We start from the raw sequence: 70,986 nt of genomic DNA on the forward strand, positions 1-70,986 counted from the left end.
AGTTCTTGAGTGGATGCACTGACGTTTATTCAAATTTCGTACCGGACGTTATTGTTTTTTATTATTGGTTTGCAAAACATCATGGTGAGTTATGTTGTATGGCAAAAGATTACGCCTTGCAATTATTAGATTAACAGATATAAGAGACATAACAGTGGTCGGTAATGAAAAATACGAAAAACTTAAGTTCGGGAAACGTTTCCAAGACCGTTTTGTGGTGTATGTGTGTGTGTGTGTGTGTGTGTGTGTGTGTGTGTGTGTGTGTGTGTGTGTGTGTGTGTGAGTGATAGTTGTCTTGATGTTTGCCTAAATAATCCAAAGGAATGCGCTTAGCGCGTGCGGGAATAGCAACAATAACAGCGGCAAATAATGCAAACGACAGCGCAGACGGCGCTGTCTACAATGATGCTGGTGATATTTCTTCGTTTAATCTGTTAATCGTTCATTATCAGATTGGTGGCGAAGTTGGTGCACGTACAGGGGAAAGGATGTCTGATATAAGGGGAATCATTCCCACTCGGTTGTCCCTGGTGGTTTCGACGTCAGGTCTAGCAGTACTCGAGAGATTCCCGGCATGTTGGACAATTCATCTACCATTTTGTGTAGTACCTGTAGCAACAGTTCGAAAACGCAGTAATCAATAAATACATTTTCGCTTAAGATTACCTTTCGAACTATCTCGTTACATCAAACTGAACGAGTTATACTCACATTTGTCGGTAACCTATCGGTTCCGGGAATCGCTGGCACACCGGTCATGAAATCGTTTGTAACGAAAGGTCGCAACACTACCGATCGCATGCAGGATGGGGTTTTTTGCGCCGGATCTCGATCGAAGTGGATTGGTATCAGGATGACAGGCATTTGAGAAATTTTACGCATACATTCGTGTTCCATCAAAATCTGAAAATATCATATCAAAGATCATTTTTAGATTTATGTTTGTTTTAAAAAAACGTATATCTTCGACTACCTTATTAACGATGCTATCAGCTTGACGTAGCTGACAAACGACGCTTTCTGTAAGGAGTGTGTGGGTTATGTCCTGCACCGGATACTGGACAACATCCCCAAAGATATAGCATACTCTATTTACATTGTGCAGAATACGCGGTATTAGCTTGGCTAGGAAGAGCATGTCTTGCCAATTTGGAACATCTTTGCTCGAGAGACCCACCGCGTAGCTGTAAGAACGTTTATCGCCTGAAATAATAATCAAGATTAAATCATTTGTCTGATCTTCAACGGCCCATTCTATCACAATATACCTTGAACCCCTACGCTTCTTATTGGCAGTAGAGTAGCATTCAATTTGATGTTACTAGATATACGGCAAAGCTGCTGTTGATCTTCCTTGGTGGTTGTTCCGGAAACACGGTTCAACAGGGCGTGATTTTTCTCAAGCTTATTTTTATAGTCCACTATCACTTTAACGATGACCTACATCAAACAAACAGTTGTTATTAACTTCATTGCACAGACATTTCGCATTTGCTAGCAATTACTTACTTGCGTCTCTGAATAGTCTTTCATGAATGCTTCCTCAGCGCAGAGCACTCGGATGGCTAGCCCGGGACCGGGGAAGGGATGCCGCTCGACCAAATGAGCCGGCAGTCCCAGCGAGTAGCCTAATTGTCGCACTTCATCCTTGTGAAAGTCTCGTAACGGCTCAATCACACGCCCTGCCTCCCGCAGCTTCCGTATCAGTTCTGTATCATTGTGATGCGTCTTGATCGTGTCGGCTTTCGCGCTAACCAACGTGGAGGCGGATTCGATAAGGTCGGGCCGAAGGGTACCCTGAGCCAAGTACACTTCGTCCGCGTTCAGATTCATCTCGCGCAGCACGTCGTTGGACACCTTCACGAAAACATCGCCAATAATCTTGCGCTTGTCCTCCGGACTGATCGTCTGGCACAGCATCTGTGTGTCCTGATTATATAAGGAACCGGGAAGTTTGATTGTGGTCGTACCCTTCATGAACTTGTAGATCGCATTCTTTACGAACAAATCGACCCCCAGCTCACGCAACGATTTTTCCACATTCGCACTCTCATTCAGGCGCATAAAACCTTGAAAAAGCAAGCAAACAAACACCATACCGTTAGAATTTGAGGATGGCAGCGCGAGTTCATTTAAATCAATTACCATTATCGATGTGAACGGCAATGACTTGATCCGGTTTTAAGGCATGTCTTAGCAATGCTGCACAAACAGTAGAATCCACACCACCACTTACCAGCAGCTGAAGAGGTGAGAGAACCGTCATATCAATGGAATGTGATTGAAAGGTGTTTCCAAGACAGACGAGCAATACTTACCAACACCTTACTGTTACCCACATGCTCCCTAATGTACGCAATGCATTCTTCTTCGCGATTACGCATCGTAAAGTTCGGCTGCATACCCGCAATGTCCATCAGGAAATTAGAGAGCATCTGTTTGCCGTTCACAGTTAGGTCAACCTGTGTGAAAAGAAGCGTTGCGTTTAATATACATGACGAACGAGTGGAACGTGTTTCCATTATTCGTTTTACGCAGACGAAGATAGCTACCTCCGGATGAAACTGCACACCGTAAATACGCAGTTGTTCGTTGTAAACCGCGGCAACGATGCGGTTTGAGGAATAAGCTCCCACCTTCAGCTTGCTTCCTACTCGATCGATACTATCGCCGTGAGTGAGCAAAACCTTTTGTGAACGCTGCATGCGTCTGGAAACGTAAAAAAAAAATTGACGCAAAGTTTATCATCAATATTTTCGATAATTTTATAAAATAAACTACTTTCTCCCAATGCTGGCCACGAGATACAGAACATCCCTTGGCCTCATAGATAAAATGTTCAACCAGGTGTAGCTTTCTGCAATAATCTTACAAGCCGGAAAGTTGTTCCTGGTTTACATTATGCTCTCGGAGAATTGTATCAAAGATCATCGTACACTGAGGAGATGATCCTTTTCTTATTCCTCCTGTACTGTACTCAGTTTGAGATCGCAACAAATAGTACCACTCACTTGAACAATGGACAGCTTTCTTCAACCTCTATCGCATGTTCGCCGTCTTCGCGGATGTCCTTTTTCTGTACGGTTCCATCAAACTCTTTGTTGATAATTTGCATTCCATAGCAAATACCTGTGGGAGGAAAAAAGAGAGTAAACAGGTTTATCGAATTACGTTGTTTTAGTGCCATACCACGCTGCAGCAAAACAGTTAGTATTTGCTTAACAGATGTCTCATTGCTTACTTACCTAGTATCGGTAAGCCTAACTTAAAAATATCGGGATCATACTTTGGCGCATCCTCGGCGTAGACAGAGTTGGGTCCACCGGATATAACAACTGCTCGGTAGCCGAGTTCTTTGAGTTTTAAGGCAGATGTTTCCAGAGGTAAAATATCTGATTTTACATTGAGTTCGCGCACCTTTCGGTCGATTACCTGTGTAATACAAAAGGGAAATACGGAAATTTAGTTTTAAAAGGTAGGATCGAAGATTTGTGGTTTCTAATGAGCTGTAACGAACCTTCCCGTACTGTGATCCGGCGTCCAGTATTGCCACGCGGTCATTATGTAACCCTCCATTCTCCGTTAGGCCAGTGGATTTGTTCAATGCACTCATGTCTTTATCGTTACAGCACTAGAAGAATTAATTAAACAAACAGTTAAAAGCTGAAAAAGTCGAACGAATATCAGCACATCCGCTAATGCCGCACTTTACTAGAGCGTTGTTACATTTACATAATTGATTGATAATGTACGAAGTAGGAGAATTATGATCATAGGTTATTATTGCCGGTGTTCTACTGTTTTGTTGCTATGGTAAATCAAAGCTGAGGTAGTGATCTCGCTAGCACAAACATGTGTAAAACATTGCAGCAAGAGTTCCGATGAAATGGCTGGATTGTGTTTGTGTTTGATAAGATTAGTAAGTCGTTTGAGAATGAGAACTAGCAACAAACAAACAAGCTAAACACGAATACAAAGAGCAAGCAACAGTCGGAACGATCGGAATATTATAGTCATACGACTTTTGACCCATTCGGGCCGCCGTTCCAAAACAACAGCTTAACAATGCTACACTTTCTAGGTTATGGGGAGCAGCTTTTCTCGGAACTTTTCCCGATGACGACAGTATTTTTGCACCGTGCAAAAATACTCGCTTTTTACACACAACGTCAGATGACACACCAGCCAATTAAGCAAAGCGTCCCACGAGCAATAGCCGAAAACACTAAAAGTATGATTTTTTCAGCAGCCCTATACCGTTCTTTAAGGTCACCGTGACCATCTAGTATGCCGAACAGTTGCAGTGCAATGCGCATGCAGTGAAGGTGAGCGGCAACAATACAGGGCAATGATATGGAAAGTGCACGAAAGGCGAATACGACAACACGCGCATAATGGACATGCACGGACACAACAGAAACAATCAGTAGCGGACACTGGACTAGAATCTGTTGTGTTGCCGTCTTTCGAAACGATGGTAGGGAGGTGCATTCTGCGAGAAAAGCTTTTTATCCCAGCAGCAGTACATCTGGCAGGCGACGCACACTGGAGTGCAGTATTTACACGAAAAAGGATACGCAAGAACATCCACGACAACTTCCGATGGCCGGATCCGGAGTGCTCCGTTTTCTTATCCTCTTCGTAGTCGCCTGTACCGCGACACTACCTCAAACCGAATCACCACACTCCTCTTATCTATCGATGGATGGAGCTTCACACTACACCGAAAAAGGCTATGGACCACGACAAACTGAGCCCGAAGAGCAACGCACAAGATAGGTTACGGGTGCAGGAAGAGGCAAAAAATAAATACGATCGTATCGCGAACCGATGGATGATTCGGTCGCTAATTAGGCCGCGACGGACGGGTCGGTGAACCGTTGCTCCGGCGTAAAAACACCTACGATCAAATACTTTACGCTGCAGCTATGCGTCAGGCTAGCAAAACGATTTGCACGATTTTCACACTTTCAGCCGTTCAGTTGAGAAAGAACAAAACCAAAAACCTTTTCTTTTTCACTTTGCACGGACGATGATTTCCAACACCAACACCAAGCTGTCATGGGCGCTTCCGCACTGTCATTTGCCATCCGACAACTGACATTTGTCGGAAAACGTGACAGACGCTGCACACCACGAACAAAAAAAAATCCACACCGGCTTCCCCTTCGCGACACCCGCTTTCACCCGCCCGTAAGCATGTGCGTTCGACGAAGCTGCAACCACGAGAATGTATGCAAAGGTCTGCTTATCGGGCATAATCTAATCAGCAAACGGACACTTTATCCATTTCATCCTTTCACACTAATGGTTTCATGCATTATTTTTGGCTGGCGACACATCTTATCTCACACAAAGCTCCCATGCGGAACTGTACGGGGCGCAGTACATTCTCAGTCGAACCGATCGGCTGGAATTTAGTGCGTTTTACTAGCTGTTAACGTACCTTTCTGCAGAAACACACTAAGCACGACAGCACGATAGAGATCGAAACGATGGCCCTTGCCTTTTCACTGCAGTTTTCAATCTTTTTCACAGGTTGCAGTTATCTATTTGTTTCGGAATGTAAATCAGCAATCAAAAGCCCGACGCTTCGCCGCTGAACGTTTCTCCTACTTGCGAACTGTGTGCACATTAATAGACTGGTGGTCAAGGAAATTGACATTTCGTGGAAGGAATTTGCTTCAAAATAGAAATGCTTTAATTTGGAAGTTACATTTGAAAACAGATTAATTTATAGTGATTTTTACCACTGAAATTCGCAAAGTATGTATGATTTTTATGAAAACGAACCTAAATTTGGAGTGATATTGTTTTCTCCATTATTTTTTAAATTTTTTACACACAAAAGCGATATTTCCAAGTGAACGTTCGACATTACACGTTTCTTCAGTCACTTTCATTTATTTCATGACTACTATCTTCGGCTCCTTCACTTAACGATTTGGATTGTCTACAACCGTTGAAGCAGCTTTGGCGCGCTGTTCCTTAATCGCATTCACGATGTCAACAACCAAAGGATGGGAAAATTTATTTTCCGTCGAATCAAAAAACTCCTGCAGTTTTTGTGGACAACTGTCCCGTTTCTCGTATTCGTATGCCTGCATCACCATGTCGAGCCGGTCGAGATCTTTCACGAACTTTGCCTCTGGTGTCTTGCCTTCCTCATATTCCTGTCAATAGTCAATAGTTATCGTTATGCGAATAGTTGGAACAAGTTCTCAATGTACAGATTCGGCATTACTTACGTTGAACAGCGCCAACATCTTATCCTTGTTAGGGCCAAGTAAACTGGCTATCTCTGTCATGGCGGAAAATTCTTTGAGCAATTTTTCCTCGCGCGAAACACCGCAGTACGGTGTTATATCGCCCACGATTCCTTCCGCCAGATCATGCACGAGGGCTTAACGGACAGAGAAAGAAAAGTAAATTACAATGACACGATCGGAATGTTAAATTGCAAGCATAACGTTTGCTTACACATTTCCATTACACGGATCCTGTCCAAACCGTGACTATCTTCTAGAAAAAATGACATCATCGCCATTCGGTACATGTGACCCGATACGGTTTCGCAATCTTTAACCTTTCTCAAAACCCATCCGGTCCGTTTTAAATGCTGCAAAATTTAAAAAAAAAGTTTGTTAATCTCAATCGTTAATCATCGTGATACATTCGCAATACATGATGAAGGGTTACCTTAACATTCCCTAGGACCTCCATGAATTTGATATAATTATTCATATCTAGCTTTTCTACGCGGATTACAGACCGGTAAGATTTAATACACTACGTCTATAATTTCGCAATTCTGGTACGCTGGTAAAAATAATAAATAGAACACCAACACTGGGTTAAACAAAACTGAGCCCGCTAACTTCCACTCCACGCTTGTAGAGTTAAACTAAAGAATGCTTATTCGGTAAACGCATGATTTATTTTTACCGGGTTGCGAAGTATGCCAAGAAATTTGGTTTTATTTCCTAAAAATGGATCACAGGCAGATGAAATATTATTTTTGCAGATTAAAACCGAAATGCTCCCTATTTGTTTTCATCGTGAAAATTTTGACATCGCTCGCCGAATGCCGAAGGGTGATGACAGTTCAACTAAAAAAAATCGATAATGCAGGGGTTTTCGTTCATTTCATAGGATTGTTTCGAACAGTATGCATGGTTTGGGAAAATAGTGTATAACAGTTTTAAAACACGTTAATTTTCGTTTCAAATTTATTTCTGGGAGAGCAAACAGGATAAATAGAATTTGTAAATATGGAATCAGCTTGGACAATGCATAAATCCAAGTAAAACAAATACTTGCAAGAAAAAAGTAAGAAAAGCAAAAATAAAATGCAATCCCACGGCATGGGCATAATTCCATGTGCTGCCAAGTTGGTCACCCCTGGCCTTTGGGGAGATGGACCTGTTGTGAGAATGACAGATGTAACAACAACAAAGCAAAAGCTGTAAAATAAAAATAAATACCGCACCGAACCAAACCAAAATCAACGCAATCAACCGGAACGAATATTAGATAAATAGAGGCGCCTGGCGGGTAGAATCTGGTACTTACACCCTATGTTCTATCGCCGACTTTAAACTGTCGAAGGTTTTGAAACAAACAACTACCTCAGATTCTGAGCCAAATCTTGCACAATTCGACGTAACAGCGGAAAGCGATGTTCAAAGTTTCCCATAGCAATGCAGTTTACAAAGTTTTGCAGGCACAAGTGAGGTAAATTACCGTTGGCGTAGCTTAAAAAAAGAAAACGTGTAGCCCATTTTACATGCTCCACATTTACCATTGCAGGTATACACATCGAACGCACTACAATGTGTTAAAGCTACAACCGAACTGCTCAGCGAGGGACGTTCGAACAGCTTTCATTCAGCTTTCGAAAGAAGTATGAAGTCGAATGGAAGTGTTGTTTATTTGGAGAAAATTCACTCGTTGCTGTTTCAATTTTCCTTTTCGCGTTACAGCTACATCCTGATGCGAATGTAAGCAACCAGGCAAAATATGACAAAAAATCGTTTGTGGAGCTTCTGGAAGCGTACAAAGTTCTCAGCAAACCGGAAAGCAGAGCAGCTTATGATTATGAACTATCGCTTAGCAAGAATCCTGGCAATCAGGTGTTCCATAGGTATTGAAACTTGCGTCGTCATTGTTCTCTATCCCGAGCTACGTAAATCTCTTCACAAATTCTACTTATAGACCATGGGCGGCGAATACGATGCATTATAGCAATGAGGAACAGCCCTACTACGGAATAAAGGGGGTGAAAAAGGTCAGCAATTGGACGATTGTGTTATGCTGCGGAATTTTCATGCTAGTCGGCATCGTGCTGCAGGCTGTTGCAATCAAGTAATTCGTTATATTTCATGTTGGATGTAGTATGGGAATGTAATATGTTTTTTTGTTTTGCTACAGCAAATCGTTCACTTTTCAACGAGATCAGCTCGATGAATACTCAAGACAGAATGCGATCACTCATGCTGAAGTTCGCGAGGAGGCGGAAAAATATGGAAACAAAGCACAGATAGAGCGCATGAAAGCAAAGCTGAACAAGGAAGGAATGTGGTAAAAGAGTGTAAATAGAGTTTTGTTACAATGATTTACAAAATGTAAAAATATATTTGTAAATAATAAAGTATAGCAGTGGTGTATTAGATAGATATGAAAATTTGGAAATATTGACTCAAACACTTGCTGAGAAAAGAGCTTTTAGTCAATTTTCAATAAATTGATCGAGCTGGTGGATAAAAGAAGCTATCGAGTAGTGACTTTTCTTATAAAATGATTTGTGGAAAAGATTATTGTTGGTTTTTGTTTTGCATATTAGACTCGATTAGAGTACATTAAAATATTTAAATAAAATAATGGTCGACGAAGAGCTTCACTATAAACATATAAGGTCATAACCATTTATAGCTGAAAGAGCAGTTAAAACCCAGTTTAGAGTAAGGTAACACATTATTTAGACTTACATTTACATCTATTAAATTCTTAATTTCTCTCGGGAATAGAAAAATCATTAGCTAAATTCATAAATGTCCAATAATATTATTTCTTTGAAGGTTTCAGTGATTTTATGGACCCTTTCAGACATGAATATCCACTGACCCGGACAACAGTAATTCTCCAGGATGCACAGTCCCTGGCAGCAGCCTCCCGTCCATGCAGACACCCGATCTCCGACAGGTCTCGCTTCACCTGATCCAGCCATCGAGTTCGTTGTGCTCCCCTGCGTCTTATGCCAAACTGGGGATCGCTATCGAACACCTTCTTGGTGGGGCATGAGTCCGGCATCCTCTTGACATGCCCCAGCCATCGTATTCACCATGACTTTGTAGACCTTAAATCAAAACATCATATAGCCTGATTTTATATTGGCATGGTGCAGGAATTTGATATATTTAGTTAGTATTTTAGTACCATCAAAAGGACAGTTAAACGTTCACCCTTTAACTGAAGGCTAAAGTCAAAATGATCAAAATGGACTCCGGTCAACTCCGGTCAACGAACAGAAGAGCTTTAAGAACATTGGACTATACCATGGGAACCCGATTCTGAATACTTAAGCAGTAGACCGCCACCGTAAAACACTAAATAAGTAAGTAAAGAATTGCAAACATGCTGTTGAATTTATTCAATTTACATGATTGGATATCTTTCATTTTGATACTTCATTCATTCGTTAAGATTAAATAACATTGTTATAAATTATAAATTATTGATAAATTATTGTTCCCTGCTCGATCGATAACGTATGGGCAGATGAAATCGAGAATCGGTTTCAAGCAAGTGAATAAGTATATCCTCCTATATTTCGACCTTTCATTTTTAAACTTTAACGATTTTTTCACAGAATAGATGTGTTTTTTTTTAATTTTTAAGAATTTTATATCATGTATTTAGCGAAATATATTTCCTTTTCATAAAGGAAATTATATTTTTTCATTACCTTTGTCTCTACGGTTAACATTTGTGTGTGTCCTTAATACGGAGTGTAAAATGTTTTCATATTTAAACTTAAATAACACCTACGAACATATGTCTTAATCATTTTCGCGAAGAAAGTGAAACGCGACTTTCTTTATCTTTTTATGTATTCATGTTTACATAAACGAATAATTATATAACATCGCTGTTGTAACAATATAATTATTTGAAGTTGAAAAAAACTCTTGTCTTAACAAACGGATCATAAACAAAAAAGCAAAATTTTAAAACCTTCTTACTGTTCTGAATCTGAATCTATGTTACTATTTACTCCATAGTGTTGAAAAGTTATAAAATGTGTCAATAAAACTCAATTAATTCGGCCCGGTCTGGTGATACAATCGTCAACTCCCACGACTTAACAACATGCCGAATGCACCTGGCCCCCATACGTAGGACTGACCAGTCTGCTTTGGTTATAGTCAATAGTTTAGTTACTGACAAAAGAAGAAGATTAAAATTATTTGTTAGTTAATCTTCATCGGGTTATACGGCCTAATTAAGATGCGTTATAGTACAAAATTACACAGCAAAATTAAGCCTTTTATCACAGGTCATTGCGGCAATGGTAGAAGCCCAAGACGTTCTTTGAAGCACTGGATTATTAAATATATTATTAAAATTAATATTTCAATCAAAATAATCCCAAAAAGTGTTGAATACCAGCCGACATGCCGAACATCGGGCCGGACCGACAGGCGCTGGATCGGGGTTGAACAACCCGTAGAGTCTCTCTTGACCTAAGTGGTTGGGATAGTGCGAAGATATCTATGCGATGGCTCGATAGAGCCATTTAGCAGGCCAGCGATAAAAGAGCACTGTGCATTGCGTCTTCTAACCGAAAGAGACGCAAGGGCTAGAATACGGCACTGCGCAGCATACGAAGGAAGGTTATTGCGATCCTGCCAGGGAAGTAGTCATAGAGTATATCGCTGGGGAGCTTTCGTTGAATCGCCTCAAGTTGAACAATTGAAGAAGCTTTAGTTGATCCTCAGACTACGCACGAATATTTCAAGACCGAGCGAATGATATTACTGTGGACAGTGTTAATGCACATAGGATCGAGATATTCTTTAGTTTTACGAATAGCCAGGCCAAGTCGTTGGTTTCCTCTAGCTACAACGTAATCGATGTGCTGTTTAAAATTCAAATTGGAGTCTAAAAGAACGCTCAGGTTTGTAGTATAATTTCATCGATTAACCGCGGCACCGTCTATGAATTGGGCTGTGAGCTCCTGCATTGACAAAATGACAAACAGAAGCATTTCTAAATGCAGATAGTCAGGCCGATGCGTTTGCACTAGTGATGGGTAAAGTTGGCAAAAAACTGGAGTCGACTCCAATCCGACTCCGATTAATTCGGAATCGACTCCGGAAGGTAGGTCCGCCCTGCATCATCTAGAGTCGTTCGGAATCGTTCAGAGTCGTTCGGAGTCGTCCAGAGTCGTTCGGAGTCGCCCGGAGTGCACGCGGTTAACAAGTGCACGCGCAAAGTGAAAGACTAAAAAACACAAGGAAAGGAAATGTCTGATCACAAGCACAAAGGCTCCTGTTGACTCCGACCAACTCCAATTCCGGTCAACTCCGAATGACTCCGGACGACTCGGAACGACTTCGACTCCGATCGACTCCAAACGACTCCGAACGACTCCGAACGACTCCGAACGACTCCGAATGACTCCGACGACTCCGGACGACTCCGGACGTCTCCGGACGACTCCGAACGACTCTGGACAACTCCGAACGACTCCGATCCGACTCCGACTCTGGGCGACTCCGACTCCAGGTGGATCTAGTTGTTCCATTTTGCCGAAGTTGGAAGCGGACTAACAATAGTCGGAGTCGGATCGGAGTCGTGGATGCGCTCCAGAAGGCATATCACTAGTTTGCACCACGTGCATAAAGGTATTGAGACAGTCTTGCAGCAACAAGCAGTCATCTGTGTTGTGTATGGGCGTGAACATTTTTGCGTCGTCGGCATCTTTTTTCTCATCCAATTATTTGGTTTTTTAAATATAAAAATCTAACAATATAAACACTGAAGTGATGTTTTATTAACTATTTAAACGAGACCTTGTTAAATCATGTCCGAAAAGCTAGAATTTCGCAACATTGGAGCCTGCATTATTAAATGAAACGCACTGACTGATAATTTTTCCAATCCATTTTATTTGCACATTTTGAAAGAACGCTCCGTAGCTGTTGTACGAATTGCGAACAAAAGATACAGCAAATTAAATACGAACAATAAATTCGGTGCTGAAATTCATTCAAGTTGTTTTTTGGTAGCGCAAATTTAATCAATGCAAACGTTCATAAACGCATCTCAACCATAAAACAAAACGGCTCCGGGTCGGTCGCGCCGAAAACTGTGTCCATTCACCTAATATTTTACGGACACGCGTCGACATGCCCCATTGAGAATTGCATATCTACACGTCGTTTTGCGATTCTTTCCGACTCTTCGAAGAAAAAAAAAACAGACAACCAATACAATGGTTTTGTCTGGATTTTCTTACTGATGTCTTTAATACATTTTAATGAATTTCTTCTTGCTTCTGTTTTACGCAAACAGTAATTATACGCAACTGGTACCAGGCAACACTAACAACACTAGAGGTACTATTTCGGACTCACCGCAACACGATCAAGCCTGTGTGCGTGTACTACGTATAAATTATTATTTATTATCTGATTACCAATTACATATATTTATGCGCAACACTGTTGCAATTATCGCATCATCACCTTAGAGGATTGCACCCAACTTATGTTAATGTCCACCGTGACGATCAAATGCAGCACACTTAAAAAAGAAGCATTATCACAAGTTGGCATATCTATGCAACTATGACTTCTTGTTGTTAACATTACCCCACCCCAAAGGAATCAAATGGATGCTGTGTGTGTGTGTCCTTTTTCTGTTAAATAGTAATTGACATGGCGCGATTGCGGCAGTTGAGTGAATAAAATCCGGTTCTATTACTCCATGCCAAACAGCGATGTCCTAGTGGGTCCATTTTTGTGTATTGTTGTTTTCATGTACGAGCTAGACAACGGTGAAACAACTTCCCTTTACGCTCATTGATCCGAGCTACTGGTCTAAGCGTTTGGTGAGGATTCGCAGCGCTACGTGCGGCTTCTCGGGATCGAACACCTGCTCACCGTTCACCAGATAGTCGGCGTACGGCAAGCGATACACCTCGTTAAAGTCCATCTTCTCCATGACGCGGGCGGAGAAGTGGCTGCTGCACAGCACGTGTATCAGCTTGATGCCGTTCCGCGATGCGTAGTCGAGCGTGCGGTCAGTTAGCATACCGGCAATGCCCATGCCACGGTAGTTCGTATCGACCGAAATGATTTTGCAGTCCAAAAATCGATCAATGTCCGGGTACAGCTCGAAGATGTCGAACTGCTCGTCCACATGGTCCATCAGGGCCATGATTTTCCTAAACTTTGGATGCGCACAGTTATCAGCCAGCTTAGCCGGAGGCTCATCGCCGGGTTGCTGCAAATAGAAAAAAGGTAAATCAAAACGGGGGACGCAAAATTGGGCTTGTAGTTTGCCGTTAGCCAGCAAGAAGCCGAAAGTGTCTGTACGAAGATAAATCACCTACCGGTTTCATGATGGTTCCGTTCAGAATTACACCCACAATTTCGCCCCGTGAGTTGACGGCCTTGTAAGAGGAGTGTTCGCCCAAGCTTTTGGTACAGTACTTTTCCAGCTCCTTACATTCGCCGAGCTGAACGTACGTGTTGAGCGGTTCATCCTGGAAAGAAAAGCAGAGCCACCGGTAAGGGCAAGGACACTCGAATATGCTAAACCCACAAGAATATCCTGACTGCTAGGCGCTACAGCTGACGGACTGGAGAAGGTGGTGCAGATACTGTTTCCGTGCGAAATTGGGGAACCAAGAAGAGGGAGACCCTCAAAGATGCATAAATTGAATTCTTTTCATATTTTATTCATCCCATTTCCATGATGATGCATTATTCATGGTCATAGACCGATTCGTGATCCCCGTTACCTGGGCCTAAGATAATATGAACGGAAAATTTGCAAATCCACAGCAAAATGGCGTACATCGTAGTGTAGCGGTTAGAATACGTTAAACCAACCCACAGTTCTTGGGATACAGGTGGCAAAGGGGTTTTGATATGAGCTGCATACACTTATTTGTATTATAGGTAAGCTTAGTATGAGGTTTAGTCAACCGCGCGATCTAATACAAGAAACTTGCAAAACACAGGGCGTGGTTCGATTCCCATCGGGACTGGTCGTCCATATTTACTTTCCTACTATTGGTTTATAAAAAGTAAAAAATGCAAATCCTTTCAAAAACTTTGGCCTTTTAAAATCAATAACGGTTTGTTTTACCAATTGAAAAAAAAAGTAATTGTAAACTCTATTTGCACACAAACACAAACCAGTGGTTTAAATGTGGTTTAAACACTGGAAATTGTGCAAACATTATTTTGGCCTTTTTTTCGTTCTAGCAAATGGAACACTTACCTTAAAGAAAAATCGTTTCAGCAGATCCAGCACCGGTTCGGTGTCTTCCTCCGTGATAACCGAAATCGATAGCTCCCTGTCGATCTCGCTCAGCTTCGCATCCACCGCATTAGCCGTTCCATCGCAGATGGTTGGTGCCTTCGAAGCCATGCGATTGCTTCTGGTCAGTAAATTCGACAGCTAAAATAAGGAATGGCAACGCAAAAACACGATGTAAATTAATGCGGGAAACAAAACCGACGGTACGGAGGTACAGAATTTCATTCCGGCCTAGAATGGTGCAGCTCCGCAACCGACCAGCAGCGGAACATGAACACCGTTTTGCATCGTAACCCGTAAGCGCACCACAAAGAGCTGGTGAAACGATTTTGCCAACTATGCAAACATTTGTTGAAAGGTGTTATTGTTGCTGCATGTATCGTCAACGGTTGGTTTGTGTGTGTGTATGTTTGTTGGTTGTGGCGGCGGGGTTGCAAAGAGCGGGTGATTTTGCAGTGAAATAATAAATAATACTTGCCATCAGACATGTTTCATCCAGCATGTGAGGATCATGATGGGTGGATGAAACGGTCATGCCGTTGAGCGCCGATGGTAGATGCTCGACGTGATTTTGAATCTCAACCTTCATTTTGGCCAGATGTGATTGGGATTGGATGCGTTTGTGGAGGGTTTTTTGTTTTTACAGCACGCGATATGCGAGCAGATGTGTGAATTGGGGATGGGAGGGCTCGAATTCGAATTTCGCTTGTGCAATGGCGATCGGAGTCGGACGACGTTGATGCAAATAAAGGGATCGCGATAATATGCTGCAGAGATGCGATGTAATGTATGTAACAGCAGCTCTAGAGGGTGGTTATTATCGGTACAAACTATAACGGAAAGCTCAAATGCTCATGCAGGATATCGAACGGGTCAGGTGGTGTAGATGTTTATTCTAAATGAACGAATTTACCTGTAATGAAATGAAGCAAAACAAAACAAAGGAAGGGAAAACGAAAAACATAAGTTAATGAAATTTAGAAAATTAGTAACAAATGAGTGGCCCAGGAAAAAAAATTGAATAATGAAAATAATGTAACGTAACGTAATTGATCGTATTCAACGTAATTGATCGTAATTGAAGATTCAAAGTGTTCAAACAGCTTTTTTTAAAAGGTAAACAAATCCTAAATCGTTCACATCGATTTTAGACTAGAGGTGTGTCTAAAACCATACGGTTCGTTAAGTTCATTCAAAAGAAAGAACGTCCTTGGTGCATCTAATAACGTAAATCAATACTTTATAAATCATAATGTACTGAGTTGTTCATAAAAACAACGTCCTATCCGTCGCAATAAAGAACGTCTTAGTAAGCCAGGTTGTTTATTTCCTCCAATACAAATATGAACGTGAACCGCATGACCAGGACGTTCACAAAAAGCACGTCCTATCCGTGGAAATAAAGAACGTCCTATAGTAAGTTTTACATCTAAATGAAATACAGGATTCTAAAAGCCACATAAATCTGATATTTCATTTACATCACAATAATTTTTAATTTCTTCAGCATGATTTTCAATACTACTCAAGCTGGATTGAGTTTGACAGTTCTTTGTTATGTGTTGAAAATTATGTGCTGAATCTGGAATTTCATTTTGAACCAAATACACCATCCGACGGCTGTTGAAAAACATCTTGGAAGCGGAGGACATTCGAAAGTGACTTGGAAAATCCTGTAAGTAGTACGTTAACGTTCATGAAAATGTACCAAATTGCCCAAAACTAATCGTAGACCCAATACAACGCATGTACACTACATGACCCATACAATACAAATGTTCAAACTATCTATCGTCATAAACCCCTACCTTTTCTTTATGGATATATACAAAAAAATGAAAATTCCTAAAAATGTTCAAGTTTTATCTCAATGAAACAAAAACTGGGTATTTTATTGAAAAAGAGTTTTGCACTTTGTTTTTGTTTCGTTATTTTAGTAAATAAATTACAAAATTAATTTCAAAAAATGAAAAAAATGAAAACTAATTTTGAAGCATTTCCAATGAATCATTTAAAAAAAAAAACAATTTTGTAAATTTATTTTGCGATTTAGCTACCAACACATAATAAATTGAATGGGTCTGAAATTAACTAAAACATACGGTTGGATCGATTACTAAAACGATTTGATGATGCACTAAAAGCATGTGGAATAAAACCTTCAATTCCTAACGAAATATAAATATAATATATTTGAAATGCACACTGCCAAATTCTTATCTCACTGTATTTCAATAGAATCCCTATTTGAATTTGAATATCGAATAGTCCGCTGTACTACGTGTTTTTTTATTAGATCTTTAATCGACTGCTCATCCGATGGAGCTTCTCAGCGATGCATAACAATTTGCGCACATGCAGTTACATCGTAAAATCAATGCATCGAAGTGTAACCGTCCCGAAACGTATTCTAAGTGCAAACGTTGCCCACTGAGCTCGGTGCTATTTAAATGCGAGAAGGTATTGTTTAGGGCAGGAAATTACAATGGGCGCACTGTTACACCTGTTTGTAAGAGGGGAACACGCCCGTATTCGAACGACGCTCAAGCTCACGTGTTTTCTTGTGATTGAGCTCATTAATATGCAAAGAAACAACGAAAAAGAAAAGTAAAATAATAGAACAGTGTCATCTAACGACGGTAATAACCGGTAATAGCGGGTCGCACTCTAGAAACACTAAACGGAATATACAACAACAGCAAACCAATTTCGCAAAAATCGTCGCACCCATCCCGATTACGTACACATGCCACAGGGTCACGAACGAACAAAATGCACACGTGTTTTGCTTATGTATTTTTTGTTTTTCGGCACACAATCTTCCAGATTAGCCAATCTGTTCGCCGTCGCCGGATGATGGGGCCGGTTAGCTCGAACAGAATTTGCTGTATGACACTTGGCGGGGCACCCGAAGCCCAACTGTTTCACACTTTAAGTTTTCGAAAGAATCGCGGAACCGTTTCCGTTCGCACACGCGACTACAGCACTAAGAACACCAGGACTCGTGTAACTGCCACTCTGGCAAATGCACGTATATTTTTAGTGGAATTTCGCGTGCGCCTTCGAAAAACACAGTGAACACCGCAGGGACAACAGATGCAATGAGCTTTCATTAGAAACGGGCTCGTATATATACTGCACCACCGTTCTGCCGTGCTTCTAGCCGCGAAAGCTTCTAGCACACGCGACTAGCTCGCTAGTCAGGCGGCAGCGCGCGTTCGCACACATGCGCTACGTGCGCGATGTGAATGTGTGCGCCGCCGGGCTGGGTTCCCCTTGTTCTGATTGTGTGCGATAGTGTACGGACAGACAATCGGTTTTAGCTGGTGGGGTGTGCAGCAGCATCCGGCAAAGGGGCGCGGTGGGAGGTCGGGAGGGACTCGTGCGGGATTGTGTCCGCTACACCTAGGATGCATTGAGATAAAACAATATGCAACCTTCCTTCCGTTTTGCTCGCCGTTCTTACAGACAGGCAGCTAAGAAGGGCGGCTTTCCTGTTCTAGAATGGGTACAGTGCTTGTGCAAAGTTGTACAACAGTGGAAGAAATTGATAGAAAATAAGAATTTGGGCTTGTGTTAAAGAATAGTATGGAACATAAAATGTTTTGTTTTTAATTAGTAAGGACTTTACGCCTTTTCTTTAGTGAATAATTTTTTTTATTTAATTGTACTAATTACATTAAAATTATCCTAATAAAAATATAACAAACAAAAATATCACAAATTATTAATTAAAAATTATCCTATCCTATTAATGTTATCCTTAACAAAAATAATTAAAAGTATTAAAATAATAAATTATTATTGCAATAAATATCACCAAATATAAGAAATATATACATGTATTCCCCAATATACGCTATTAATGCGGATATCGTTAATAACGTATCTCGAATATTGGCGTAAGGCGAATTTCGCAGTTTTCAGTAAAATTATAGCTAATTTTGCTTGAAATAGTCGGTTTTAGCCAATAAATTAGTTATTTGATGTGATTTCAACTGAAAATTAAAATTTCAAACCATTTAAAATATTTTTTTTTTAATTCGACGAAAAGGGACTTTTGTTTGGTTTTTGACATTTAATGTGTCAAATCAGTACAATTAATTTTAAAAAAGTCAAATTTAGAAAATTATGTTAAAAGTTAAATCATAAAGTAATATAATAATCTTGTTGAATACGACCTTTCATCAGTTTTAATGACACTTAAAACACTTTAATCCAAAATTATATTCAAGTCAACATGTATGTTTGGTTAAATACTAGCATCAAAGGATAATAAATTAAACAATAAATAAAGCATTTGTGAAACAAGAAACATGAACAAATCCACCCCATAAAGTAATGTGCTGCGCGTGTGCCAACAACTTTTATTGCACACTGTAAAATAAGAACGAGAACGGTTTTTGTTTTTGTCAAGCCTCAAAAAAGCCTGTTCTCCCTTTCTTTTTCCTTGTTCTTACGTTCCCACCGCAATGCCAATCACTTTGCTTCGTCCATGTTTGCACTTTTATTCCTTCGCAAGATATCGGGCAAAGCATACATATGAAGCCAAGGATACTTTCCGGTGTCTGCAGCCTCGCCATATTCCTTGCTCTAATTTTCAAAACGTAGCATAACGTACGACGAGTTTAGCCGTGTTTTGTGGACAGGAAGATGGATGCCTATGCGGAGGGTAAAGAGAATACCGAGCAAGGTTCGTGAATGTTTCAAGAATATCATATTACCTGTACTGGTTTTCGAATACAACGATTGTATGCTATACATTGTACACAGTTTATGCGGCAAAATCTGCACATTACAGCAAACAAAGTTTTAGAAACTATGAAACGCACATCGCACCCATTAAGCGCAACATGTACACATCATTGTGTTAAATGTAACAGCTCAAAGCAGATTAAATTATCCTTACTCTAAAGCATGGTTTTACAGCAAAGAGAAACAAGCACAATGAACACCAGCAAGGTGTAAGCGTACACCGACACACGGTGGTAATTAATTCGTTCCGATACGATAAACATTCGATATGAAGTGTTTAAAGTGGAAGTGTCCAAAATCTGCCTGGTTGTTCCATGCGACTCCAGCGATCGAAAGATAAGCGCGAGAAGAGTAATTCAAGGTACTTCCGCCCATGTCTCATGTTTCCCTCGCCCGAGTAAAACCATGACATTGACAGACCATCCGATGTGGTTGTTTTATGTAGAAACTCTAAAAAATCCTGTCCCACGACGGTAAGCTATTTTTAAAACCGCAACAAAGCCTTGAACGGACGAACCTACCAGTGCACTTCTGGCACTCCCGGGCGTATCCCCGGCGTACGGTCAACACGAACCGGGCAGGGAAGCAGGGCATTCGAGTTGCACTTTATTTTTATTTATGCTCCAGTTGCTACTATTAAACTCCACTGTTTGGCTTTCTCTTGCTTACCTCACTGTAATAGTTTTGTGTACGTCAATACAGACGGAGTGTCCTTTCCCTGGGGAGGGGGAGGCGAGTTATCGCGGTTCTTTTAAACTCAGAAACGCAGTATGCAACATGTTTCAAACACTGACTGACGGGATGATTTGGGGCGGGTTGAAGGAACGAAAGTAATAACCGATTTCATTGCACCATTTTTTTTGTACGCCACCATCCGACAGTGGCCGCTTCCAAATCGTCACTATGTATACTACTCGGTTCACGTTGCGCGATCGCGTGAGTAGAAACCAGAATGGGACACTGGCGAGCAATCTGCATCCGTCAGCCTCAGCTGGTTGATTGATGGTTAGAGAACCGTTGACACGGACAGACAGAACCGAATCATCTCGTCTCGTCTATGTTGTTGGCCATCTGTGGGATTTGACTCGACGGGAGCGGGTTAGCAGGATAGCAAGTTTTCGGGTGTCGCTGCTGCGCTAAAAATACTACATTTCTCTCCTTCTCTCTATCTCTCTCTCTCTCACTGTCTCTGAGTTTTCCGCGCAAAAATCGGTCCATCTTCCAGCTGCTATCGGTACCTTGCTATTAATAGTTTTTGTAACGAACGAACAACGACGGAAGGTGCAAACCAGTGGCGCAAATAGCCTGATGCTACCGCAATAGTTATGATTGAGAGAATAAGGACGAAGTACTTTGTTGTTTGTAGTAGCTTTTAGTATGTCCGGGTTTGATTGCCTTTTTGATGCAATGCAATTGCACCGGATCTAGCGCGTGGGTAGAGGACCGGTAGTGCGCCGGGATGAACTACAGTGGCAAATGTGCAACGATGAATAGTACGATTCAGCTTCATATAAACCATTCTCTTTATTAATTCCTACTCTGCAGGATGGTCTGCTCGTGATGAGTTTTTGCATTTGCTTTTCATCTTTGCTTTTGCGTTTGTTGTTATGAAACCATTCTATTTCAGATTACCTCTTTTCAAATGTATTAGAACTTTATGTTTTTACATTATATTAGTTTTGTTTTGTTTGTTTAAGATATTCTGAAATCAGTTGTATTTGTATTATAAAGAGCACATCTTTACTTAGTTTTACTCATTAACTTATTACTTGTTATTTTTCTTTACGTATTAACTTTATTAAAGATTTTTAGATGTTTGGATTTTAGATCCGTTTTGAAAAGATGTATTTTAAGTTATTTATATTTGAAGTTATATGTTAAAATGCTGCTTATATTGATTTTTATGTTAGTAATTTTTGTTAAATGTAATTTTACTTTTTTTAAGAAACACTGCAAGCAAACTTTCTTTAAATTAATACAGAAGAAATAAGACTACAAGTTTGGCATCAAATATAAGGAAATAATCTACTTGTTTTGCGTATTACAATGTTCTTTACTTATATTTTTAGTTTTTTTAGATTCAATTTTAATCCAGTGATTATTCCAACATCTTCAGTTTTACAACAATTGTTTAAAGTTTTACTTCAACTTTTGTTAAAAAGACAACTAAAACTCAATATTTAGAAAAAATAGTGTTTTACATTGTCACTGCATTGTTTTGCGTCTTGTTTCTGAAACTGTAATCTATACGTTAAAACAATACGATCCTTTCCCCTTTTGAATTATTAACCATGTTTATTGCCCCATATGCAACTGACGTGCACCGCCCGCGAACGGTGTCATTGTCCATCGCTCCAACGAGTCAGCTGATAGAGAATGAAGGGATAAGTAAACTGAACGCTCAACCTTGTGCGCTAAATAAACGTGCAATGTCGCAGACGGAACAGGTTGGCGGTGACTATTTTTGGATCAAAGGGAAATTCTGCTCCGATTCTTATCCGGGTGCAATACGCACTACGGTAACTGGAATCGGCTGGAGCGACTCAAGTCATGAAAAATCATTTCAACGAATGTCACAAGTCCCACGATTATTCCTGCCCCAAAACCCGCTCACAGTGTAGTGCACTCTTTGTCGTTGTCGCGAGTGCAATAAGGAGCCAAGAAGGTGAGCAAAGTGGAAAAAAAATGATTGAGCCTAAAATGTAGCTCGTTTAATTAATTTCGCTGCACTCGTCGGCGGCAGCTGGCCTGCAATTGTGGATCGCTCCACGGCGGCTCTCGCAGTAGAATGGAGCAAACTTTAGATGAATTTATCACTAGATTCGGGCGCATAAATTAGCTTACCTTGGTTGGGATCAGTACGGCCAGACGCCGCTCCAATCCGACCGTATGTCCTTCCGCTGCTGCCGTGTCGCATGTTTGCATGTTGATCTACGTACACCGGTCGTGAGCCACGCGACCACACCATTAGCGTTGCGCGTCGATCCGCTCCCGGTTCGCATTTAATTTATGCATCTCATGCGGTGACGATATGAAAATCGGAAACACTCCCGTAAGCAAGTGTGCTGGATATGGGAGCACTTATTACCATACAGCCATGATCATCGAGCTGCGAGCACCGTGAGCCGCAACACAATGCTGTTTGATAAGAAAGTACGGGCGAGCAAGCGAAACACCTGCTGCGCTTTGTTGCCTGCTGTTCGCTACGCTCACCCCGGTGAACCTGCAAGGGTGCCCCGGGGGTGTTAATTCATTACCACCAGTGGCTTGGTGCGGCTAATGGGATTAAATGTTTGCGTATCCAGCCGGACCTAATTTTTATTAGAATTGCACACAAACAAAGCAGATGTAGATTGGTTAATGTTTGCATTTTATCTGCAATTTCTGACCCAATTGTCTAGGTTCAAAATATCTGAACGTAGTATGAATCTTTTTTACTTTTCTTAAGCTCTGTGGTCTTAAGTACTTCTAGCAAATACATCCTCTTCTTTTTAATAACACTTTGAATAGAGAAGAATGTAGATGAAATTTTGCTAAAATTGCTTCTACACGGACGGACTGGTATCGAGTTTTATCTGGAACACTAATAACACGTATAACCAGACTGGACAGTAAATACAGAATAGTTATTGTATACAGTGGAGTACTCCTTCGCATAACGAGCAGTCTAAATACGCAGAAAAAAACGAGCAATATCATTCGTGTTTGAGGTACATTTTTTAGAGCTGATCTGAAATCAATATCAAGATCGGATAAGAATCGTTTAATATAAATCTATTGTCAGGAGGAGATGTTTCGTATCCTTGTGTGATGCATAAGTGTGTGCTATAATAACGAGTGTTATTTGTGCGCTTTTCTGCATCTACTTGTTCATGAAGGCGATAGTTATCCTTGCCAATTGCTGGCAGCAGGATAGCAAGAGTTTCGTATGACTGCATACATTTATCGAAAAGTTTTAAAAACTGTATTCGTGCTGATTTCTTGATTCGTAAAAAATGTAACCACAACAAATTTTCTATTGTGATGAAGCTTTCTTATTTTGGAGGAGTAGGAAATGTTTAACAGTGAAACAATAAATTTTAACAACCATATTTTCGGGAAATATTAAAAACAAAATAAAAAAACGACACCTTTTAGAGAAAATGGATCAATACTAATCACAAAAAATGTGAACTACAAATATCTTTAAAATTATTTTTATACCTTTTTTGCATCGAAAAACATATTTTTTAGATACTTAAATACTTTCTAGTTTTTATAACACTAATAAAAAAATCAAAACATTTCTTTATCCATACATTTTAAGTGCATCTAATTTGTTCAGTTATTGCTCAATAGTAATGCAACGCAAGTATAACAATTTTAGTACAACCAATTTGTGTACTAAATAACTCGCTAAATAATCACTCTCGTTTGAAATATCTTGAAAAATCAAAATTATCATACCCGCCAGCCAATTCGTCTAGTCTGTCTGATGTGCATTAAAATTCCAGCTAGTACAGTAATTGCCGGTGCTAGAGTAATACATTGTTCTTTAAAACATTCCACTACCCCATCATTTGCTATTCAATTAATAATATACTCAACCGTCGACTTGGAACCGCACCAAAAATCGCGTCACTTGAAACCGCTTCCGCGTCTGGGAGGATTACGTAAACGGCGAAGAATTGATTCCCGGCCTTTTTAGCGCGTGCATCGATCATGCTCGCCACCATTGTGCAGGTTATCAGGTTGATACGAAAGGGATTGTCTGTTAAAAAATGTAGGAAGGGGGACTGTCACGACACGGCAACGGTCACGGGTGCCACCACGAAGCGCGTGCAACAGTGTACCGTCCTTTCCGCCCTATTCCATAAACAGATCGGTTGGTGTTTTGCCGAACGGATATTAAATATCCGCCAACGTGCGTTAGATTGAATTAGTTTTTTTCAGATTAACACTGGGCCGTCGTGCTGAGCTGAGCCGTGAAGAGCTGAGCGTGCGAGTGAAACGAACGAATGTACGACGATAGAAAAACAAACCGTCTGCCGTGATAAATATTGGTTACACTCGCAAGCAGAGCCAGCAACACAGTCCCCGGTTTCGGCTTGCCCTGGGCGAAAGGGACCGCGGAACCGCACGTCAGCACCGGTGGGATCCATCTGATACCCATTAAGGTAAAGGTTTATTCTGGCTGTTGTGGACGATTAGATGTATACTTTTTTTTTCTTCCTCTGCATAATCCGATCGCTCGCTTGTGGGACGGGCGGGCGGATCGTAGTTTTCCGTGGGAAATAAGCATCGGCCGTACCAGACTTGGCCGCATCAAGCTTGTTAAACGACGCTGCTCGCTGCCTAGCCCGGCAACGCGATTCTCGAGGGGTAGAACAACATTCACGATTTCTGCTGGGCGAGCTTGAGGTTCGCGACAGGGTGGGCCACAGTTGGCAACATTCGAACCAGGAAATGGCACATGCGTTCTCTCGTGTCCTTTCACACGGCCGTTTGTCTGTGAATGTGTGAGGTTGCATTAAACAAGGGAAAATTTATATATTTATATTTATATAAGCAAATATTTTGAAATCTATTCAATCGGTTAGTTTTACAGTAATTTCCTTTCAATGACCGATTTGTGACAATTAATTTAATAAACACCTTTAAACAATGTCTCTGCTGACGAATTCGATAGTAAAAATAGATACATATATCGGTTCAAATTTGTTCAAAATCAACAACCGCATCGATTATCATTAAATCTCAATTCATTTATACCAACAGCTCGTGAACTGGCCGTAACAGTGCGTTGTTTTGGTTCACCCCGAGACAACCGCAGGTACCATCACCGACTGACGCTCGCGTTGCATCGGTATGCTGTGGAACGGACCTGTCTGCTTGAGTCGACGGCATGCGGCGAAGAGAATGTCCACTGCGAGCGGGTCGCGAATCGCAAGAACAAAACAAAATCCAACACACCGATTGCGCCCGCTGGTCGCGGCGGGCTAAACCTTCTTAAGCGTGTGGCCGGCCTGTGCCACGCGCCATAATTTCAAGGAACTCCTTCGGAAAGTTTATCACATCGCCATCATCGCCGAGCCGGGTCGGGCATTTTTGCATGGTCGCCGCACATATGCCGCTACACGTGCCGCCATAATTAGCCTGATCGTCGAGGACGCAAGGAGCGGCAAATTGAGCAGATAGAGGGTAAGCGTATAGCCGGAGTGCGGCTGCGGACTGGGAGACGGGTTGGGCGAACAACTTATTTTTCGATCTGCATCCTCTCCGATCGTACAGCGCGGGGACTGGGGAGATTTAACTTTTCGTACAATTTGAATCCACGCGACAGCCAGAGGAATTAATATGCCAGTTCTTTCCGCTGAAACAAGACAGGAAGTGAATCAACGCTTTCAAAATTTATAATGTGTGACATGTGGCACGCGCCCGCACGCTTGATAGACGCGAGAAACAAACAACAGATCGTCACGGGCAAGTATTTTGAAGTTGCTATTGGAAGTCCAGTATGATTAGCCCGTCCAGGCCGTTAGTATCCGCGCAATCGAGTGGGAACGTACACGAAAGGTGCATAAAAAAATTGCTGTAAAATTCAACCTGTCTCGGTGGCACGCGCCAATGTTGTGTGTGTGTGTGGGGGTACACGATAGCATGAGATTGAAATACGACACTGACAAAGTTTTTTGCATTGAAAAAAAGCCTGCTGCTACTGCCGCCTTATTCCCTCCAACGAGCTAACGACAGTTGATCAGCCTAGGGAGTGGGAAGCCCGGGGCAAGGAGCTTTAATGCACAGGTGGGCGGTAGTGATCGTTTTTTTCTTTCGCTGCGTTAGCTCGCGATTCGAGTTTGACACTCAGTAACAGGCGCGATCGGTACGCGATCGAGCGATCGATTGATCGTGATCAAGTGATTATTTATGAGCAATTAAAGTAATTTTTAATGCCACTTTCCGCTGTTTCCACTTAGCGCGTGCTGGCGGACAGCTGGGTGAACAGTGGTGATAAGCGCTTTTCCGGGCCAAAAGTGGGGTGTAGCGGAAAATTTAATAAAGAATAGATGAACGTCGAGCATACAACTTTTTTTAAAGACGTTTATATTATTATAATAAGTGTTTTCCAAAACTTTGTAAACGTTCATATAAATTATACATTGCAGTGAATCAATACATCGTTTTGTACGCTTTGTTATATTGTGGCCATATGGTAGCTGCTGGGAGGCAATGTGCTTGCAGGTCCAACAATATAGACCCACTAACATTCCGCCCGTTGCGTGCCCAATGCTCATAGTTTTGCGAGAAGCGAGTTTGCTATTTAATTACATTTAATTTAGCAATTCCTTTTTGCCGGTCGTGGTGTGATCGTTTTTTTTTTCTTCACCCCATTAACTTTTCGTGACATCCGTGATGCGGCGGGGAAAGGGGAGTCTGTCATCACGGCTGTGACCCGATGGTGCTTAAGCATCAATTTCCTGCTTGTTGTTTGAGTTTCCGCACCAGAGTGGTTGAGTGTTTGGATTGTTATCATATCGTTCGTTCAATTATATTGGAAACATTTTCACTTATCTCCAGCAGTAAGTGTAGCAGTCATGAATAAACACATAAATGTACACTCTCGATCGTCAACAGGGTTTGCCAAGGCAAAACAAAGGGTGCGGTTGGTATCTTGCAAAAAATCAAGACATCATCGACGATGCTGCAAGTTTATTTTCACACGCATGTCTTTTATAATTGTCTTTTTCTCTACGCATCGGTTGCTGTCTAGTTAAATATGATGCGTTTTTCACGTTTTTGCTATATTTATCTTCAGAAAAGTTGTTTGTCAAGTGTAGCTTGCACAAAGCACATCGAATGGGATAGTTTGTGCGAAGGCACGATCTTTCTATACCAACGCTTCTTAATTTAGCACAAATAAAAAAAGGCTTTAGTTGGATTTTCACTTACAATAGGGATATTTAATGCAAATTGAAGCTGTAATTGACGTACAATTGTTATTGTTGTATGAAATCATACCGTATGGCAGCTTCCAATATTTATGCTATAATTTACATGATTCTGTAAATTTGAGCAAAAAAGGAACTTTATTAAATATTTTTTTATACGGTGTTCAAAACTTCATACAAAATGCTGATGTTATATACGCAACACTAAAACAAAAAAAATATAAATATTAATTATTTTGCTAACCATCAATACAATTTACATTGCTGTAAGTTTCAAGCTCCCTGTGCGTAATAGTTACCATCAGATTGAATTTATAAATTGTGAAGATAATAGGTTAATACAATCATTACCCATTCTCCTGCTTGCCTTGATTGGGACCTCCGGTGCATGGAAAGTCCTTCTATAATAAAACAACAACAAAAACCCTATCGTGGATCGGTGTGATTGTTGCTCGCACACGCCGTATTTTATTTCCGTCAAGCCTTCGCTGCGAGTAGATCCTATCCTATCAATCGCTGAGTCGCGTGCCGTTCCTAGCATTTCCTTGCACAAAAAAGGGGACACATAGAAGTGACATATTTATTTATGTGTCTCAAGTTGGCGATGGATGGATCGTAGCGAGAGAGAAGGCGAGCGGAAACGCTCGCTTGTAACGCGCATCACGACATCACAACGCATGGGGAGCGTTCCCTTTGTAGAGCCACCTGTGCATGGTCGGTGTTTTGGGCTACCAGCCGGATATGCAAGTGTCTCACGGTTGACCAAGCGCCGGCCGCACCGCCACAACGCGGCTGTGCTGTTAGGCCGGCACAGCAGTACAGCTGATATCAGAGCTTGATTTCACGCTGGCTCGTCGTGCGGCCCAAGTGAAGGTAGAAGGTCATGGACTTCGATAATCAGTGCTAGCCGCTGTTTCCCGCGGTATCACGGTTCCCGAGGCGCCAAGCGCTGTATGTCGTGGTAACCATTGGATCGGACCGTGTTTAGAGTAGGGCATCGTTGGCGTCATGTCCATTGGGACAGCTGACGTTATTTATAGCATAATCTACCCACAATCCGTTGCCCTCGTCCGCGCACTGCAGCTATGCTGTGATCTCTAATTCTAATTGTAATTCTAATTAATAGCAGCCGGACGGACGGGGCATCGACAGTTCAAGTGCAGAAGCATGCCACACGGTTTGGTGCCGAGTGTGCGATCATGTATAGGTTCGATCGGTTGGTAGCCTCAATTCCCGGTAGCCTGTATGGCGGCCACTCCCCGTTCATTTAGCGCACCTGCCGGAGAGCTAGCACGTGGGATTAGAGCATTCCACTATTGGAAGTCCGATAAATCTTGCTGTCGGTGGAATGCGTACAAAACATATTTATGTAATCTGTATGATAATCAGGGTATCGCATAGCCGACGACAGATCGTATATCAGATTAAAATTTCCCATGACGAATAACGTCGTGGTTGCGATCGAGATCAGCTCCCGGGAGTGAGCACCGTGTAATCGGTGTTGGTTATTCACGACTACGATCTCGCACTTTCAGCAGTTTAATCACTTGCTGTAACATTAATGAAACGTGTGGCTTAGTAGATAATTGATTACTATTTAGATGTGTAGCTGGAACTTGCAATTTATAGGCAGTCAATACTACTTTGTTTCTAATTGAGTGTAAGATATGTTTGCTGCCATTTCTCATTGTTTGTTTGTATTTTTTGACACAATAGCAATAACTAATCGCACGGAACGGCTAATGATATTGCCTTATCGCAGGCGGACTCTGATCGGGGTCAGTAAAGCAGTTTGGTACAGGTATCCGTTTCCAGGTATGATAGTAGGAATCGCACGAATTCACCAATCAATCTTGTTATCTACCAGTTGTACGAGAAGGTTCGTTTTGCCTGTTTTTATAATCTTTAAACAATTGCTGCCCTAAGATTGGATGGCTGTGGATGGTCTTAGGAATCGGGAAGGGTGGTAAATTTACAGTAGAAGTAACGTTGTGTGTAGAAATGATTTTACCATCGAATTAAGCACAACCTACATTTAATTGTTGTATAGACTTTGCTGGTTAAATAAAAAGAACCATAAGTAAAATTAATATATAATTTTTCATTCAATATAAAACTCTTCGAATTTCCTAATATTTATCAAGTTTTGGTTATTATTTGATTATGATCATTTACGAATATTATATCAAAATAGTAAATAATATAAATTAATGCTACTACTTTATTAATATATTAAATATTCTCATAACAAAATGCAAAACAAAATTCAACACAAGGCAACGGCGCAGAAATCTGGAGTGAATGCTTATAAACAGCCAGACTTACAAACTACGATGATGTCGCCCTGGCACAACATCATTAGACAATCATGTGATTTCCTTTGCAATCATTTTAAATAAGATTCCACCAGGCCAGCAATCTGTAACATAAGGTACAGGCAGCTGTCACACGGCATAAACATAAAAGCGAACGTTGATTTCGTGTATGTAAAGAGCACTCCTTAGCGTACAGGAAGCTTTGTGAGCCACATCTGCCAAAAGCAGATCGTTACAAAACGTGTGCTTTTAGTATTATCTAGCACCGACACACACACACATACACTTACATAGTGTTGAAGACAAGCAAGGAGGAAAAAGTAAATCACAAAATAAAAAGGAAAAGTCTACCAAAAAAAAAGGACTAACAGTTCAGCATGGTTGCAACACTTTCCCAACGCGGGCTGGATTGGACTGGGTTATGTACTCAACATTTTTCCTCCTTCTCTGCCGGTGCGATCGAAGAAAGCACCATGAAAGTGGTAGAATTCCGAACGAAAGCACAGCTTCATCTAGTTGAAACGAGTATTTCGAGTCGGGTTGGTGGTGCAAGACCGAAAGATGGAAACCGAACGTGTGAATCTGTATTTCTGTTTGACGAATGGTACAAGGGGAACGTGCCGGGGCGAACACTGCCAGGGTGGAAGGTCAAGCCAAATAAAATCAAATAAAACATTAGTCAGCATTCAGAACGTGTCCGGTGGTTTGGGATGTATCAAGCCGTTTGCCTGTGTAGATAATTTCCTGCGAGATAAACACCCACCCTGGGTGGAATTGGATTTGAGTGAAAGCAAAAGCCCCAGGCTATAGCGAATCGAGCGAAAGGGGGGCGATGCCGGTTCCGGGTACGAGCGACATAAAGGGAATCGCTTAAGGTGACGGGCGGAGGGACAGTGGGACAGTGCGAATGGAAACGAAAAACGAACGACATAGATTCCGGAACCCGCCGGTTCAGTTCAATCCGATCTCAAACCAATTGAAGCGATTTCTGTACATAGCATCCTGGGTCCTCGGGATTGCTACCGTACGATTACCGAACCCTACGAAGTGGGAAATCTTCTTTCCCCGGTGGTGTCTCCCCCCATCATTACCGCGCTTATATAAATAAATGCCGGGTATATAAATATTCTCTGCACCCGCTCCTGACTGTGGCTGACTGACTGGTGGCCGCTTTCGCTATAAAATCGAGGGAAACTCATGTCCCTCCATAAACGGCAATCAGCTAGAAAACGTAGTAAAGTTTGTCCGCTCGTTTTCGTTTCGCTTGCTCCCTTTCCATCCATCTTTTACCAGCACGTCCGCAGTGCGATGTTGTGGGGAAAATGGGCGCGAAAAGTAACTTTTCAAATCTTCTACATCCTCGTCACTGTGGAACGTGCCACACCATCTATCCCAGGACGACATCGTTATGAAAGACCTAGTCTCTCTCTATGTGTGTGTGTGTACTATTTGGCGATGGTAAAGGATTTTCTGTTAAGCTTGCTCATCGCAGTTTGTTTGAATAGAGCGTAACATCTTGCTTATTTGCATGTTTGCATATTGAAATCTGTATTTTCCTTGCGAACAGACAGTTGGTTTCATCGACATGCGACATCGGGCGATAAATAGCGGATGAAGAACCATCCCACCAGCTGGACGATCAATCTTGTGCCCCAGGTTAGAATGCTTGTAACGTAGGTACACTAGGATAGTAATAAATCTGAAAACAGCTTTGCAGCATCCGATGTGTTCGAAGGGGTTGGTAGTTTACGAGACCATTACACAGAGATATCCTTTTTGCAATAATTACCCGTAACGTACTAAACGTGAATGTAGAACGATGCGCATCGTTTAGAGAATTTATTCAGAAGGCCAGCACGCGATGAGGATAAAAGACGATGAATTGAAATATTAATCACGGAGCTGTGACACAGTAATTAATAACCGAAATTTGCAGCTCTAGTGCTTCATGTCACGAATCACGATGTTTTCATTTTGCTTTACGATCTTTTTGAGTACAGTTACAGTCGTTTAACGATTTCATTTGCAACGATTTTCTAGCCATATTTTGAAAGAACTAAATCGTATAAACATGTGTATAATATGAATAATATTTATTTGGCCAAGTTAAGAACAACATAGAATCAAATCAACACAAAATACTCATTTTTGGGCGCTACAATATGTATGTACGAATATGGTACACTAAAACAATCTTTAAATGTTAGATATAAGAAATTAATGTTGATTTATACACAAGTCTGTTGAATAATTATCAATAATAAGTAGAATAATTGCAATACTAGCTTAATATTATTCTGATTTTACAGATATGCTAAAAATGATACTTGGTTAGTTCTCGCGCTGGTAATAGTTAGCTCCCGCACAGCTTGAATTAATCGAAGAAAATCTTATTGCATTAGAATCCTTCTATCCCATGGTATATGATCTATTTAGTGATCGATTGAAAATGAAGGGTTTATTTTTTTTTAACCCCAAATTGTTCATCCACATGTGGCGGTTATACATCGTTCCACATTGAGGCTTGAACTCACAATGGGCATTATTAACTTGTGCGAGTTCACGACAGTATCACGATGACAACATCACTTGTTATAAAAAAAAACTTTAATTCATTTCATAAACATTTTCTCAAACCGTCAACAGTGAAATTTGATTGACAATGAAATTTATAGGGAATGACGAAGCATGAAGCATGTTTGATGTCACATGTTATTGTAGTAAACGATTCAAATGGCAGGTGAATGGAATTATTCATTTTCCCTGGTACCTAATGATTGTTTTTTATGTGTCGTATAAATGAATAAATGTGAGTGAAATAAATAAATGAATGAAAGAAATATCTCTGTTACACATTATTTAACGTTCACTGTTTCACGATCATTAGATTTGGGACCTTTGTGGTGACAGCCACTGTTCAAGTAGTGTGTATGATATGTTTGAGAAATCTTCTGGTTTAGTTAAAATTTAACTAAAAACGAAGATTGTTTCGCAAAGTTTACCCATTATTGCCTTGGTGTTATGACTATCGCGCTGATACTCTGGAACATTTACAAGATTTTTGCATTTTTTCATTTTTGCAACGATGCTCCTTCCTTCGATTAATCTTCGAAAATAATTAAACCAAAGCTAAGTACATCCGGCATTCATCAAATACATACAGTCGTCAGCAACAGTTTTGCTGTGTATAGTTTGCTTGATACTTGTAATCTTGAAATTGACTGGAGGTTTAAAGCACTTTTTTCGGGAAATATTTATCTTAATCACAATCGCCTGGATGCCGTGTATTTGTGATTAGATCACATACACTCATGCCTTAGTATCACATACACGCTTCCCATTCCAAATGTCAAATATTCACTACTTACTAATTAGAAGTCGCTTGGAAAACATAAACTAATTAAATGGTATTTACAACAACAAATTAGAAAGCAAATGATATGAATGTAGTTAATGTGCCTGTTTTTATGTGTTATTCTTAGTGTGTGTGGTTAATTTAACGACAATTGTGTATATGAACAGAATCCATTTAACGATAAGCAACGCTTGCGGAAACTCCCCCAGCCAGCTTGCACATTGAGCCGTGTTTATATCGCTGCGTAATGAATGACCGTTATCACTACGAAAACACTCTTAACCGCAGGTAACAAGATTGGCATGCTGGTAAACTCAAATAGACCGTTCACACACTGGACTTACCTAAACAATTAAACGATACTGATGAATATACACCCGACGATTGATTGTTCCTGCGGCGGCTGCGTTCCAGTCGGTCCGACACTCGAACACACACTCTCACCAAACTGACCCGCACTGGAATCACGGTTTCGTCGGAAAACTCTTTAGCACCCGTTAGAGAAAAACGTTCTGTACCGTACGCCGGATGAAAGCTCACTGATACCCGGGTTACACAGTTCTGAGGATGATTCCCGCTCCGTGCTCGAGAAGGAAATTTCACCTAAAGTTCAGTCCAACGCCCCCCTTAACTTATCCACCCGCACCGTGTGGGCTCCACAAATACGGGACGCTGTGTATGCCTCCGCCCAGGGTACAAGTCCTGCCTTTCTTTCAGCACTGTATCTTATGCGGCCGCACTTGACGAAGCCGAAGTCGTCGTCGTCGTCTTCATCGTCGTTGTCATCGTGGCCAGCGTTGCTCCAGCACTGTGTCGTCGTTTTCTTATCACTCTCGCTTATCTCGCTTCCACTCCGCGCTGGAAGCCACGCTGCATCCGCGCACACTTCTATCCTGTTGGAGGAGTGTGTACTAAAACCGAATTTGTGGCGAGGAAAGATGTATCGGGTTTCTTTCGGAACTGTATCAGAAATGTGCGTTCGGATCACGTTTCGCCTGATTGTGGCGCTGGCTTTGCTACCTCGCCATGGGGAGGATAGCTGTGTGGTGGGTGTCTGGTAACGTTGGCACGAGGATTTCGTTGGTCACATTCAGTCCCGAGTTTGTTGCGGTTGTTGCCAAACAACCCGACCCACCCTCCTCCAGGCACACCAGGAAAGGTGGCGAAATAGGCGTTCGAGCCGAACAGTCTGAGGTTTCCGTTAGATTGATCGACCCGTGAAGATGAGTACGTGCTTCGTTAGTGGGTTTGCTTCAAGTATCCCTTCAGCCGCTTTTGCATATACTTCTACCGCCCTTCTGGAGTAGGGTAGTCTTTTTGTGCTCGGATTGTGTGTACGTATGTGTGTGTGAGTGTGTTTGTTGTAATTTTTCCGTTTCCTTCTCTTATCCTGCTAGTAAAAGCAAGTCGTCACGATGGGGCGGCGTGTTAAAGGACACAGCTGCTACCTTTCTCGACTCACCCACACGCAATTCAAGCACAAAAAGTGACAAACCCTGTACACAAAATGAGCAGAGTTGTACTATTCCCGTACACGTTTAGATGCGCCGTCGTCGAACGATAGTCTAGAACTGAGCCGGACCCATCGGTCTGGCTGATGAGGACCGACCACTCGTATGGATTTCCAACGGTTCTGTTAACGCGCCAACGAGGCAACTACCCGGCAACTGCTAAAATAACAACAATCACGACGACAACACAGCGACTGGTTGGGTTAGAAAAATGCTCTCCCTATCTGTGTCAATTTCTTATGCTCCCTCGCGCAGCGCCCCGCCTCCTCCCCGCGTACTGCTAATCCCCGGGCAGCTCCGGCACCGTATCAGCACCCCTCGTGCTGCGGAAAGTCACAGTCACGAACGTGCTACCACCGATATCGGATATATCGACGTACCGTTTCGGGCAACTCCAAATGCTGCACACCACAAATGCGAGCAGCACACCACGGCAAGTGGCATGCGGGAAGGCGTAACGGGGAACGCGGTGGTCCCAAATTAGCATTCTCGTAGCCCATTTTGGTTGGTGCAGGTTGAAGGGGCTTTTTAGAGTTGGGTGGAAAACTATATCCTAAACAAAAATAGGCCAGCGCAAGGAACGGTCGCGTTTCCCTTCCGTAAGCGAACCTGGCGTTATAGTCCTATTTTCAAACAGGCAGGCTGAATGAATCATCCAAGAAAGTGAAAATCACTACACATTGTGGAGTGGATTTGTGCTTTTTTTCTGTGTCTGTGTGTGGGACTTTTTATGCTACCAATGTAGAATTGGGGAAGCCACATGAAGTTCGATGAATACCGTAGCTTAAGCATCTCGGTACGTATTTATTTCATAACGCAAAAAGACTGGTTATTTTTCCGAAATCAATAGTCATATGATGAATGTCAACAATCAATGTCAAAAGAATCTTAAATTTTGTCATTGATTATGATTTTCATCATTAAACTGCTACGGATCAACTCTTTATTGCTACAGGATTTTGTCAAGAGGATGAAATGTGTTCTTATTGCCGTCGATTGGCCAAACGTTTGTTGAAAGGATGCGATAACTTATACAAGCGTCCACTTGACGAACCTTCGCGCGCCAACACTCAACCGGCAGACTGAAAATTGATAATTACAAATGTAATATATCAGCGGTCGGCAAAGGACAAAATTTATTAAATAATCAAGAATCGCGAGCCAGGCGTAATTTTTTTTTTTTGCGCTTACATTATTGCATTATGCAATTATAGAAACAAATTCAATGGTGCTATCGGACACTGCGATTGCTGATAGAGTTATTTTTTGTAATTATATCGGCCGAACAAAGTTTAAAATTGGAAGCTCCTATTATGAAATCGTAATTTTTTTATTTCATATTCATAAGTTAAGGATCTGCTGAAAAATTATCGAAATAAACGTACATTTAGCAACTATCAAAATGCTTTTCGAACAAACAAGAGTGGTTTTTTTATTGTTAGTTTTAGTTTTTTTTAAACGACCGAAAATTGTTCCTAAAATAGATGAAAATAAAACCAACTGATTTGTGTGGAATTCAGAAGAGCTAATTGAAGAAGAAATTATTATCACAAGAAAAATCCATAGATCTTTATCACTATTACTAAAACTTTGTCTTGCATGTATTGCGTTGACGAAAGTCAAATATCTCTCGTGCTAAAGTCGCATGCAAAATTTTAATGAAAATTTACAGCAGCCAGAATTTAATTGACCATCTCTATACTGAATTTTGTATGCTACTTCCTCCATTCTTAAAGACTTATTGTTGTGTTGAAACAATGTTTTTATTACATAGTTCCGTCAGTCATTGCACATTACGATAATTAAAGTTGAAAGATACAACGGTAAAAAATATCGTTCCAAAAAAATCTTCAGTGATTTGTATACGAATAGTTTCTTCCAATATTTTCAAATCAGTCGAATCCTTTCGCGGGCCGGTTTGAATGTTGCGGAGGGTCGGACTTTGCCGACCGCTGTAGTAGCTGATACCACCGTACCAATTCAAGATACTCGAGATTCGTGCATCGCTTTTGAATCGCTACGGCTTGTGAATGAAAACGTCATGTTATGCATAAATGAAATGAAAAACAAAAACTTTACCGCTCTTATCACCTCTTCTAATATTTGAAAAATACACAAGCGCACAGTCATACACAACCGCTTGAACCAAACAAAACCAGACGCTACCGAACGTGCTTGATCGCTCAAGCGCGTTAGCTCAATATGTGAGCCACTGTTGAGTTGCAATACGTATCGAACACGACAGAAGGGCGAACAAAATAGTAAAATAGTGATTTGTTAGAAGTTGTATTGTCTACAGCGGTGGATCAACATAATGCTAAGCGGGAAAGAAATAGTCACGTGAGCATATTCAGAAACACAAAATCACTGTTGCGCCGAGTGAGACGGGGATGCTAGGGGCTTATTAGACAACTCAGGAAGATATTTGATTAGTGGAGAGGGGGCGTATACGATGTTATTTCATTCTAACCAAGGCATTCGTAAGTACTTGCTTAATCGCTCATTCCAATATTTATATGTTGCGTTTGTGCCATCTTCGAGCTTTTTGGTATCTGGTTATCTGCTCCTGGCTGCCGGCTACTCCGCCTGCAGTTAGATCCACAATTGAACATAACTTGTATTGCCAAGACAGACCTAGACCTAACATATAAGAAGAAGAAAATGTTAAAACCTTAAGCAAAGCATAATTCCAATCCATAATTGTAAAAAATCAATAAAAAATTATTAACATATAAAAATAAAATTTTTTACACACATTATTTGTTGGTCAACAGATAGAGAGTTTTAGAGAGTATTTCTTTAGTTGCATTACGAATACTCCATATTCTCGTAATAAGTTTGTTTTTTTTTTAATATGAAACAATTGCTTTAGCACACATTATACAAATATTGTTTTATCAGTCTCTTACAGATTTAGATAATATAATCCTGATAATTATTGGTTGTATAATTATGTTTGGCAGTCTATATTGCTATTTATAATGATAGCCTCACCTAGTTTTTGTTGATTTAAGGCAATTCAAAATCATCGAATAATTTAGAAAAAAATCATGTTTTCCAATGTGTCTGAACAAACTTTTACAACAAAAAATTAAAAAAAAAGGTTGGAAATATTCTTTATGATAAAAAAAAACTTTGAAAAGGCGGCGTTTCAAATTTTAAATCAAATTTAATTAGGCAACCATTTGAATTTTCCACTGTCCTACATTAAATTTTAGTTCCAGTTTAGATATAATAGCTCTCTGATTACGAAATAGGCCAAATTGATGTTTACCATGCATTTGGCAAATCAAATCGAGAAATCAGCGCACTTATTCAAAGATCTACGAAAGTCATTAACAATTATCTCAATCATCCAAGTGCTTAAGGCAAAAGGATGTCTACGGGGCGTCAAGAAAAACTATCCGTAAGAGATAAATGAAGAATAATTAGAGCAGTTTCGCATACAATAAAAGGAAGACTGAGAATTGAGAAAGGATTGATTGAGTTTTTTTTTCAAAATTATCCGATGATTTTTAATTGTTCAAAATCAACAAAAACTAGGTGAGGCTATCATTATGAAACGCAGTGCATACGAGCATCACTAACGATTGATGTAAACAATTACAGCAGCAATCAATTTGAAAAGAAGAAGTTTGCGAAAAAAGTAATGACAAAATCGTGTTTGAAAGAAGCTATAAGGATTGTTAACATTAAGTATTAATTAAGCGGTACGACCGTTTCAGACCGTTCCTCGTGAACAAAACACATGTAATATTTATGTATGTGTTGTATATATGTAACTCGTCGCAAACCTGGCCAACGATAAGCTTCGGGCTTCCTTAGGCGCTCGAGATCGGTTATTACGTATGCCCCAAGACCTGAACACGGTATCTGACCTTTTTGAACTTGGAATTTCGACGGCAGAACTACTGTCTCGTCAAAAACCCTGCGCCCTGAAATTATGACCCATTGAGCATTTTTTAATCATAATCAAAATATTAAAAACAATAATAATCATAAACATCATCATAATAAAAATTCATCATAATAGTTATAATAACAGTTATACTTATAATAATAATATTAATAATAATAATAATAATAATAGTAATAATAATAATATCAATAATAATAATAATAATAATAATAATAATAATAATAATAATAATAATAATAATAACAATAATAATAATAATAATAATAATAATAATAATAATAATAATAATAATAATAATAATAATAATAATAATAATAATAATAATAATAATAATAATAATAATAATAATAATAATATTAATATAATAATAATAATAATAATAATAATAATAATAATAATAATAATAATAATAATAATAATAATAATAATAATAATAATAATAATAATAATAATAATAATAATAATAATAATAATAATGATAAAAATAATAATACTAATAATAATAATAATAATATTAATGATAATAATAATAATAATAATAATAATAATAATAATAATAATAATAATAATAATAATAATAATAATAATACTAATAAAAATAATAATAATAATAATAATATTAATAATAATAAAAGTAATAATAAATAGTAGTTTATTATTAAGAATAATGATGATATTAATAACAGAATCTGACCATATCACTGGGCCGTAGTTTACAAGATACATGATATCTTTAAAAAAAGTAAATTGACGACGGTGGTACACACGTCAATCTCGTACGACTTCTCATAATACTCGTCGTGGGTTCAAGCCTCGTATGAAGCGTCCCCCACAGCTGAATAAGTCTCGAATGTTAGCATGACCGCGTAGGTCATTACGCCAACAAGAAAATTACGAAGAAAAGAGAAACCAGCACGTAATTGCACTTATTACAAATGTGATAATTCTACAAAAACATGAACAAAATAAATGGAAGGTAATGATCGTCCTTATTTACTATTCTACCATTAAGTTTGTATTCAAGTTCATAGCATTGAACGTTTAGACATATACATTAAAAACAATGCAATTTTGCACAATTATTGAGTGTCTTTTAAACTCCCATACTTTCGCGTCTTCACAAGACTCTGTGAATGCGTTGACGCACTGAAAAAATACTCAAAAACTACCTCTACCACTACTCATGATTGCATGTTATTATAAACACTTCAAAACAGCTTCGGGTAGGTACAGAATGCATTTGTACATGCAGCGTAGTAAGAAGTGTAGTTCGCTGGTTTGGTTTTATTTATTTTATTCAAGTGGAAAGGAAACTTGATGATAAAATATTTTGTCCAGCATTGACCCCTGAGGTTCTTGGGACCTTGAGTATAAAAATAGCTTTAAAAGTCGTCTGTACACGATTAACTGCATCACGAGAGTGCAACGATGCTAAAAATATCCAGAACTGTTCTTAAGACCACCCCTATCAACATTCAATGTCACCCAGTAAACCAATTCGGGAAGTACAATTTATGGAACAGGAACGGCCAAGTTCAAGAGTTCTTCAGGCAAACCGTAAAATGAGCAGCTATACCTAGGTAAAGAGCAGTTCTGGTAAATTAAACGGTAAAAGACAAACTTTTGCAGCTAACGCCAATTTGTTTGTAGGTGTGGACATACTTGAATGTCATGCGAATCAGATTCACGGCTTGGTGAATATATTAAACGTTATTTACTTACTTACTTTCTTAATTACGTATCAATTTTGCTGGTTTTAAATATTTGCAACAAATGGTAATGGTATTAACTTATAAGTTAAGGTGCAGCCCACTCAACAAAAAACAATGGGTTGATCATTTTAGAATCTAATAAAGAAAAGCATGAATTCAAAATTCATATTTGAAAACGATTATCATACAGTTAACTTTTTCTGCCTTTTTTGGCATAGAGATAAAGGGATCATGTCCGTAGCGTGATCAAATCTCCTATGACCCGTACGATCCCATCTTAAGCTAGACTCTGTATAGTTTTTTATGCTGCTGTATTTGAAACAATTGCTCACAGAATGCCAAGTTCATTAAAGACTAAGTTTTTTTTAACTAAAAAATTATTTGAAACTAAGTAATTATCAAATGAATGTAGGAGTCATCCTTGTGCTTTTATTATGATTTGTTATTACTTCTGAGACTTATTGCAAACAGAAACGATTTTTTACAATCAAAGTAAAACTGTAATAAGCATGTAATATTAACTGATGAAAATATGTTACCAATTTTGAAATATTTCATGGTAGATTAAAAACTAATAAAACTCTGATAACTTTTAAGCAATACAACAATGCCATCCCTCCTGAATAAAAAAACTACTATTTCATAATGTTTTGAAATTATTATTGTTTGGTTATGGATATGAGATCGAACATGATGATTCTAATGACTATAATATCAAAATAAATGGATGCAAAATGAAATCAAATAAAATGCATTCCTACTGTATAAATCAGTAATGTAAATAGTAAATTATACTTTCAATGTGATAGTGTTCAGAATCCGCAGTAACTATCCGCAGTACATAATTATCAATCTACACGGAATTGAAGAATTTCTTTTGAATATTGCTTAAAGTAGTTGGAATATGATTGAAGCTCTTTAAGAAAAGGTCAAATTTGAAGGTGCATTCGAGCACATATCTTTAACGTTTTAATCCTTCTTTTTTCATTTATGTTATGTTGGTTCCACAAAATTAGAACGCCGGTATATTTATTGAAAGAGTAAAGTAAAGTGTTATATATTTAACCCTAGATGAATCTTTCTAGCTGACGGTAAACGATTGGAGGTTTAAAAAAATTAGAGCACGTTTTAAATGTATGAAAAATAAGCAAACATTTTGCATTAAAAACTTTTGTTTTATTTTATTGTTCCTTTTATTCAAACATTAGGGCCGGTCTGGTGGTAAAGTCGTCAACTCGTACGACTTAACAACATGACCGTCATGGGTTCCAGCCCCGAATAGACCGTGCCTCCATACGTAGGACTGACTATCCTGTTATGGTAACAATAAGTCACTGAAAGCCAAAGCTCACTTCACTAGAGTAGGTACAAGGCAGGACTTGACCGAAAACGGTTGTTGTGCCAAAAAAGAAGAAGAAGAAGATTCAAACTTTCATTATAATGCTAGAAATTATTGATGAAACATACCTCACGTTTTTAAAAGCAATCGTGTTATTATTTTTGTTGCATTCAAAATCACATGTAAAACATTTTGTTTTTTTTTTTTTATATTTCTCATCTAATTTGATACTTCGTAAATCAGACTCATCTTACTACAGGTATTGTCAGACATTGTGGAGAGAGAAAGATTAACAGCAATAGGGAAGGAGGGCACGGCTCATCCTAGCAAAGGAGAGCGCAATTTAGATTGTAAGCACCATATGAAATGGTTGATGAGCGTTTTTTATTGTTTTATTTTTTTTAATTTGCACGACAAAAAGTTATCACGAGTGGGCTTAGCTTTCAGTGACTTATTGATTACACATTGCAGGTTAGTTAGACCTACGTATGGGGGCACGTTCCATTCGGGTCTTGAACCCATGACAGGTATGTAGGTGACATGGCTCATTTCAAAGTACGGCGATGGGTTGAGCATAAAATTGATTATAATAAAAAAAATCTAAAATAATAATATTCAAGGTTCATAAATTACTACTGGTCGGACCGTCTAGTGTACTATGACTAATCTCATCAAGGCTACTAAAATCAGTACTAAGAACCCACTTTTTGTGTAGCTAGTCACCTTGGTTATAACAAAAAAAGGGTGGCCAAGCGCCACAGATTAAGCTCAAAAAACTGGAAAATATAATAGTATTGCTGTCCTTTTCTTGCACTGTGTTTCGACAAGGTAAACTTATCATAACCTATAAAGCCTTCCAACTTTCCGAGCAAAAATCTGTATGAATGGTCTATATGCCCCGAGTTACGACCCCCTCGAGTTACGACGATTCAAAGATACGACGAATTTGATTTTTACAGTTAAAAGAAGTCATTGACAAGAAATTGATGTATGTTTTTGAATTTCTGGGCTGATAACCGTTACAAACACATTTCCAAAGATTCGAAAACTAGCCGATCTTGTATATTTGTATTGTGTACGGCTTTTGGAATTTAATTATAACATTATCGAACATATTTTTAATAAAATACACGATATCATAGATTCCAACTCTTCAACTTCGATTATAGACTTTATATTCATATCGACATACGACTTTTTCGACTTACATCTTGCTTTGGGACATTTTTTCGGTCCCAAATACAGTCGTATCTCGGGAGACACCTGTATCCATAGAAAAATTACGAAAGCTCCATAGCTTCACTGGTGTGTTCAATAGATGGCGTATTACAACTTGTCATTATATTGCTGTCCTTTTCTCGCAAATGTATTTCACTTAGCTTCATCTAATCATGGCCTTCTAACTATCCGAGCAAATATGTATGTTAATAGTCGTGTGGTCAAATACATGGGTATCAACACCATCAACCGTTATTCAAGTCTCACTTGCTTCTGTACATTGGTTCACATTGGAGTTTATTTAGTATTTACACAATCGTATCGCCGTTCTAGTTCTAGCGATGCATTACTTCAATGCGATACCATGCAACAGTACAGAGGGAAGGAGAAAGCCTTCCCTAGGGCCACAGTTTAAGCTTAAACGACAGGAAAATTGAATATCCATAGAAAAAAAAAAAATGAAAGCTCTACAGCTTCATTGGTTTGATCAATAGATGGCGTATTACAACTCATCATTATATTGCTATCCTTTTCTTGTAATGTGTTTCGACAAGTTTCATCTTATCATGACCTATATAGCCTTCTAACTTTCTGAGCAAAAATCTATATGATTGGTCGTGTGGTCAGATACGTGGGTATCAACACCAACGACCATTACTAAAATCTCACTTGCTTCAGTGCTGGTGGTTTCCGTTGGAGTTTAGTATTTAAACAATCGTATCGCCGTTCTAGCGATGCATAACTTCAATGCGAAACCATACAACAGTACAGAGGAAATGAGAAAGCTCTCCTCCAAGCGATGAAGCTCAACTGGTTGGGGTATTCCCACCTACAGATAGCGCCACCAGCTTTTTTGCTATTTTTAGAATGCATGAGTCGTTTGCCGTCTGCTAAACGAAGTCTTTCTATATTCCGTTTAGGTAGAGAACTTGAGTCGTTTAGAAACCGTTTAGTGGTCGTTTAGTGGAATTGTGGCACTTGGGTTTGCTGTTTTTAGAATGCATCAGTTGATTGCTGTCTGCTAATCGAAGTCTTTTTATTTTCCGTTTGGGTTGAGAACTTGAGCCGTTTAGAACCCGTTGAGTGGTCGTTTAGTAGATTTGTGGCACTTGGGTAGGGATTCCATCTGTTGTGGGATACGAAAAACAGCGGAGGTATCGTTTCGAAAGCTTTCATTTTCTCTCTTTGGATGGTTTGAGTTGATGCAACGATAGATCGGATAAAAAGTACAGAACCAAGCGAGAAATGATTGTAGGTCGATATCTAGACCACAAGACCATTTCAATTTATTTTGCTAGTGATGCTAATGCGCAAAATTAAAGTTCCATTTCAAAAGAATATGCATCCTTTACTTAGGATATGGATTCGATTTGGTTCAGCGGTTACACAAATGAAGGTCTTTCTGAAGTGTTGATCTGAAAATGGTACTAGGAATTCTAAACCAAAGAATAACTAATATGCTCATTCTTTTTTCTCAGTAGTGGCAAGTTCTTTTTCTTGGGGCTCCACGCGACCGCTTAGGGCCACTGCAGTGCTCCAATGGATACGATTTTATCGTACGTGTTGTAATTTGATTTTCGCTGGATTATTTAGATTGATTTGATTGTTTGGCTGAGTTTCATCGTTCAATGATTACAAAAAATTGAGATTTTTTCCTTCAAACCCAAATATATATATATACATCGGTATTTCTGGTCACTTTGCCCACAGGCCAAGGCGAGCTTTTGGCGGCCACCGTCGCAAAACCGTCGCAAAACGTCAAAACCGGCGTCGCATGTACTGCAAACCGACGTCGCCAGCGAGCGAAACTCGCAACGATTTCGAGGCGCTGGCGACGGTCGTTTTTGACGTTTTGCGACGGTTGTTGACTTTTCGAGCGAGCTTTTGCCCTGCGGTCCAATGTGACCAGATTATATTGGCAGATTTCGGCAGAAGCACTGTTGAGAACGCAACCATTTAACCGTCTTGTGTACGACCAAAAAACTTTACGTAATCGTACAACCGCCTACACGGGTAGGCCATACAATTTATATGGAAGAATGATGTTTTTTGTGATTAAAAGAGTATATCTTTTGAATTTGTAGTAAGATTTGAATTAAAACTGTCTTATAGGTTCATAATTTGAGCCGGTCTCGTAGTACAGTCGTCAACTCGTACGACTTAACAACATGCCCGTCATGGGTTCGATCCCCAAATAGACCGTGCCGCCATACGTAGGATTGACTTTCCTGCTATGGGGGGAAATCAATTAGTCACTGAAAGCCAAGGCCCACTAGTTTTACAGGCAGGCCTTGACCGACAACGGTTGTTGAGCCAAAGAAGAAGAAGAAGATAGGTTCATAATAATGTTTTATAACATATCGTTGTAAAATTAGAATTTTAAAATCCTATCAATATTTTTTTTATCAAAAATGTGCAGTAAGGCACGTGTCTGTGCTCCATCGCATGCGATTTTATCGCACGTGCTGTCAGACGCTTTTTTGTATAATATTGCGATTATTGGGATGATTTTAATAATAAAACGATTATGAAAAATTAAGTTGAGATTGTTCCTACAAAACACCACACATTTAGTTTGACAGATAAAATCGGATGCGGCGTCCGATGAAATCAAAAATTTTTGATTCCGTCGTACGACGAAATCGCACGTCCGACGTTATCTGTCAAATCTCATATCAAATTTTGACAGGCCTTCCGATAAAATCGCATCCGATGGAGCACAGACACGAGCCTAACTTCAACACCCCAACCGGCCTTGCCGCATGTTTTAAGTGGATGAATAGTCTTTTTCTAAGTTTTACTTACGTTTCTTTCAAAAGTTACATACATTTTTCAATTGTTTTGCTTGTTGTATAAACATATATGTTGACGATCTATAAAATATAGATCGTGGAACTGACAGCATCCGACGTCCGAATGGCCGTTAAGGGCTTCGGGAGCGATCGGGCTACCGAGGGTTCGCACTCGATCATAGGCTGCGACCCGACACACACAACAGTCTTGTAGCATATACAGTGGAACGTCGATTATCCGGGCAGCTCGGGACCGGGCGTTTGCCGGTTAATCGATTTGCGCGGATAATGGTCTAAGAAATGTCAAATTCATATAAAAATTAAATAATCCACTAGTTTTATGATTAATTCACCTTGAATCAATCGATAAATCGTTAGTAGAATATTATTTTAATCAATAACTATAGGTTGTTGTTCATGAACAACTGTTCATGAACAAAAATAAATTTCGAAAACACCACTAGACACTACAGAGCTGCACAAAAAACTGGTTGCCCACTTGACTATCGCAGCAAATGTTCACTGTACGTTTGAACAGCTGTCACATTTATGCGCACGGTTAAGGCGGCGCTCTAGCAGCAATCGAACACGACATCCGACACGAACAAACCCATATGTCGGTGCACTGTCAGACACAAACAAACAAACAAGACAAAAATGTCAAATCCCGTACATTTTTGATGTTCGATGTCGTGTTCGATTGGTGCTAGTGCCGGGTAAGCCGCCCGCCGGTTAATCCGCCCCCGGATAATCGACGTTCTACTGTATATTATTTATATTAGAATATAGCGATTGATACAGAAGAGCCGCGTGTGTCCTTTAGTATCCACAATTTTGCACCAGTCCGAAACACAAAAATCTGTTTTATTAAAAACTGTCTCCGACCGGCTTCAGACAACTTCGGAACCTCCTCCACTCCAATCCAACGGAGCCGGCTCTGCACCCACGGCTCCGAAGCTGACGCCGCTCCAGCTGCTCCGGAGCCGGCTCCGCACCAACTACTCCACGTTCACGGCTCCGGAGCCGGTTTTTACAGATTGCACCAAAACAATCATTTTAAATATTTTTTAAAACAGGAATATCCATAATTAGCTGAGTAAATAATGTTGAAAGGAATCTATAAAAAATCGATAAGTTTTGAACATTGTTCAACAATCACAGAATCACATCGGGTGTTATATTCTACACTTGCGAGATGATAGATTCGTTTTATACGCTATCATACAATGCCGTCTCTATTTGTTGTGGGCAGCCGTGCCGACCCCTGGACTTGCTGTGGCAGTTGCGCTGCCACCGGTCAACGTCCAGGGGAACGACAGTGTGTCACGCACACTGTCGCACACACTAAGCAGCGCAAGGCTTAGTGTGTGCCGAGCGCACAATTAGAGTGTGTTTGCGAGCCGGAGCTCTCGGCAGGGGCGCTCGGTGCGGCTGGTGGGCGGCCACCACACTTGTTATTTTAAAGTGTATTGTGTATTGTGTATCTTATTTATTTTGTATGTTGTATGAGTGTAATAAAATATTTAAGTACAAAAGTTCTAAACATAAAACTATTGAAACGTTAGTCCAGAGCCGTTGGTCCGGAGTCGTTGATTCATCGCCGGCTCTGGAGCCATTGATTCGCCGCCGGCTCCGGGCTGTTGGTACGGAGCCGGCTCCGGAGCTGTTGGTGCGGATCCGGCTCTGGAGCTGTTGGTGTAGATCTGGCTCTGGAGCCGTGGGTGCCATTGGTGCACTCCAAAACACCCATTCCTATTCGGCAGTAACACTATGACAAAAGTATGAATGTATGTGTTAAATTTCAGCCAATTATATTTCGTTTGCCTGTAGTGGTTGGTATCATTTTAAAAGAGATGATTTCAGTGTTAATTTCAAAATATTGTTACACATCATGCAATAAAATTTAACTGTACACAACTGTAATACAACATTTGAAAGAAAAGAAAAAGAAATAAGCATCCACTTAAAACATGCGGCAAGGCCGGTTGGGGTGTTGGAGTTACTGCACATTTTTGATTAAAAAAAATATTGATAGGATTTTTAAAATTCTAATTTTACAACGATATGTTATAAAACATTATTATGAACCTATCTTCTTCTTCTTCTTTGGCTCAACAACCGTTGTCGGTCAAGGCCTGCCTGTAAAACTAGTGGGCCTTGGCTTTCAGTGACTAATTGATTTCCCCCCATAGCAGGAAAGTCAATCCTACGTATGGCGGCACGGTCTATTTGGGGATCGAACCCATGACGGGCATGTTGTTAAGTCGTACGAGTTGACGACTGTACTACGAGACCGGCTCAAATTATGAACCTATAAGACAGTTTTAATTCAAATCTTACTACAAATTCAAAAGATATACTCTTTTAATCACAAAAAACATCATTCTTCCATACAAATTGTATGGCCTACCCGTGTAGGCGGTTGTACGATTACGTAAAGTTTTTTGGTCGTACACAAGACGGTTAAATGGTTGCGTTCTCAACAGTGCTCCTGCCGAAATCTGCCAATATAATCTGGTCACATTGGACCGCAGGGCAAAAGCTCGCTCGAAAGGTCAACAACCGTCGCAAAACGTCAAAAACGACCGTCGCCAGCGCCTCGAAATCGTTGCGAGTTTCGCTCGCTGGCGACGTCGGTTTGCAGTACATGCGACGCCGGTTTTGACGTTTTGCGACGGTTTTACGACGGTGGCCGCCAAAAAGCTCGCCTGACCTGCGGACCAGTGTGGCCAGATTATATTGGCAGATTTCGGCAGGAGCACTGTTCAGAACGCAACAATTTAAATTTAATCAATTATTTTAATGATTATCCTACTAGCAAAGAGAATGAAAAAGTGTGCGACTTTCAGACGAGGGGCATGAAGAAGCAGGGGGAGACGGTTGGAAATACACGGAATTACGCATACCCGCGAGCGTGTTTTGGTTTCCACACAGTTTTTGCACTCACACAATTACACATGTGTGAATTTATGCGTTCACTTTCAGCCTGCGCGCTCAGTTTGGTTTTCTCCTAGCGGCATGGTGGTATCGGTGTCTCGCTCGCACTAGTGCAGCTTGTTCGGGAAGAAACGGAAAGGAAGGGGTATGAGGAAAATACAATGAAACAGCGCGAGCGAGCGTTCTTTTCAGTGAGAGCGCCTCGTGTATTTTAAGGCATGCAAGAGAGCGTCGGTCTGGTGGTACAGTCGTCAACTCGAACGACTTAATAACATGCCCGTCATGGGTTCAAGCCCCGAATAGACCCCCATAGGTAGGACTGACTATCCTGCTATGGTACCAATAAGTCACTGAAAGCCAAGCCCACTTCACTAGTGGGTACAGGCAGGCCTTGACCGGCAGCGACTGTTGCGCCAAATGAAGAAGAAGAATGAACAAGAGAGCGCATTCTCCCTGTGGTAGCGCTCCATCCGCCATTCATTAATTATCAGCCCAAAACAACGGACTTCGGATCCGATCTAGGGCCGGACCCCCACCGTGTGTTTCTACCTTCCCTTCGCCTGAAAATTTAATTCTCTTTTTCTGTCAGGTGAGCTTAAACCGCGGACAGCGAGATTCAAATTCAAATTAAAATAATTTTCTTTGGCGAGCAATTCTCGGAATCCCCACAACTGACATAGTCTACTTATTATGAACATTAAATTTTAACGGATAAAAAGTGCCAGGCAAACAAACGTGCATCAGCGCGTTAAGTAACAAATGTGGTTAACAATCCTTGAAATAGCATCCCAAGCGCCACAGATTAAGCTTAAACGACTGAAAAATCAAATATCTGTGAATCGGTAGGCATATAAAAAATCGGTAGGAACACAGATAAATCGGTATTTCTGGTCACTCTGTTTGTCACGTACACGCGTCATGGTGTTAGTGAGGGCCATCTTTCTGACATCCACCTCGTCGTTCGTCGAATTGCCGTGAAAAAATTGCAAACGCCCTGTGAAAAGTTAAAAATTTAGGCCATAATCGACGATATTTGTGCTTAACCTGTGATAAAAACATAGATTTGCCGACATTCGTAACAAAAGCCGATAGATTGGTGCAAACATCGTGCTCTTGAAGCTGAATTCTTCGTTTTCGTGAGGCATCTGAGAACAAGCCCCGGACGGAATTGAGCAACGTCAGGGGAAGTGAAGGGGAACGATTAGAAGTGGAAAATTTTACCTGTGTCAGCAGCAATAGAATTCAGCTTTTCTGCGTAAAAAACCCTTTGCAGTAAACCAGATTTAACGCAGCGATGGGTCGCAAGAAGAAAAAGGCGTCAAAGCCTTGGTGCTGGTATCCTTTTATAAAATATTTACATTTGACCGATTCATCCAATCGTAAATGGCTTCTGATAGACGGCATCGTCGAATTCAAGAGCGTTTTTAGGTTGATTGTTTAATATTTTATCTTGCTGCAAGTGCATCCCACTCCGAAATCGAATTTCACCGTTCGGTTCGGCTTTATTATTATATAACCTATAACTTTCCTTAGCGAAAACGTGCACCTCTCGGTGCAATTGCAACTTCTTAATAGGTACTGCAACAGAGAATTCGATGACGAGAAGATTTTGGTGCAACATCAGAAGGCAAAGCATTTCAAATGCCACATTTGTCATAAGAAGCTGTATACGGGTCCCGGACTATCGATACATTGCATGCAGGTGCACAAGGAATCGATTGACAAGGTTCCAAATTCTCTTCCAAATCGGTCCAATATTGTGATCGAAATTTACGGAATGGAAGGCATACCTCCGGAGGATATTCGTGAGCACGAGAAGCAAAAGAATGGAAATCGATCAGAATCGGAAGAAGAGGAGCCGGCGCACAAGAAAATGAAGCAAGCTGAGGGTAATTTGCGTCCACTAATGTGTTAGCTCGAGTGGCTAAATCTAACGTTATTAACCATTTGTCATATTTTTGCAGCGTCCGTATCGCAGGGAATGATGCAAATGCAGAATATGATGCCTCCCCATTTACAGGCTGCGTACAGCATAAACCCCATGATGAGCGCAATGGGAGGGATCAATCCGTACATGGTACCACCCGGAATGCCGATGATGCCCGCGATGGTGGCAGGGGCCCAGAGACCTCTCTTTCCAGCCGCCGCCGCAGCCAGTGCCGCCACTGTGACTAGTGCATCAAAGCCGACGTTTCCAGCATACAGTTCCGCCACGATTAGTGCTCCTCCAACAACCAACAGTGCTATCTCGGCAGCAGCAAGTGGCAACAGCAACAACGGATTGGGTGGTGGTGATGCGACGAAAGGCGCATCGTCGTCCATCATGCCTAATTCGGGTACTGCGACCTCTAAGATTGTGCACCCGCCAGAGGATCTCAGCTTGGAAGAGCTTCGAGCGCGCAAGCCCCAGTATCAAAAGCAAATTCAGCAAGCTACTCAGCAAATGCTGCAGCAAAAACAGCAAGAAAAACAACAAGCACAGGTAGCTGCTGCGGTTGCGGCGGCCCAGCAACAACTGCAGGCACAAGCGCAGGCACAACTTAAGCAGCACCATCAGCAGCAGCAGCAACAACATCAACAACAATTGCACCAACAGCAGCAGCAGCAGCACCAGCAACAGCAACAGCAACAACAGCAGCAACAGCAACAGCAGCAGCACCAACAACAACAGCAGTTGCAACAATTATCACCGTTTTCCTCAGCAGCTGGTACCGCTTCAATCGTTTCCAACACACAAACAACCGCCGCTATGAAAGATAATCGAATGATGTCGCCACAAGAGGTGAGTCCTAATATTCCGTTTGTTTTATGTTTTCACTCTTAATGTATCCATCCCACTTCCTGTCATGCCATTGCCCTATCCTAATTTACTGAGTAGCTTTTCTTAATTGTTGAGATGTATGGTGTCTGAGATAAATTATTTCTATATGGATGTGATCGGATGCGTTACCGTACGTTTGACAGACGGATTATGTAGTCAATGGTAATCGGTAATGATATCGGTTGAATGTATCTTTCATCCTACCTCTAAGTTGCCTTTTTAACTAATAGGGTACTCTGTGGACTGATGGGAACATAAAAAAAGTTATCACACACTTAGTGTTGTTTAGTTTTTTAGTTAGCCGTAATACACTTAATGTTTCATAACAAAACAGTTTTTCGTATTTTGGTCTAATTTTTATGTTTTTATGTTGTTTATCTCAAATTTGTAGATTTGTTATTGGTTGAGTTTCGTTTTTTTTCATATCTTGTACGGGCTTTTATGCATGGGTGTTCGGGTATATTATTAACCTGTTCGCTTTTACTTTAATAAATTCCTATAGTGCTCTGCACCGCTGAATGTATTGGTATTTAAAATTACAGATTTAAAAAAATATTTACTATTGAGTGGTCTGTACTCATATTGATAGGCTGCGTTCAATTATAATGTTGTAAATTGTAAAATTGAACGCAGTTGTTGCAAACTATTATTTCTCCGGATTTTTTTACGGTATGTAAGGACATCTTTTAATAGTTACGAGCGATAGAATAGGTGAAAATAAAGACTAATTTTAGATAATTGTTTTGCTAATCTTTCTGACCATTCTGTTGGACGAATGTTCTGCTCCCAGGGGAATTAAAATATTCAAATACAATCCTTCTGTTGTTATGAAAATGGATCACATACTATAAATTGAATTTTCAGTAGATTGCAACCAAAATTGTGCAAAATAACATGTGAGAATGAATGATTGTAAAGAAGGGACCCCGAGTGGTCTAATGGTAGACGCGCCCACTTTTGTAAAGAATGGACGTAGTTTGATTACAATGAAAACCGTGCCTCCGTGTGGCCAGGACTGGTTATCATACGGTTACGTAGCACAAGTGAGTATAACTACTAAGTCTATATAAACCGATAGGAAACTGTGTATATAATTTACGATAAAGGAAGCGGATCCAAAACATAATCTCAACAAAGTTAAGCTCACTCAGCTCTTCCTGATACAAAATGCACAACAATAGCACTCCGTTTACCGTGCTTCCGTCTTCAGGAACTAATCCCTTCCTTCTTGCCCTCTTATATTATTATTTTGTTTTATTTTTATGACGATTTCAATACAAAATTTCATCACAAAATTTCATTAATGTGCTAATTGAAGTTCGTTTTGGAAATTGTGACTTTAATTTTTTATGTGCTTTTCAGCAAGCCGCTGTGATAGCACACGCACATGCCGCCGCAGCCAACCATCACAAACAGATCGAGGAATTGAATCGTGCTGCAATGATTCATCGGTTTCAGGCAGCAAACGCAGCCGCAGCGAATGCTGCAGCAGCAGCCGCCAGCAGACCAGGAATGCCAATCGGAATGGTCAGTTTAAGAATAAATGTAGAATAGCATTAGCATTGCTGTGTAGCTACAATGTTGATTGAGTAGATTTGCTTGAATGTAGTTAGTGAGTAGTTATGTCAGTCCTTATTCGTCAACTTGATTTTGTTTATTTTGAATGATGTTTGAATAGCGCAAATGTATGTATTTTTCTGGTGTATAACTTATCATGGATGACGCTATTGGTATCGGTACGAAATTTCATTGAATTTACTTGAAACGAAGATTAATATTACAGTGTATTCAAAATTGGGCTGGTCTGGTGGTATAGTCGTCAACTCGTACGACGTAACAACATATGCCCGTCATGGGTTCAAGTCCCGAATAGACCGTGTCCCCATACGTAGGACTGACTATCCTGCTATGGTAACAATAAGTCACTGAAAGCCAAGCTCACTTCACTAGTGGGTACAGGCAGGCCTTGACCGACAGCGGTTGTTGTTCAAAGAAGAAATTCAAATTTGGATAAAATAACATTTGTATAAACGGCTCATTTTTTCATTTTCATTTTTAGGTTCCTGTATCTCTGGGAGGCCCCGTCCCACTTATGTCTCCAATGATGCGTCAAGGACTAGCAATTGGTCCACCGGGAGGAGGCAACTTGGCGCTTTTAGGGGGAAACATGCTTCGTCCTGGTCCCCCACAAATGGGTCTTGGTCCAGGTAGGTACAATCAATACTATCGAAAGTGATCATTACACAATTTAGTGGCGATTTTCCTGTACCCTTAGCTATGCGCATAGATAGCTTTGGATTGTGGTCTGATACGGGCCAAATTATTGAGAACACGTTTCTCAATAAACCAACGTTAAGGAAACGAATATAATTCATTCGTTAGGTAGATGAATGAAGCACTTCCAGATAGAACGATAGATGTGTACAAACAGTGGTGAAACACTCACTAATATCAAATGAAACACAAATAAGCGAAAACATTCAAAGCTATACCGACATACTCAATAACTTTAACGAATTTTGCTCCATATATAAATTGACTATATACTGCAGTTATATACTATAAAGCTTAAGTCAGAAGATTATCATACAACTTAGTATGACACATACTATTTTTTATTTTTTACCTTGTGCTGGGTTTTGTATTGTAAAACACAAACATAATCTGTGAGGTTTGTTGAAAAAAATCAGGAGGCAAGATAGTGTTAAGTTGCCAACAAACTATAGCACACCAATGGTGTTATTTTAGTATAACTGGGTACTTACAGGATTTTGGTAGCTTTTTTGAATTTTATTTACATCTGCCATGTTTCATCATAATGCCCTTCTATAATTGATTTCGCTTTTGCTTCAGTCAGATTCAGAACATATTATTATGATCGATAGTTTTTCTTTATCGTTTTACTATAAGATATGAAAGCGTAGTGCAACAAGAAAAAGGAGAAAATTCATACAATATTATAGGGTTACTTATGAACCAGGACCACTACTTATTTTATCTCTAAATTTACAAAAGCAAGGAACACTAACCAGGTAAAAACGAACGAACGTGAAAAGAATATGTACAGTTTATATCCAAAATCGCATATTGTGCATCAAATAAATTGTGTGAAATAGTTTCACTGACTTTTTAAAAACAAAAGTCACGGTTTGCAAAATTGAAAGAATTTTTTTACTTAAAGCAATATTATTTTACCAGATCGGCTTTTAAAAGAGAGAAAAACGAATCAGTCTGAAAACGTGTTAGTGCCACATTGCTATATATTGAAAGGATGTCGATTAACAATGTGTTTTACATTACAGAATCCAAATGCAAGATAATGATATAATTGCACACGATTAAATTTATGTTGCCTGCATATGCTAAATGAGTTATTTTCTGCAGTTAAATTAGCGGTTTGCTGTTCTCTAAGTGTATGTGTCAGATATCGTATTGGAAATCAAAATAGTAATGATGGTTTCCTTTTCATAACTTTTGAAACGCGTGGTAAAATTCACAGGTAGCATGTATCATTGAACAATTTCTTTATTTTTATTTGTCCTTTGCTTATAAATAATTTCATAAAATGTTCAACTATCAAAATATGAATCACTGGGAATTAGTTAAAACAAAAATCTGCACCAAAAGCCTATCACATTGACCTGCAAAATTACATCCTTTAGTGAAAGATATATTATTTCTAGCCGATTTAATAGACCTGCGAATTGGCATAGCTAATCATGTAAAACAAACATCGCGACCCCTACCGGTACTGATTTGACATTGTTCCTCACCGACATGTTCTACTCTAATTTAATTTGTAACTTATCCTAACGAAGAAACTCAATATCGTTCCATTTTTATCGGTATTATCTCCTTCTGCTATCTTATTGTATATCCCGTATTTTCTACAGTGCAATGACGTCTCACAAATTCGAGTTCAACGCACTCGAGATTTCCTCGTGCGCAAACTGTGTCCGCCCAAGGTATAATAGCGAGGCACATACCTACTCATATAGACTATAATAATATTTTTTCACACTAATGTTAACTATGTATCATTATATCATTGTGATTTGTTTTGGAAACACCATCCCCTTCCTCTTTTGTGTTAATGTATTTGGTTAATTTTCATAAAAAATGGTGGTTTTCTTTCGAATGTGCATTTCACTGTTATGCAAGTTTTTAATTCATTTTAAATAATTTTACTATATACAAGCTTACTGCGATAAAACTGAGCTTAAGCACTATTTTTTTAAAGATGTACTTGTGAATATTCTACATGAAAATAACATTACTATTTCAATACAATTGATTTATAATGTCAAGACATAGAAAATCAACGTATAATATTCATCGCATTAGTAAGATGTTGATTATGTCAAACAACATAAGCGTTATTTAGATTAGACGAATGTTTTGCTTTCTCATATTGAAATGTATCTTCCACATACAATGTAATTTTAAACTGTGTGTAATATTTGTTTTCCATATTGCAACATTATCCTTTCCACATCTTGATTTAAAAAAACCTAGTAAAATTGTTTGACACTACATTTACAGTAGTACGTCGATTATCCGGTGTGATCCAGGGGTGCTACGAACCATCATATTTGTTCCATTAACGGTTTTGTAGATAAGTTTTACAACAGTTTTTGGTAAAAATGCATTTTGACTACCGACACATTGGTAGCATTTGTCGTGATTTAGAATTGAAGGTTCTATTCTTGGCTGATTTGGACATCTTTGAAAGGTTATTTAACTATTTAGACAATTTAAACCGTTTTTTACTTTAAAGAGTAAGAATTCTTGCAATCAATCTGATGGAAAGTACTCGAAAAATTGTGTATCACATCAATGCAATATGGCGTTTTGGACGGTTCGTTCAGAACCGGGCTCTCCAAACTACGGCACGCGTGCTGCATGCGGCTCTCGAGAGCCTGTTATGCGGCCCGCTGGTTTGGCTTTGGCTAACTGTTAAAATAAATAGTTAATTAAAAATAAAATGAATGTTTCAAGTTTTTCCTTTTAAAGACAAAAATCTAGGTTAAATTTAAAATTTATAATAAATGTATACATTCAGTTAGTATTTTCTTATACAAACGTGATTTGACGTTCACGCATTAGCTAAGTAACGCCAAAATGGCCCTCAATAACGTTATGTCGGAAGCAATGCGACCAGCAAAGAGAAAAGTTTGGAGACCCGTGGTTTAGAACAAACAAAAAATCATTACATTACATCATAACAGAATACAGATATTCCCCGATATACGCTATACTCTATATACGCGATTTTCTTAATTTGACTATTATTCGGGCAAATTGTACTAATTTGACACATCAAATGTCAAATGTAACATAAATTCCCTTTTGGTCCAATTTTAAAAACCATCTTAAAGGTAGAGGAAAGCTGGGCAAAATGGACATGTTAAGCAGTTATTCAGTAAACTCCTTTGAATATGCCACAAAACACAATTATTCTTGCATTATTGTATGCCTTAACCATTTATCTATGGATAAAAATCGCCACATAGAATGAAAAAAAAACAACTTTTTCTATTTGCGTAACGTCCTACGCGGACATCCCGGCCTATACAGGCTTTCGAGACTTAATTCATTACCATGTAGCCGGATAGTCAATCCTTGCTACAGGGGGACGGTCCGGTCCATTCTGGATGATCCCATGACGGGCATATATTGTATTCTCTTCCTATCTTTTGTTTTGCTGTTCAGGAAAGCCCTTAAAATTGTTCCAAAAAAATGTTATCAAAATTAAAACAGTTTTTACACGTTTTAATCTACAAAACGAATCTTTTTAAGCTGTGCCTGCTACCATTATTGTGGAGACAAATACAACACCATAGCCTCACCAAGCGCCATATGTCAAAAGCATCTGCCCATTTTGCCCCACGTGAAGCATTTTTGTATTTTTGTTATAGTAGTAAAAATACGCAGTCAATGGCCTTGCTTTCTTCAGACAAATTATATAGAAATATCATATCTTTGAAAATAAACCATGTAACACTTCCATGAATCCCTGTGACACTGGTTTAAGCTTATTTTCGAAGTGGCAAAAATGACATCAATATGCTACTATATCTTAGTTTGCATTTTTCTTGGTTATTTGTTATGTAAGGGTTATGAAACTTACATGGTGTTCATAAAATGTAATGAATGTAATGAAGTAATGAATACATTTTGAGCATTGAAAAGTATATTTGTAGTGAAATAATGCTTAAACAGAAGGTGCCCATTTTGCCCCGCTTTCCCCTACAAAATTGTAATCTTCAGTTGAAATCAAATCAAATAACTAATTTAGTGGCTAAAACCTACCACTTCAAGCTATATTATACGAAAACTAGCTATAATTTGACTGAAAACCTCGAAATTTGACTTACGCAAATAATCGAGATACGGTATTGCCTCTGGTCCGCCTTAATAGCGTATATCGGATAATACCTGTACAGCAATGTTGCAAATAACGCTAACGTTACAATTTACAAACAACTGTTTAAGTAAAATTTGCAATAATTACAACAAAACATACAAGTAGTGACAAATTACAATGCATCGAGTACTATAGCGAGTTGCTGTGTTATTAGTCATTAGAAAAACGTGGTTGTGTAGCTGCGATTTTTAAAAACGAAGAGGTACTCCCCCTCGGATAATGAGGTTTCGGATAATTGACGTAGGTTTTTTTTTTATAATTTTGGGACAATTTGTAGACTTTTTTGTGCAGGAACTTTATTTTTATTCAATTTATTTGTTTTTTTTTCTGTTCGATGGTCCAATTAGCCCCTCGAGAACAACACATTTACAATATTCCCAACAATTTTATTCATAATAATTATATTCACAATAATTCACAAATTAGCCTATTTAGAGCAAAGCAATGAATTAGGGAAACAGTTGAGGGTTATACCGGGTTCATAAAGACGGTTATAGATTATGTGACGGTAAATGGACTCTACGGCATACTTTTGCTGTTGGATTCCAAATGATCCTGTCCACTTCCCGTGACATAACGTTCACTTCCTGTATGAAAGAGTCCAGAAAGTGTCCCGAAACTATGAGAACCACTAGAAAACCCTGTGTACTGTCCTAATACTATTTAAACTATTTTAATATTGATTTGAGAGCAACAAAGAGATTCCATTGCTTTAAGTACGTTTTTAAAAGCTTTAGTTTGCTGCAAGCTTATTTAAATTTTAAGTTTATGTTTCATGGTGAGTATTTATAATTTTTTTCGTTATTTTTTTTATAGATTATGTTTATAGTTTATACGAAAATGGGTTACGTATACATCATCGTAGAATTCGTATATTTCAAGCAATTTATCTGTGTTTTACCAGCTCTACTTCTCTTTTAATTAATATTGTGTGCTGTCACAAACTTTGCGTTTGTAATTTAAAATCATAACGCTAATTTTTACTGTGCATGTGTAACAATGAACCAAATAACAAAAACATATGAATTGTTTTAAAAAAGGATGTTTTTACACACATTACATTCAATGATACACTCTCAATTGGTTGTTGTTCACTATGTGGTTGAACAATGTGGGTGTATGGTAAACGAGAACAAAGCGCTTTCTTCGTACATACAACGCTATATTTATGTGTAGATATTGGCACTAACCATCTTTGAGGAATATATACTATTTCAATGTTTAGAAGATGCAGATGAATGATTGATCGACATCTACAGTTATCCATCATCAATGGAAAGGATAGATTTAACTAATTTTCATTATTATTTACCTTACACGAGACTAATTTTATACACTTTATCAATAGCAATACAAATTAGCCTATTTAGAGCAAAGCAATGCAAAGCAAACAAAAAAAAAATTTATTTACATTTTTTGTGTCGGTTATGTCTCTAATCAATGTTTAGGTGTTATTGATTTAAGCACGTATTTTGCATGATCATTGTTTGTTATTTATTTATTGCTAGTAATGTGTTGTACCGCGGTCATACGGATAATGTTGATGATTGAAGTACTTAAACATTGGAAATGGGGTAATACGCGACAATAAACATACATATTATATTCTGTATTGTTTTGAGAGAGTGCCCCTATCAGAGATGGGTTGCTTGTGATGCTGGGTTGATGCAGGGAAAAATCATCCACGGTGCCGACTCCTGTTGTTGTCTCTTTTTCTTTTGCAGGACACCAGTGCAGTACAATCGAGAAATGAAAAATGAAATAAAATGTTATAAAGGGCTGGATGATAATTTCATACCTGTTACCACTCTTCCCCGTGTCTAAGATAAGCCTATAAAAATACTACTAACATCACTTAAATGTGTATTCTACCCCTTCTGGCAGTAACCTTGTGTGTATGTGTGTGTGTGTGTGTATTTGTTGTGAGTGTATTTGAGTGTGCGTGTGTGTGCGCGTGTTCTAGGTTTGGTTCCTCTATTGTTGATAATCTTGTGTTAAATGTGTGTTAGTGTATAGCATTAATTTTAGGGGCTTCTGTATGCTTAGAATCGTCGCCAAGATGTTATTATTGTTTGCACTTTCATTCATAGCCGAGAATACCAACAATCTCGCCCAACAATTCTTAACTAGCTAACTATTCTTTCCTATTTCATACAAATGTTCTGCACATTTAATTATATATCTCATTTCATTTTCATTTCTTTCATATTATGTCCTTTCATTTGTCCTGGTTGCCTTCGAAATAACAAACTAATCCAATGAATGCCTATTTGTAGTTATTAATTTATTCGTGTTTTGTGTGTGTGTGTTTTTGTGTCAAATGTTGTAAAATGTTAACGTAGTCGATTGATTAATTTTCCCGTTTGCACATTTTTTTACAAATTGATCTTATATATGTCTCAGTATGATCATTGTAGATTCGTGTTAATAATTTTGCTTTCATACTTGTAGGGTTCTTAAACAATGATTTAAGAGAGTCGCTATAAAGCTACCAAAGTTCGTCATCGCAATTATATTGTACATTACTATGTTTACATCGCTGCAAGCGGTCGCATTTCGACTCGTGCGGTTGGAAATTCAAACAATCTGGCAGTACTAAACAAGAACAACGCGAGCAGATAAGCAAAACAATTGTTATTCGTATCTATGTTCTATATATCACTACACGTTGTCGTTGCTGTTTTGGATATGGTTATCATTTGGATGATTTTTTTTAATCGTAATAATGTTGACTTAATTTTGTTACTGCTACTATTGATATAACCGCTAATACTAATATTTATGCTACAACTGCTACTACCATCACAACCACTATCATCACCATCACCATTAGCAGCGTCGTTTTGGTTCGGAATAAATACAAATGAATGAAATCCCCAAAATCAAATAATCTAGTTTTACGTTGAATGGAACGCCGTAATCCAGTATATCATTTCTAATACGATACGTCGTTTTGCGTTTGTTTCTTTCCATTGTTTTTTATCTGCATCGAAAAGGTGGTTTAATTACGCAAATTCCAACTGTACCAGGCATGGGTGTAGTTTTTCCTGGAGCACCTATGCTGCCGATGATGCCACCACGATTCCGGTGATTGCCTCAGCCAGCGCTGCTACCACAAAATCCAGTTGCACAGCATCGTTCACTAGTAGCGGCTGCCACGTCTGCTGCGTTACCACCGTTGATGCAACAGCTTCCATTATCAACGATCTATCCATAAATGCGAGATGAAGAAGAAAGTCGTGGCCATGGCATATTAGGAGCATATTACCTTAAGATTAATGTGAGTTACGCATCCTGTAACGGCCTGGATGCTGCGTGGTAGTTGAATTCAAACATGTAAGTAAATAAAAGGTAACGATTTACATGTACGCGGTAAATGATACGTTTGTTTTTATTTTCTTATACACGGTTTATAGAATGCAGCAACTTTCCGTTTATTTTATGCAAATGACAATGGGATGTAAAAAGAATTCATTCATCCAGTGTGCAGCACCATTTGGTTGTGACATTTATCTGGTTTTCGCCAGCGTGTTAATAGCAGCGGTATGTGGTTTTAATTAATTTTCTATAGTTCTATAATCTTTATAAAAAAAAGACGAAAATGTTCCGTAGGTGAACAAATTTTAAGGCAATAATTCTGTAATAATCCTAAAATACCAAAACATAAGGTAAGGAAGTTGGGTTTAGTAAAATCTATATGATAACAATGGTAAAAAGGATACGGCCTGAGATTATGTTTAATCAATCTAAAATGCTCAATTGCGTGATGTGAAAAAATACCCACATCAAAATAGAGCACATAATAATCGCCGCCAATTTAAGGTTAGGGCTGAGAAAAATTGAGCTGTTCAACTATTGCCACCATGCATAATGGGGAAAATATTTGCGTTTCGCTTTGTAAATGTATGCTCAAAAATTACACACCCATCAGCTATACAAATCTTATACTCTGTCAAGATTTTTTAATTACTTCTTAGTCAGCAATTACATAAATGCCCAATTCTCAATGCGTTTGGACGTTAAACCTGTCTTTTAACATATTTAATTGTGGTGTTTGCATCGCACCAGTAATCATGAGAATATCATTATTATATGTGCATCGTAGACGAAGTGCAATACCATGGCAGCTGATTAAGCATTTGTAGTGGTAAATAGCTCATTGTATTTGTTATTGTTGCAGTAGAACTAAATATTGGTACACAAAATTGCTATTATAACGCGTTTTCGTACAATAACGACATGGTAATATTACCTATTTTCGCTTCCTAAAAGAAAAAAAAAACAATCTAGAAACAGTCCCTCATTACCTTTAACTCCATACTAGAATGCTTTCAAATCATGAATATATTTCTTACTATACATTTAGAACTCACACTAGCAATAATGTTGCCTGTAGTGCCTGATAATATTGTGAAACTATTGTTGTCCATTGAAACTACGAAAGTGAATGAGTGAAAAGATACGCGTTAACTATATGTGCTTGGCAGTGATTGAAACACGTTTACAATTTGCCTTGTTTTCGATAATTTTACTGCATTTGATTTAAAAAAAGGGCCATTATCTGAAACTAGTTTGTGACATGGGATGGATATGGAATTAATGTTTCTTTCGTTTTCGTTTAATTTGGCATTTTTCTGGTGTTTTAAAATACATTTATTATTTGGATTACACGTAGGATTTAACATTAAATATACGATGTTTTTTTAAGGTTTCGCTCAAATTTTAGTTTAAATATGTTATTGATGTTATAATTTTCAGTTTTAGCTTTTTCTAAACATGCTCAATAACAATAACTATAAATGGTGTGGTATACTTTATGATTTATTATGGTGGTGGACTAAAATGTAAACAGTAAAATTGACTAGTTTTTTCCTCGTGGAATTATATTCCTGTATATCAGTAAAATCCATGAAAATAATGTTAGAAACGTAGCTCATTGTTTTTTTCTCCCCATTTCTCCCTGGTCTGACGCTGTTGTAGTGAACGCGTATCTTCAATAACAAATAATAATAGTCATCTTCCATCGTAAATTTGGCCGTGCTCCACCACATCATACGGTAATAGTTAAGTACCCCATCCAGGAATAGTTAAGCATGGTCAAAACAAGCATTGCGTTCTATTTATGCAATTTTCACTCGTACACTCCCAGGTTTACTTCCTTATTTACAGTAAGCGTCCACAAGGTGCAGTACCATCGTACCTCAGCTGGCAGCCATAAGCATTACTCGGCAATGAATTAGTAGCGCATTACTCGACGATTTTAACCATGAGCCGTACGTACCAGCTAAACAAAGAGGAAGAGATAAAGGGAGAGTGAAAGAGGAGATAGCGTATATTAGTAAATAGTAATAGTTTCAGTTGGTCGTGGATCCCCTTTCGTTTGCATCTTTTGTAAGCTTTACCTCTAACTTCATCACTTGTACTCCTTTTATATGTTACTCTAATCCTATTGCCAAAAACTGCAGCCTAATCGTGATCGAACAGGTGATTGTATTGAGAAAGTCGTGCCGCCAGAACACTACTCTACTCTCAGCAATCACAAAGTTGATGTTGGACGGACATCGATCCGTTCCCACCCTTTGAGTGGTTGGTAGCGTCGCTTCAACCAGCTTCATTAAGGGTCGGCGACATTGGTCAGAGCTTGAGAGCTGTTTTAAGCAAGTTGACCATGTGTCACATCAGTTTTGTTGAGTGGAAAGTCCCTTGCCTGAGAGCGTCGAAGGCAGGCGAAATTGTTAGCACAATTTCACAGTTCCTCTATTTTTTTTTTGTTTGATTGTTTTTAGATGTGGTAATATGGGAAGAAGGTTTAATGTGATTTGTTACACGGTGAAGATGGTGTATGGTGTGGTGTTGAAGTTGTTTTATTCTTCTTTAAATAATGCTTTTAATAAATAGTTTCAAGCTTCATAAAGCATTAGCTTTGTCCTTGTAATAATGGATCATGAATGGATGAGTTATTCAACAGTAAAAGTGTCGGAAATCTTTTTATATTTATAACATGTTACACGTATGTTTTGTTGGATATGGTCTTACGTTTTGGGTTCTTTGCTTTTCACAAACCGTTCTTCATTGCTACTTATACAACCTATTGTATTTGATAACTACTTTTAAAATTAAACTATTTTAAGTTAGCCCTGTTTGCCGTTATTGTGATGATTCTTTTTTATTCTCACCACCTACGTATTGGAACTGTTGGACTTTCCATCCCCTGTTCGTGATCGACAATTGGGTAATTTAAATTTGAGTACAAACATCACGTTATAGTATTAGGGGTTTTAAAGTGTAGTCCATGCCTAACTCTTTCCTTCCTTCACTTTCTCTCTCTCTCTCCCCCCTCCTTCTATCTATCTCTCTCTCTCTCTCGCTCTCTCTGTCTCTCTATTACTTTCTCTTTGCCTCTCCATGTCCATGCCTCATGTGTGTTTCCCTGTATTTTGTTTCCTATTTTATTTCTATTTCCATTCTCAGTGAGTAATGAGAATATGCGATTTAACATGAGATGTTTAAAATTACAAAAGAATTTGACGAAAATGTTGTATTGTAAGCATATCTTAATTTTTTGAGTTTCTTCGCATATCTTCCTTGATAAATGTTAGCTGTTGCTAATTTCATTGTCCTCTGTTGTTTCGGTATTTGTCTTTGTGGTCGTCTGGTATCGGTTTTGTTTGAATGTGCGGCTTTAATACGCTTCATACGAGGGTCTATAATTGTGGGTGCGTGTAGAGGATTCTACAACAGTGAAGTAGAACCATTTTGAGTTAGTTTGGCTATAACTGTATGACGCAAGTATGAGTTTGCTAAGAAAACTGTATATTCATGTATGCCTCACAATAGGAATCAAGCGAAAAGTGAAACTGTCCCATGCTTGATTATTGTTGCATTGTTTAGTTTTACCCTTCAACTAAAGTACTTTTATCACTTGTCCCGCGAGTGGAATAGTTTTTACAAATAAGCATTGATTGATATATTGATTTCATCTCACCTTCACCTTTTCATCCAACGTAAAACGATACTTTCGGTTTGATTAAACATGTTGCATCTGTAAAAAGCAATAAATGGTGTATCATAAATGAGATAACAACACAAGAAATCGCCAGTTGAATGGTACTGTTTATCAATCCGCCGCACTGTATGAGCTATAGATTTGGACATATATTTGTGAAGTACGTTGTGTGTAGCTTAAACCACATCTAACTATATAGCACTCACCTGAATTGGTGCCAGTTCCGAAGCACGCACTTAACAGCAGACGTTTGGTTTTAAATTACAACGTTTTCAAGGGATGGCCAACAAATCCGTCGTGACAGTGGTGCTCGGAGAGCATAAACACGAGTGTTGTCGTAGAAACATATTCGCTGATAGAGCTATTGAACGATAAGCAACTAAAACCTAGTGCAAGAAGCAATTGTTGACGTAAGTTTTTAGTGTGCATATTTCTAGTTTCCGATAGCAATCAATGTATGTATGGGTTGTATGTATATAGCAGTTATGTATAGTAAATATACATAAGGGCTTTTATGCATATATAAATACACAGCTACGTGAGATTGTGCCACGCTAGGCAAAACGAAACATGTTAATAGTGTTTTTATTTGTTAAGTGTATTCATTAGGCGATAAACTCAAACTATTCTTTCGATTATATCTATATGCGTAGCGTGTCACCTGAGGTATAGCACATGAATGGAAACATAATAAAATAAATGTATAAATTCAAAACTCACATTACGATTTCCTAGGGTATAAGTGAGCTGAACATGATGACGAAGAAACAATAGAATATACCATATAGCTGGTATATGATGGGTATGGTAAGCCACAGAATTATGCTCCAATGTTTATGAAAATTTTATTTATTTCAACGCCTTTTTCTGTTCTACATGTATTTTGGTACAATGACTAATGATTAACAATTATGACACAACTGCACGCAACCTTTCTCAAAAAGCTCAAGGCAACGGTTATGAGTACCGTGGAGCGAAGTGAATGTGACTGTGCTGGACAACGAGTAAGCTCGGGCATAGAAGGTAGCAGAGAGTCACAGTATGATATATCTTCCGAAAGAATGCAATATAGCAATATAGTTTATGTGCAAGGGTTCGATGAAAACGAACCCTCCATTTCAAAAATTCGAAATACAAGGGGATTCGCTTCAAGTAAATGTGGTAAGATAGAATGCCTTTCCTCCATAGCCGATAGATATGATTACATCTACTGTGAGAAAGCAGTTCCATTGAGTTGATTGAATACTGATAGCAAACACAAAGCATAACAAGTAACACGTTGCTCTATATCAATATTTCTAACAGAAACGAAAATGTAAGTATTGCAACTGATTCGTCGCATGCAATAGCTCACACAGATCCCTGATTTTCTAGTTGCTCACCAAACAAAGATAAATCGCCCGTCCGTCCCTATATCCTGATGCAGTAGGACACTCGCAACATAGTGATAAGCATCGAAAGCACCACTATCGCATTAGTATGCGACGGAGATGGCCATGCACTGCTCGAACCAGCCTTGGGTGCGATGGTGCTTGTGGAGGGTCGCAGAATATCACCCAGATTGGTAATAATATCTGGCAGCGGCTTAATGTTTGTATCACAAGCGGTGTTTTGTATTGCGTCCTTGACGGTGGCGGTTAGAACACGGAAGTTGACATCGTTTCGATTGAGTGATTCGTACATGTACTGGTGTAGTCGATCGGAAAGCACCCAGAGGTTACTTTCGTCGTCTACCTTAACATCGTTGGGGAACACCATGTCGACGGTGCTCATATACACGCGACCGAGCGATTTGATTGTGTATGCGCGATTGGACGTTTTCCAGCACGTGATGGCATTTAGGTTCGGCAGCGCGTAGAAAATGACGCCCGTTTTCTGGTCGACGAACGCCACCCCGGCCTGACCGTTCGGTCCGCGGGATCCCAAAATCTTAAACTCATGGTAGTTGCCCGATTCGGTAGCGTACGTTTGATTACGAAGCACTTTAGTCGACACGGAAAATTCGTTCAACGAGCTGAGCGGGTGGAAGTAAAGCGTAGAATAGCCGTCCGGTTGCGGTTTCAGCGCTATGCCAAACAGCCCATCGTCCCACTGGAAGTTGATGCCGGTTATGTTGTAGTTGCCTGCCAGCGGGTCGGGATGGAAGTAGTGATGTTTCACACGCCACGACTCTTGCTGCTTCCAGGAGTAAACCACCAATCCCGGGCTGCCGAGATCGGCCGCATAAGCGTACGTGTCGTCGCAATCGTTATCTTCTACCGCAATGTTGGCGTAGAAGGAGTTCTCTTTGAGATGATCCGCCGGGAATTTGTAGCGGCGCAGCAGATTATCGTTGTGCAGATCGTATACTAGCAGGGAAGTTGGGCTTGTGACGGTGGTATTTCCCAGCAGTTCCTCCACACCGGTATCCAACACCCAGAGCCGGCCGCAGCGATCAGCTCGTATCCGGAAGGGTGACACGATTTCTGGAGCTTCCGTCTCACTGGTGCGCCGGTGTGCACTCCAGCTTGGATAGGGATGGAGGCGGGGTGATTGTGTTGTAGTTTCTGAAAAGAAGAAATAACAAGCATTAGTTTTTCAAGCTTATTATAATATCGGATGATAGAAATAGTAATAGTTAACAAGATATCTGGAATGTTGTTTTCGTATAAAACTACTATAAATATACTATAGCGATCTGACGCCTTGTTATCGCTATAGGAATGTTGTATGGGTAACATATTCCATTTAATTTTACTCTAAATGCGCTATGCCCTAGGGTCTGCCCGTTGCCCGATTCGTGTAAATTAAACTAGTGTTTGCTAGCCGAATCGTTGCCCGACACGACAACAATCTATAATACAAATACATTGATTGAAATAAGCATTCAAAGCGACCGAAAACTTGTTCCGCGCGAACTGGAGCATTGGCAATTGGTTGTTTAACTGTGTCTGCAGAGAGGGAAACGTGCTAAAATGTAGCTCCACACCCTCGTTGTGGGAGCCGCGAGCCTGTGCTACAAACACCCAACCTTGGAACTCTAATAAGACAATAGTAACATTCACTGGGGCCATGATATGCATTTTTTCCAACACTATTATTGAGCTGTAGCTCTGCACCATCCGAAGGCGTCAGTTACCGGTGCATGGCCAAAAGGGTTAAATGATTGTTAATCGATCGCGAGACATGATCACTTATTTGCAGTGGTACAAGGTTACCCATGCGAGCATTCACTCTCGGGTGGCGAACCAGTTCCAGGCGATAATCATAACTTCCCCTTATGTGCATTAGAATTAACCGGTGTTGCATTGGGTTGGCATTACAGCTTGCTTCAGATTCCACAAGATAAACATAATTGATTCTACTGTTTGTATGACTGATCGTATGACACTTGGTTCATCCGATCAACTGGAGATTTCAATTCACCTATGAGTCTTATAATGATGAATGATGTATAAGACTTAAATACACTATCCCAAAGCGATACCTTAGGTTCAGCTTGAGTGATTCATGCTGTTGAAACCCATATTTTAAAATGGTCTCTAAAACACGTCATAAGAACATTGCGGGTTCCATATGTTGAATGGAATTTCCATTTACTATTATGGGTTATTCAGGTAAATCACAGAAAGCCGACAAACTCATTAGTGGATAATCGTGACTTAATCAATTGCAGTTGTTACACCAATTAAAAATACTTTAATAGTACGTTACACCTTCAGTTTGAATAGTACACTTTGTATAACATTGCATTTGAGTTTTTGTAGTTTAAATTTAAAATCTAATCACTCAAGCTTATTTAGCATACACTTGCATTGGGTGCGTAAGATGCGGTGAAGTGTTTGTTTTTACACAATAATTATTATGCAAACATTTTAAATAATAAATATATGTACATTTCATTATCCACCTGGTCGATACTGTGAGCAATTAAAGTTGACATCACTAAGGGGGGAGGGGGTATGGGTTTGAAGCCTAACATTCAGCTGCTCCAATGGTACAGCGTGACCCGGAGGTGTGCGTGTGTTTGTGTGTGACTAAAAACAGTAGCGCACAATAGCATGAAACAATAATGGGAAGTTGTGCTACCAAAGTGACCGCATAATTTATTAGCCGCAAAATGTTGCTCTAACCTCCAGCGGTACAGCTGAAGGTGGCCTTAATCTAAGCACCTTCGCGGTTCTTGTGTACACCAACACAGGGGCACGCGCGCGTGAAGGCGGTACGCGGATGTATTAATTCGTTGGCGCGTGCGCACATACATACTCGGTCGGTATTGAAAGGCGTGTGAATTCGATGGTAAGATAATCCGATCGTGTCGGTTGATTTGGCTTCCTCATTTCACGACCGTGGTCAGGGCTCGATCAGTGCAGTGGAAACTGCACCTAACACGAACCGAAACACCCTTGAACTCTAGGCACACCTAGCTGGAGCCGCACGCCGCAGTTTGCCGGCTGTAGATGTTCATTTTTATTCAAATGTGCAACGATCATGCATTTACCAGGTATGTCAAAGTGGCGGCCCCTAAGGGATTGGTTTGCGACCTGCAACGCTGTCAAGTTATGAATTATCCAATGCATATGTGGGAATGAAATACCTATACCATTGATATACGAGCTAGATATGGCGACCCGCTAGAACGGCTGTTCGTGTTCGAGTCACCAGGGATCGCTAATCGTTGACAATTTACAAACTGCTTTTTCGATTTAAATGGTGAAAAATAGAGCTTACCGTTGATGTTGATGTAGGCCAACGATGCTGGAATGCCTTCCTTCCACCGGGGTAGTGTCAAAAATAGTCGCTTTTTGTACACCTCCAACCCAACCGGTATTACATTCTCCGCAATGTAGCTTTTGCTGGCGATCGCTTCCTGCCGTTCAGTTTCACTTGGAAATTCGAAATCGATGTCTTTCCATTGATATGCCACCCGCAAATTGTCGTTTGCAACGATATGCACCGGTAGAAGGGCTAGTAGCATGTAGCAGCTGACTGTAAAGGCCAACGCCACAGGCGTTCCTCTAACCTCCATCATTGGTACTACTCCGTCGTGCCGCAAACGGCTGTTTGTTAACTTCTTCACTTTGATGCACCAGGCACTTCGTTTCAATCACTGTGATAGCGTTAAGCAATCGTGCGCCTATTCTGGTGTCTTAACGTTTCACGAATCACTTATGTTGAGAGTGGTCGACCTAGCACCACCGAACGTGAGTTGTTTAAAATGCATAAAAAAAACACACACACACTCTAACTGTTCGAAATTGACACCTTGCACGCTGGGTATTGGCAATTTAAAACCCGACTTAGAACACTTTCTTGAACACTGCTCGAGCTAATCTTCTAACTCACTTCCAGCCGAATTCGTCGCCGTTCACGGCAACAGCCACTATTGTACTAGAGTGCAACTGCTCAAACTACTCCAACGACCACTCGCGGAGTTCAGGCGGCGAACTCGTCGTTTACGCCAACCTTCAGCATCCCGGCAAAGAGTTGCTCAAAGCAGCGACCGGTGGTTCGCTCGTGCTCCTTCGCTCTGCACCGTGCGTCGTATCATTCTTTACCGCTCGCTCCGTTTGCCTTCGGGCGGCCACTTCGGCGGCACTCGCTCTAGGAACCGCGGTCCACCTTTCTCGTCCGGCACACCAACCAACCTGGATGATAGTGAGAGGAAACAAGAAGAAAACGATAGTGACCAAAAATTAAAAGAACTTGCGCAGTAAGGTGAACAGCTTTTTCGTGCTCCCCTGTCTCGCTGCCACTCGTGAGTGGTGCCTATAGGGGTGCCGTTGCCAGTCACTGCCATCATCCCCCTCCCCACCCATCCAGAAGTGCCGCTCTGCTGCCCGATCTTTCGAGCGCAGCACTTTTTGTCGCTATTGCTTAGTCGATGGCTGTTGTGTCTTTCCCACACGCAGTGAGCTTTTTGATTTGCTAGTTTAGTCGACGGTAGTGTATGTACAGGGCATCCCGCACTATTGATCATCGTGGACATCGTTGCTAACATAAAAAAAGGAAACACGCACTCATGAATTTACCCATGATGGTTCACGACGGTTCAATATCTTTCCCATTGGTACTGCGTTTTGAACCATTGCGTTGACAGTCGCGCATGTTTGCTCGTTATGTCTCGCCGGTGTGACTTCATTGAGTGGCGTATAGAGCTTAACCTTGAAGATTCACCCAGGATTCAGAAGGTTGATTTGTTTTTTTTTCGTCGGCTCCATGCTTCATTAAGTTTTCCAAAGAAGCTTTCAATAGCAGGCTGATTTTTACGACACGATATTCAAATTCAAACAGGTCCTCGTTTGCTTGCGGTTTTAGCGTTGACAAAGGTGTGGTCGTCATCGCGTAGTCAGGCGTGTTTCGTTGCCGACTCGCTAAAACACGTCGCTGGAATGTTTGAGCCTGGGGTTTTGTCTTTT

At 39.7% G+C, this 70,986-nt stretch overlaps 6 protein-coding genes across 16 annotated transcripts in view; 2 read left to right on the plus strand and 4 right to left on the minus strand.

The window, feature by feature from the left end:
* Positions 1–492: 492 nt before the first annotated feature.
* On the minus strand, positions 493–5,109 carry LOC120904313 (GMP synthase [glutamine-hydrolyzing]). Of its 2 annotated transcripts, none has more exons than XM_040314224.1 (12): positions 5,007–5,109; positions 3,518–3,631; positions 3,246–3,432; positions 3,012–3,129; positions 2,553–2,709; positions 2,319–2,462; positions 2,146–2,242; positions 1,510–2,069; positions 1,269–1,440; positions 974–1,203; positions 712–903; positions 493–609 (listed from the first exon to the last, which is right to left on the minus strand). In XM_040314224.1, exons 1-12 carry the CDS (start codon positions 5,088–5,090, stop codon positions 508–510), a joined length of 2,157 nt encoding a protein of 718 aa, XP_040170158.1. In that variant the 5' UTR covers positions 5,091–5,109; the 3' UTR covers positions 493–507. The 2 variants fall into 2 exon arrangements, with proteins under 2 accessions (XP_040170158.1, XP_040170159.1); XM_040314225.1 differs by lacking the exon at positions 5,007–5,109 and adding an exon at positions 4,564–4,676.
* Positions 5,110–5,856: 747 nt separating this feature from the next.
* On the minus strand, positions 5,857–7,086 carry LOC120904315 (5'-deoxynucleotidase HDDC2). Its single transcript, XM_040314228.1, has 5 exons — positions 6,946–7,086; positions 6,700–6,819; positions 6,481–6,619; positions 6,249–6,403; positions 5,857–6,173 (listed from the first exon to the last, which is right to left on the minus strand). The coding sequence occupies exons 2-5, from the start codon at positions 6,742–6,744 to the stop codon at positions 5,937–5,939; spliced, it is 576 nt and encodes a 191-aa protein (XP_040170162.1). The 5' UTR covers positions 6,745–6,819; positions 6,946–7,086; the 3' UTR covers positions 5,857–5,936.
* A 342-nt stretch (positions 7,087–7,428) lies between these two features.
* LOC120904314 (dnaJ-like protein 60) lies at positions 7,429–8,683 on the plus strand. Its single transcript, XM_040314226.1, has 5 exons — positions 7,429–7,734; positions 7,810–7,903; positions 7,983–8,143; positions 8,215–8,364; positions 8,431–8,683. The coding sequence occupies exons 1-5, from the start codon at positions 7,679–7,681 to the stop codon at positions 8,582–8,584; spliced, it is 615 nt and encodes a 204-aa protein (XP_040170160.1). The 5' UTR covers positions 7,429–7,678; the 3' UTR covers positions 8,585–8,683.
* A 3,971-nt stretch (positions 8,684–12,654) lies between these two features.
* LOC120900650 (dopamine N-acetyltransferase-like) lies at positions 12,655–34,475 on the minus strand. Of its 5 annotated transcripts, none has more exons than XM_040307942.1 (5): positions 33,251–34,475; positions 15,032–15,466; positions 14,515–14,694; positions 13,619–13,771; positions 12,655–13,509 (listed from the first exon to the last, which is right to left on the minus strand). In XM_040307942.1, the coding sequence occupies exons 2-5, from the start codon at positions 15,140–15,142 to the stop codon at positions 13,096–13,098; spliced, it is 858 nt and encodes a 285-aa protein (XP_040163876.1). In that variant the 5' UTR covers positions 15,143–15,466; positions 33,251–34,475; the 3' UTR covers positions 12,655–13,095. The 5 variants fall into 5 exon arrangements, with proteins under 5 accessions (XP_040163876.1, XP_040163875.1, XP_040163877.1 ...); XM_040307941.1 differs by lacking the exon at positions 33,251–34,475 and adding an exon at positions 17,298–17,676; XM_040307943.1 differs by lacking the exon at positions 15,032–15,466 and having other exon boundaries at positions 33,251–34,474.
* Positions 34,476–49,251: 14,776 nt separating this feature from the next.
* On the plus strand, positions 49,252–65,307 carry LOC120904788 (BUB3-interacting and GLEBS motif-containing protein ZNF207). 6 transcript variants are annotated; one of them, XM_040315128.1, is made up of 8 exons: positions 49,254–49,669; positions 49,910–50,223; positions 50,299–51,116; positions 52,518–52,682; positions 53,215–53,362; positions 55,049–55,120; positions 59,307–60,918; positions 60,999–65,307. In XM_040315128.1, exons 1-6 carry the CDS (start codon positions 49,629–49,631, stop codon positions 55,054–55,056), a joined length of 1,494 nt encoding a protein of 497 aa, XP_040171062.1. In that variant the 5' UTR covers positions 49,254–49,628; the 3' UTR covers positions 55,057–55,120; positions 59,307–60,918; positions 60,999–65,307. The 6 variants fall into 6 exon arrangements, with proteins under 6 accessions (XP_040171065.1, XP_040171061.1, XP_040171062.1 ...); XM_040315126.1 differs by lacking the exon at positions 55,049–55,120 and having other exon boundaries at positions 60,579–60,918; positions 60,999–61,125; positions 62,563–65,307; XM_040315127.1 differs by lacking the exon at positions 55,049–55,120 and having other exon boundaries at positions 49,253–49,669.
* Positions 65,308–65,408: 101 nt separating this feature from the next.
* The window catches only part of LOC120904789 (protein yellow), an 8,236-nt gene continuing 2,658 nt past the window's right edge, over positions 65,409–70,986 (minus strand). The window contains exons 2-3 of the mRNA XM_040315132.1: positions 69,299–70,215; positions 65,409–67,134 (exon numbers count right to left, since the gene is read on the minus strand). Coding sequence (XP_040171066.1) covers positions 65,999–67,134; positions 69,299–69,599 — 1,437 coding nt within the window. The 5' untranslated portion in view covers positions 69,600–70,215 and the 3' untranslated portion in view covers positions 65,409–65,998. The remainder of the gene's footprint in view (positions 67,135–69,298; positions 70,216–70,986) is intronic.

The sequence above is a fragment of the Anopheles arabiensis genome, chromosome 3 (genome assembly GCF_016920715.1).
Source record: "Anopheles arabiensis isolate DONGOLA chromosome 3, AaraD3, whole genome shotgun sequence".
NCBI classification, from domain to species: Eukaryota; Metazoa; Arthropoda; class Insecta; order Diptera; family Culicidae; genus Anopheles; species Anopheles arabiensis.

Bases quoted from the DNA above. Each gene is read 5' to 3' on its own strand.
- LOC120904313 (XM_040314224.1), bottom strand. From the start codon at position 5,090: ATGGCAAATGACAGTGCGGAAGCGCCCATGACAGCTTGGTGTTGGTGT. The intron at 1,204-1,268 runs GTATATTGTGAT...TTATTATTTCAG, and splicing joins AAGAAGCGTAGGGGTTCAAG to GCGATAAACGTTCTTACAGC. The intron at 610-711 runs GTGAGTATAACT...CTGTTGCTACAG, and splicing joins CCGATAGGTTACCGACAAAT to GTACTACACAAAATGGTAGA.
- LOC120904315 (XM_040314228.1), bottom strand. From the start codon at position 6,744: ATGAATAATTATATCAAATTCATGGAGGTCCTAGGGAATGTTAAG. The intron at 6,620-6,699 runs GTAACCCTTCAT...TAAATTTTGCAG, and splicing joins AGGTCCTAGGGAATGTTAAG to CATTTAAAACGGACCGGATG. The intron at 6,404-6,480 runs GTAAGCAAACGT...CTGTCCGTTAAG, and splicing joins GATCCGTGTAATGGAAATGT to CCCTCGTGCATGATCTGGCG.
- LOC120900650 (XM_040307942.1), bottom strand. From the start codon at position 15,142: ATGAAGGTTGAGATTCAAAATCACGTCGAGCATCTACCATCGGCGCTC. The intron at 13,772-14,514 runs GTAAGTGTTCCA...TTTTCTTTCCAG, and splicing joins TGAAACGATTTTTCTTTAAG to GATGAACCGCTCAACACGTA. The intron at 13,510-13,618 runs GTAGGTGATTTA...TTCTATTTGCAG, and splicing joins ACGGAACCATCATGAAACCG to CAACCCGGCGATGAGCCTCC.
- LOC120904314 (XM_040314226.1), top strand. From the start codon at position 7,679: ATGTTCAAAGTTTCCCATAGCAATGCAGTTTACAAAGTTTTGCAGGCA. The intron at 7,904-7,982 runs GTATGAAGTCGA...TTCGCGTTACAG, and splicing joins TCATTCAGCTTTCGAAAGAA to CTACATCCTGATGCGAATGT. The intron at 8,144-8,214 runs GTATTGAAACTT...TTCTACTTATAG, and splicing joins GGCAATCAGGTGTTCCATAG to ACCATGGGCGGCGAATACGA.
- LOC120904788 (XM_040315125.1), top strand. From the start codon at position 49,629: ATGGGTCGCAAGAAGAAAAAGGCGTCAAAGCCTTGGTGCTG. The intron at 52,683-53,214 runs GTCAGTTTAAGA...TTTCATTTTTAG, and splicing joins CAGGAATGCCAATCGGAATG to GTTCCTGTATCTCTGGGAGG. The intron at 53,363-60,578 runs GTAGGTACAATC...TGCATCGAAAAG, and splicing joins ACAAATGGGTCTTGGTCCAG to GTGGTTTAATTACGCAAATT.